Genomic DNA, 72089 nt, shown 5'->3' with positions numbered 1-72089 from the left:
GGAGGTTAACCAAAACTCCCCCTCAAATTAACAATCATGGAAACTTCACACCAATATCCATGCATTGTACAGACATGTCTCAACATGACATACACCATCCCTACCAGTGGCACCTAACTATATGAGTTATACCTATACATACTCCAATCACACCAATCAGACTTCAGCTGACCATAAGTACTAGTGAAAAACACCCAGTCAATAGTAGATATGCATTTCCAGAGCATACTACCTCAACCAACCTCTGAATCTTCATATTCTCACTCCTTGAAGGAACTGCCACTTCTGAGCGAGGTGTTTGAAAAACAAGATTCATGGTCCCAATCCTCTTAAATGAAATAGCAATCAGGTTACCCCATTATTGACTTCTAACATCCAGGGGACTTGTCTTCCAACACAACATAGGACTTCAGGGAACAACTATCCAACCTTGATCAATCTACAGGAATAAGACAATCGGCAGGAAATTGCACAATGTCACATCTCAACCAGCTCCACTTCTAGAGATCAGACTTCTAACAGTGACCTTCTTGAGCACACACACAGTTGACCCTACCCTTGTCAACTTAGCACACACAGATGTCTCCTCTTCCAGGTCAGGAGTAGGTTCCAAACAAAAGTATCCCTTTGTTTGACACCTAAAAACATCTGTTCTTCAACCAGCAGCTGCATACTTGTTGAACAACATGTTCTAACATCACATAGAGCATTGGTTCCACCTCCTTGGAACAAACCCTCCTTGAAAGTCTTCAAGGTCTTCATATACACTACCCAAGAGTGTAAAAGAATCAGTGATCAGGTGATTCTTACCATCCTGAAGAGAGAACGTCATGATGGGTGGACTTGAGGAGACTCAAGTATCTTTGACATCTTCAGTAGGTTATGATGAAATCTTGAATACAGTAGCCTTTCATCCACAAGAGGAGAAACTACATCAGAGTTTGAGTTTTGCCAGGTATTATGCAACGGAAATCATAATACAACTCAACTTATGAACACACCCTTCACCAGATCAGCCTCCAAGAACATACCAGGCTTGAATATGATTCAATACTAGCACAGCTGTCCCACACATAGGCCAATTGCCAACCACTAGAGACCGGTACCCATAGTTCCTATCATGAATAGTCCATCCACCTACTTCAAGGGACCATTCAGGGAACTCACAGAACCTTCCACGGGTTCCAACATCAGTACTAATATAACTCCTTGCAAGATACCAGAAAGTATCACCCATGGATCTCATCCAGAAACAGAACAGGATGCCTGCTCTGATACCATTTGAAATTCTGGTGTAGTCAGAGTTTAGATGTTCTACTCCAAGTAATGACATATGATCTAACATTGTTACTAATACAGCAAGACAGTTATACAAATTAAAACCTAGTACTGATATGCACACATTCACAGATGTCACGACATCTGCTACTATATCACCATAGTATGGAAGAACACCCAGTTCTGTCCATCTGGTACAAAGACACAGCAGAGATCAACCATAGCACTTACTTCTGTTGAGCCTGCACAGTTATCAGCATGATGTCTCAACATTGATTTGAACATCACCTGTTACAGCATTACAGGTTTACCTTATTTTATAACAGACAAAATTATAACATGCAGAAGGTAAAAAAACACAAGTAATTGTTAACCCAGTTCGGTGCAACATCACCTACGTCTGGGGGCATACCAAGCCAGGAAGAAGATCCACTATCAGCAGTATTAATTCAGAGTTAAACTCCCCCGTTTACAACTCTTCACTTAATCCCTACCCAATGCAATCTATACCTAGGAACTCCTAGATAGAAACCTCCAGTTTCCATTCCTATCACTACAATTACAATGTAATGCTAAACACCTTGAACTTGCTTCACAGCTTCGTTCAAGACCATAATCACTCTTGCCTACAGGCTTTGAGTCACAAATACTCTCAGCTTTGAACACTGAGAAACACATGGTAACCTTCCCACAGATTGGGAGGTTTACCTCACACACACCCCTAAATTTTCATTCTATGAGGATTACAAAAACCTAGGTTACAATATGCTATTTATAACCTAAGCACCCAACTGGATTTGGTACTTCAGAAATCGCAGCAAACTTCTTCTTTGCTGTTACAAAGTCAGCAGAAAGTTTCTGCTACAAACAAGGTCTTCAATCTAAAATATCTCCATATTTAGTTCCTAAAATATCTCCATATTTAGTTCCTAAAATATCTCCATATTTTGTTCCTAAAATATCTCCATATTTAGTTCCTAAAATATCTCCATATTTAGTTACTATTTATTCTGATTGAGTCTTCAAGACCTCCACAAATAACGCCACATAGGATTCTAATTCCCACATATTAGTGTGCTAACAAATAGGCTATTTGTTAGGTTCATTAATTGTAGCTCAGTTGTTAGTTTCCTGGATTTTAGATCAGCTGTTGGATTCCTGAAGAATAGTCTGAGAAAAATCCTCAAACAGAAAAGCTAACCATCCTACAATTTAGCATATGCTGTCAGGAATGAATGTCACAACATTCAGTTTGACGTCCAGAACATAGACCATATGCTAAGTCTGTTATTTTCCTGAAAATAGACTGTGCTAAATGCTGTATTGTAAAAGACCAACCAGTCTATACTTTAGTATCAGCTTACAGTAATAAATGTCAAGACATCCAGTTTGACATTTTCACAATGGGCCTTATGCCAGGTCAGTTATCCTCCTGAAGACCAGACTGAGATACATACTGAAATGTAGCAGAAAACCAATCTGCCTATTATTCAGTATATGCTGTCAATGGTGAATGTCATAACATCCAGTTTGACATTCAGACAGTAGGCCTTATGCCAGGTCTGTTATTTCCTTGATAAACAGACTGAAAATAAATACTGAGTTATAACAGAACACCAACTGTTCTATTCCTCAGTATCTGCTGACAGGGATGAATGTCATAACATCCCGTTTGACATTCAGTAGATCCTGTATTAGCTAAACCTGCAGCATACAACTCAAGTATGTCATGACATCAGTCAAGACATCAGAGTACAGTTAGATATTCTAACATACAATGCAGTCAAACAATCATTTCCACAGCATGTCATGACATCAGTCAAGACATTATAATCCAACTAGTGTTTTACCATACAATGCAGCCAATCAAACATCTACAAACTCCCCCTTTGGCAAATTTTTGGCTAAAACACTTTGGCTTCACAACAGAGTCCATAGCAGCGGAAAACACACATCTAGCAGGAAATTAACCTAGCTAATACACTCAGAGTAGCAGCACACTCACACAGATGGAAGTTAAATAAAAACTTCACATAACAGCACACATACAGAAGTTAAATAAAAACTTCTTATTTCAGCACACATACACATACTCACACTCATAGAAGCGGAACCTCAGCTACAGCACTACCTCTGGATTAGAGGATCTTCAATATCTGTTTAGCAAAACACTCTGTTGTCCTGGGGCATCACAGGTGTTACTCCCCTTTTTTGTCAAAAATGTTGCCAAAGCAACACTTTAAATTACAAACCAACATAAACAGAATTACACACAAATGACAGATACACAATCTTGATTTTACTTCACAGTTTCAATCAAGAATACCCCCTCTTGATCTTGCTTTACAGCTTTGATCAAGACACTACCCACTTGATCTTGCTTCACAACTTTGATCAAGTAGTCACACACTGTCTTCACAGCAGGTATATCAGGTGTCATACCTTGTTATCTGAGAGCACATAGACCACAAGCTTGATGATTACTTGCAGCACAAAGACAGAACTCCCCCTGTCATGAACAACCAACTCTCCTCTTGAAACTTGGAGATCACACATGAACATATCCAACACCCCAAAGTTGGACCTTCACATACTTCCTGATTCAAAGAGAACCCAGACCACTTGATGAATGGAAAACATAAGACTCATCTTCATGTCTTCAAGAGCACACCCTTTGTTCAACCCTCTTGGCTGAACACATCCACACTCTGTGTTAATCTCTCTTCTAACCAGAACAGAAAACCACTTCACAAAATGTTCTAACATTCGTTAGGACATCCTTCACAACATAAAAAGGAACACCATCTGATAATCTTCAGATATCATTGAGTCACCAGCTTAATCCAAAAGAACCCAGACATAAATTGGGACATATACATTCTCATCCCATTACGAGAGATAATCTTCCATAGATAGCTCAGAGCTCCTACCACAAGCTCCAAGAGATGAATAGAACACACCTCCTTTTGTCTTCAACTTACTACTTTTCTGCTCAAAAGTAATTTGTCTCAGACTTTCCTCAAGAATAATCAGCTGCCATATGTGGGTTATCTTGATTCTTCGAACTCACTTCTGAGATAGACCAAATGCCACTGGTTGATTACCTCATTCATGAATCCTCATATGAAAAAGTCAAATGCCATTCTTTGACCTCTCCACGTCTATCAGACCTCTCCCAAAGATATTCTGACCTTCCAAGTGAGACTTGAACTTCAAGCTACATGTTGAACAAAACTTAGATTTTCTAAGACATGAACATGTAACATCCTTTCTATCCAGCAACTCCAAAGAACTACAACGAGGACGACCTTTTTGAAGTATCCAATCTACAACCCTGTAGACCCTTCTATCTCAAGTTGATGTGCCACTTCACCAACTAAGAATCTGATGTTGAACCAAATGTCACAACATTGTGTTTTGACATCTAGTTGTTGACTTCAGCTCCTTCTTCTGCCACTTGAAAGAACTTCCTCCCTTCATAGAACAAGAGTTCAATGTTCTCATAGACTTGATTGTGGAACCAAGTTTGAGTAAACACCCTCCATCCTGCAGGTTTGCAATGAAGTCATCCAAGCTCACACCTTGATGAATCCCTGCTTCTTCTCCAAAGACATCAGACACTCTGATGCATGAGTCTTCAGAAGGACCAGTTAGAAACTAACCCTTCAGCTATACCAAGGATTCCACTTCCTAAATCAAGGTTGTTTCCATGATGTTAAGAGTGCTGCCACTTGTTCTTAACTTCACAGTGTGCATTAGCCAATGCACTTCCTTACTTAGATCAGAGATAAACTGATCCAAGTAACCACCATCAAGACTATGATGTCTTCTTCTTCTTGTACACACCAAGGCTGAACATGTTTCTTGCCAGGAAACCTTTTCAGAGATCATATGCTTTTGCTGCCACCAAAGAGATAGATCAGAAACCAATGTACTATCCTTCCTGTGATTCTGCACAGGGTCTTGAAGAAGAGATGTTCCAACATCTTTAAGAACATCAGTTATCTTGAGCTCCAAGGATAATCAATTAAATACTTGTACTTGGCACAAGTTGACATTGATCTTAAATCCTCTCCCAATATTCCTTTCAGATACTTCCACCATAAGACTACTTTGAAAATACTCTTCTAGTGTCACATCTTCTGCTTGCAAGCACTTCAACAGTTTTGAAAATCTTCTCAGATTAAATTCACCCTTAGGAATGAGAGAGATGAATTCTTCCTTGCAAATGTGTCACACAACCACCAGAACCCATGTGACACAGGTCAACAGCCAACCAGACCCTAGGCTGACCAAATGTGAGGAGGTTAACCAAAACTCCCCCTCAAATTAACAATCATGGAAACTTCACACCAATATCCATGCATTGTACAGACATGTCTCAACATGACATACACCATCCCTACCAATGGCACCTAACTCTATGAGTTATACCTATACATACTCCAATCACACCAATCAGACTTCAGCTGACCATAAGTACTAGTGAAAAACAACACCAGTCAATAGTAGATATGCATTGCCAGAGCATACTACCTCAACCAACCTCTGAATCTTCATATTCTCACTCCTTGAAGGAACTGCCACTTCTGAGCGAGGTGTTTGAAAAACAAGATTCATGGTCCCAATCCTCTTAAATGAAATAGCAATCAGGTTACCCCATTATTGACTTCTAACATCCAGGGGACTTGTCTTCCAACACAACATAGGACTTCAGGGAACAACTATCCAACCTTGATCAATCTACAGGAATAAGACAATCGGCAGGAAATTGCACAATGTCACATCTCAACCAGCTCCACTTCTAGAGATCAGACTTCTAACAGTGACCTTCTTGAGCACACACACAGTTGACCCTACCCTTGTCAACTTAGCACACACAGATGTCTCCTCTTCCAGGTCAGGAGTAGGTTCCAAACAAAAGTATCCCTTTGTTTGACACCTAAAAACATCTGTTCTTCAACCAGCAGCTGCATACTTGTTGAACAACATGTTCTAACATCACATAGAGCATTGGTTCCACCTCCTTGGAACAAACCCTCCTTGAAAGTCTTCAAGGTCTTCATATACACTACCCAAGAGTGTAAAAGAATCAGTGATCAGGTGATTCTTACCATCCTGAAGAGAGAACGTCATGATGGGTGGACTTGAGGAGACTCAAGTATCTTTGACATCTTCAGTATGTTATGATGAAATCTTGAATACAGTAGCCTTTCATCCACAAGAGGAGAAACTACATCAGAGTTTGAGTTTTGCCAGGTATTATGCAACGGAAATCATAATACAACTCAACTTATGAACACACCCTTCACCAGATCAGCCTCCAAGAACATACCAGGCTTGAATATGATTCAATACTAGCACAGCTGTCCCACACATAGGCCAATTGCCAACCACTAGAGACCGGTACCCATAGTTCCTATCATGAATAGTCCATCCACCTACTTCAAGGGACCATTCAGGGAACTCACAGAACCTTCCACGGGTTCCAACATCAGTACTAATATAACTCCTTGCAAGATACCAGAAAGTATCACCCATGGATCTCATCCAGAAACAGAACAGGATGCCTGCTCTGATACCATTTGAAATTCTGGTGTAGTCAGAGTTTAGATGTTCTACTCCAAGTAATGACATATGATCTAACATTGTTACTAATACAGCAAGACAGTTATACAAATTAAAACCTAGTACTGATATGCACACATTCACAGATGTCACGACATCTGCTACTATATCACCATAGTATGGAAGAACACCCAGTTCTGTCCATCTGGTACAAAGACACAGCAGAGATCAACCATAGCACTTACTTCTGTTGAGCCTGCACAGTTATCAGCATGATGTCTCAACATTGATTTGAACATCACCTGTTACAGCATTACAGGTTTACCTTATTTTATAACAGACAAAATTATAACATGCAGAAGGTAAAAAAAAACACAAGTAATTGTTAACCCAGTTCGGTGCAACATCACCTACGTCTGGGGGCATACCAAGCCAGGAAGAAGATCCACTATCAGCAGTATTAATTCAGAGTTAAACTCCCCCGTTTACAACTCTTCACTTAATCCCTACCCAATGCAATCTATACCTAGGAACTCCTAGATAGAAACCTCCAGTTTCCATTCCTATCACTACAATTACAATGTAATGCTAAACACCTTGAACTTGCTTCACAGCTTCGTTCAAGACCATAATCACTCTTGCCTACAGGCTTTGAGTCACAAATACTCTCAGCTTTGAACACTGAGAAACACATGGTAACCTTCCCACAGATTGGGAGGTTTACCTCACACACACCCCTAAATTTTCATTCTATGAGGATTACAAAAACCTAGGTTACAATATGCTATTTATAACCTAAGCACCCAACTGGATTTGGTACTTCAGAAATCGCAGCAAACTTCTTCTTTGCTGTTACAAAGTCAGCAGAAAGTTTCTGCTACAAACAAGGTCTTCAATCTAAAATATCTCCATATTTAGTTCCTAAAATATCTCCATATTTAGTTCCTAAAATATCTCCATATTTTGTTCCTAAAATATCTCCATATTTAGTTCCTAAAATATCTCCATATTTAGTTACTATTTATTCTGATTGAGTCTTCAAGACCTCCACAAATAACGCCACATAGGATTCTAATTCCCACATATTAGTGTGCTAACAAATAGGTTATTTGTTAGGTTCATTAATTGTAGCTCAGTTGTTAGTTTCCTGGATTTTAGATCAGCTGTTGGATTCCTGAAGAATAGTCTGAGAAAAATCCTCAAACAGAAAAGCTAACCATCCTACAATTTAGCATATGCTGTCAGGAATGAATGTCACAACATTCAGTTTGACGTCCAGAACATAGACCATATGCTAAGTCTGTTATTTTCCTGAAAATAGACTGTGCTAAATGCTGTATTGTAAAAGACCAACCAGTCTATACTTTAGTATCAGCTTACAGTAATAAATGTCAAGACATCCAGTTTGACATTTTCACAATGGGCCTTATGCCAGGTCAGTTATCCTCCTGAAGACCAGACTGAGATACATACTGAAATGTAGCAGAAAACCAATCTGCCTATTATTCAGTATATGCTGTCAATGGTGAATGTCATAACATCCAGTTTGACATTCAGACAGTAGGCCTTATGCCAGGTCTGTTATTTCCTTGATAAACAGACTGAAAATAAATACTGAGTTATAACAGAACACCAACTGTTCTATTCCTCAGTATCTGCTGACAGGGATGAATGTCATAACATCCCGTTTGACATTCAGTAGATCCTGTATTAGCTAAACCTGCAGCATACAACTCAAGTATGTCATGACATCAGTCAAGACATCAGAGTACAGTTAGATATTCTAACATACAATGCAGTCAAACAATCATTTCCACAGCATGTCATGACATCAGTCAAGACATTATAATCCAACTAGTGTTTTACCATACAATGCAGCCAATCAAACATCTACAAACTCCCCCTTTGGCAAATTTTTGGCTAAAACACTTTGGCTTCACAACAGAGTCCATAGCAGCGGAAAACACACATCTAGCAGGAAATTAACCTAGCTAATACACTCAGAGTAGCAGCACACTCACACAGATGGAAGTTAAATAAAAACTTCACATAACAGCACACATACAGAAGTTAAATAAAAACTTCTTATTTCAGCACACATACACATACTCACACTCATAGAAGCGGAACCTCAGCTACAGCACTACCTCTGGATTAGAGGATCTTCAATATCTGTTTAGCAAAACACTCTGTTGTCCTGGGGCATCACAGGTGTTACTCCCCTTTTTTGTCAAAAATGTTGCCAAAGCAACACTTTAAATTACAAACCAACATAAACAGAATTACACACAAATGACAGATACACAATCTTGATTTTACTTCACAGTTTCAATCAAGAATACCCCCTCTTGATCTTGCTTTACAGCTTTGATCAAGACACTACCCACTTGATCTTGCTTCACAACTTTGATCAAGTAGTCACACACTGTCTTCACAGCAGGTATATCAGGTGTCATACCTTGTTATCTGAGAGCACATAGACCACAAGCTTGATGATTACTTGCAGCACAAAGACAGAACTCCCCCTGTCATGAACAACCAACTCTCCTCTTGAAACTTGGAGATCACACATGAACATATCCAACACCCCAAAGTTGGACCTTCACATACTTCCTGATTCAAAGAGAACCCAGACCACTTGATGAATGGAAAACATAAGACTCATCTTCATGTCTTCAAGAGCACACCCTTTGTTCAACCCTCTTGGCTGAACACATCCACACTCTGTGTTAATCTCTCTTCTAACCAGAACAGAAAACCACTTCACAAAATGTTCTAACATTCGTTAGGACATCCTTCACAACATAAAAAGGAACACCATCTGATAATCTTCAGATATCATTGAGTCACCAGCTTAATCCAAAAGAACCCAGACATAAATTGGGACATATACATTCTCATCCCATTACGAGAGATAATCTTCCATAGATAGCTCAGAGCTCCTACCACAAGCTCCAAGAGATGAATAGAACACACCTCCTTTTGTCTTCAACTTACTACTTTTCTGCTCAAAAGTAATTTGTCTCAGACTTTCCTCAAGAATAATCAGCTGCCATATGTGGGTTATCTTGATTCTTCGAACTCACTTCTGAGATAGACCAAATGCCACTGGTTGATTACCTCATTCATGAATCCTCATATGAAAAAGTCAAATGCCATTCTTTGACCTCTCCACGTCTATCAGACCTCTCCCAAAGATATTCTGACCTTCCAAGTGAGACTTGAACTTCAAGCTACATGTTGAACAAAACTTAGATTTCCTAAGACATGAACATGTAACATCCTTTCTATCCAGCAACTCCAAAGAACTACAACGAGGACGACCTTTTTGAAGTATCCAATCTACAACCCTGTAGACCCTTCTATCTCAAGTTGATGTGCCACTTCACCAACTAAGAATCTGATGTTGAACCAAATGTCACAACATTGTGTTTTGACATCTAGTTGTTGACTTCAGCTCCTTCTTCTGCCACTTGAAAGAACTTCCTCCCTTCATAGAACAAGAGTTCAATGTTCTCATAGACTTGATTGTGGAACCAAGTTTGAGTAAACACCCTCCATCCTGCAGGTTTGCAATGAAGTCATCCAAGCTCACACCTTGATGAATCCCTGCTTCTTCTCCAAAGACATCAGACACTCTGATGCATGAGTCTTCAGAAGGACCAGTTAGAAACTAACCCTTCAGCTATACCAAGGATTCCACTTCCTAAATCAAGGTTGTTTCCATGATGTTAAGAGTGCTGCCACTTGTTCTTAACTTCACAGTGTGCATTAGCCAATGCACTTCCTTACTTAGATCAGAGATAAACTGATCCAAGTAACCACCATCAAGACTATGATGTCTTCTTCTTCTTGTACACACCAAGGCTGAACATGTTTCTTGCCAGGAAACCTTTTCAGAGATCATATGCTTTTGCTGCCACCAAAGAGATAGATCAGAAACCAATGTACTATCCTTCCTGTGATTCTGCACAGGGTCTTGAAGAAGAGATGTTCCAACATCTTTAAGAACATCAGTTATCTTGAGCTCCAAGGATAATCAATTAAATACTTGTACTTGGCACAAGTTGACATTGATCTTAAATCCTCTCCCAATATTCCTTTCAGATACTTCCACCATAAGACTACTTTGAAAATACTCTTCTAGTGTCACATCTTCTGCTTGCAAGCACTTCAACAGTTTTGAAAATCTTCTCAGATTAAATTCACCCTTAGGAATGAGAGAGATGAATTCTTCCTTGCAAATGTGTCACACAACCACCAGAACCCATGTGACACAGGTCAACAGCCAACCAGACCCTAGGCTGACCAAATGTGAGGAGGTTAACCAAAACTCCCCCTCAAATTAACAATCATGGAAACTTCACACCAATATCCATGCATTGTACAGACATGTCTCAACATGACATACACCATCCCTACCAATGGCACCTAACTCTATGAGTTATACCTATACATACTCCAATCACACCAATCAGACTTCAGCTGACCATAAGTACTAGTGAAAAACAACACCAGTCAATAGTAGATATGCATTGCCAGAGCATACTACCTCAACCAACCTCTGAATCTTCATATTCTCACTCCTTGAAGGAACTGCCACTTCTGAGCGAGGTGTTTGAAAAACAAGATTCATGGTCCCAATCCTCTTAAATGAAATAGCAATCAGGTTACCCCATTATTGACTTCTAACATCCAGGGGACTTGTCTTCCAACACAACATAGGACTTCAGGGAACAACTATCCAACCTTGATCAATCTACAGGAATAAGACAATCGGCAGGAAATTGCACAATGTCACATCTCAACCAGCTCCACTTCTAGAGATCAGACTTCTAACAGTGACCTTCTTGAGCACACACACAGTTGACCCTACCCTTGTCAACTTAGCACACACAGATGTCTCCTCTTCCAGGTCAGGAGTAGGTTCCAAACAAAAGTATCCCTTTGTTTGACACCTAAAAACATCTGTTCTTCAACCAGCAGCTGCATACTTGTTGAACAACATGTTCTAACATCACATAGAGCATTGGTTCCACCTCCTTGGAACAAACCCTCCTTGAAAGTCTTCAAGGTCTTCATATACACTACCCAAGAGTGTAAAAGAATCAGTGATCAGGTGATTCTTACCATCCTGAAGAGAGAACGTCATGATGGGTGGACTTGAGGAGACTCAAGTATCTTTGACATCTTCAGTAGGTTATGATGAAATCTTGAATACAATAGCCTTTCATCCACAAGAGGAGAAACTACATCAGAGTTTGAGTTTTGCCAGGTATTATGCAACGGAAATCATAATACAACTCAACTTATGAACACACCCTTCACCAGATCAGCCTCCAAGAACATACCAGGCTTGAATATGATTCAATACTAGCACAGCTGTCCCACACATAGGCCAATTGCCAACCACTAGAGACCGGTACCCATAGTTCCTATCATGAATAGTCCATCCACCTACTTCAAGGGACCATTCAGGGAACTCACAGAACCTTCCACGGGTTCCAACATCAGTACTAATATAACTCCTTGCAAGATACCAGAAAGTATCACCCATGGATCTCATCCAGAAACAGAACAGGATGCCTGCTCTGATACCATTTGAAATTCTGGTGTAGTCAGAGTTTAGATGTTCTACTCCAAGTAATGACATATGATCTAACATTGTTACTAATACAGCAAGACAGTTATACAAATTAAAACCTAGTACTGATATGTACACATTCACAGATGTCACGACATCTGCTACTATATCACCATAGTATGGAAGAACACCCAGTTCTGTCCATCTGGTACAAAGACACAGCAGAGATCAACCATAGCACTTACTTCTGTTGAGCCTGCACAGTTATCAGCATGATGTCTCAACATTGATTTGAACATCACCTGTTACAGCATTACAGGTTTACCTTATTTTATAACAGACAAAATTATAACATGCAGAAGGTAAAAAACACAAGTAATTGTTAACCCAGTTCGGTGCAACATCACCTACGGCTGGGGGCATACCAAGCCAGGAAGAAGATCCACTATCAGCATTATTAATTCAGAGTTAAACTCCCCCGTTTACAACTCTTCACTTAATCCCTACCCAATGCAATCTATACCTAGGAACTCCTAGATAGAAACCTCCAGTTTCCATTCCTATCACTACAATTACAATGTAATGCTAAACACCTTGAACTTGCTTCACAGCTTCGTTCAAGACCATAATCACTCTTGCCTACAGGCTTTGAGTCACAAATACTCTCAGCTTTGAACACTGAGAAACACATGGTAACCTTCCCACAGATTGGGAGGTTTACCTCACACACACCCCTAAATTTTCATTCTATGAGGCTTACAAAAACCTAGGTTACAATATGCTATTTATAACCTAAGCATCCAACTGGATTTGGGACTTCAGAAATCGCAGCAAACTTCTTCTTTGCTGTTACAAAGTCAGCAGAAAGTTTATGCTACAAACAAGGTCTTCAATCTAAAATATCTCCATATTTAGTTCCTAAAATATCTCCATATTTAGTTCCTAAAATATCTCCATATTTAGTTACTGTTTATTCTGATTGAGTCTTCAAGACCTCCACAAATAACGCCACATAGGATTCTAATTCCCACATATTAGTGTGCTAACAAATAGGCTATTTGTTAGGTTCATTAATTGTAGCTCAGTTGTTAGTTTCCTGGATTTTAGATCAGCTGTTGGATTCCTGAAGAATAGCCAGAGAAAAATCCTCAAACAGAAAAGCTAACCATCCTACAATTTAGCATATGCTGTCAGGAATGAATGTCACAACATTCAGTTTGACGTCCAGAACATAGACCATATGTTAAGTCTGTTATTTTCCTGAAAACAGACAGTGCTAAATGATGTATTGTAAAAGACCAACCAGTATATACTTCAGTATCAACTTACAGTAATAAATGTCAAGACATCCAGTTTTACATTTTCACAATGGGCCTTATGCCAGGTCAGTTATCCTCCTGAAGACCAGACTGAGATACATACTGAAATGTAGCAGAAAACCAACCTGCCTATTATTCAGTATATGCTGTCAATTATGAATGTCATAACATCCAGTTTGACATTCAGACAGTAGGCCTTATGCCAGGTCTGTTATTTCCTTGATAAACAGACTGAAAATAAATACTGAGTTATAACAGAACACCAACTGTTCTATTCCTCAGTATCTGCTGACAGGGATGAATGTCATAACATCCAGTTTGACATTCAGTAGATCCTGTATTAGCTAAACCTGCAGCATACAACTCAAGTATGTCATGACATCAGTCAAGACATCAGAGTACAGTTAGATATTCTAACATACAATGCAGTCAAACAATCATTTCCACAGCATGTCATGACATCAGTCAAGACATTATAATCCAACTAGTGTTTTACCATACAATGCAGCCAATCAAACATCTACACTTACAATCTCACTAACTAGAATGATACTCCAGTCCACCCGGCCAAGGTGATTTCACCTTCAATAAAGACTTAATCCACTAATCTCAATAGATTATAAAAACATCTAAGAGTTAACAATCTCTTATCCCTTTCAAGTCTACAGACTTAAACAAGTCACTTGAGGAATTATCAACAATTTTTAGAGAATTATATGTATTTGCCTTAGTGCTTCTAGGTAAGCAGTGTAAACACAATTAAAAATAATGAAACAATGACCACACAATATGAGCAACAACTCTTATGTGATTACTGAATATTACAATGAAAAATATGTTGAGTATTGTAGATCGAGAGTATTGTTGAATGGTGTATTTTCAGTATGATGTAATGAGGCCTTTATATATTGCTTTGAGATGATACCGTTGGAAGGGAATCAAAGGAGATTTCTTACCAACTATGGAAATTAATGTTATTCATTTTCTTGTTCTTTCCATAGTAGTCTTAGAACATAATCCATAATTTCCTTAAAGATGATTTCACCATACTTAGAATGCTTCTTAATTAAGTCTTCTGATCTGGTGATATCAGATAGAGTGTTAGGCGTGAATCAGAGTGAACGGAGTCAGAGTCTTTGAGCAGAAACTTGCAGTCTTCAGAGATTCTCTTGAATAGTCTTCACATAGATTCTTTTTAATAGTTTTTATATGTTATCTTGAATAGTCTTCAGATAGATTCTCTTCAGTAGTCTTCAGATATATTTTCTTGAATAGTCTTCAGATAGATTCTTTTGAATAGTATTCAGATAGATTTTCTGGAATAGTCTTCAGATTGATTCTTTTGAATAGTCTTTAGATATATTTTCTTGAATAGACTTAAGATAGATTCTTTTGAATAGTCTTCAGATATCATAGTTGAACTGCAGTGTCAGATTTTGTATGTGTTTGCTTCTTGGAGGTGTTCTTATTTAGAGTCATATTTGATTTCTTCCTGTTGGATCAGGTTTTCTGGACTGTGTCAGATGCCATATATTAGTTTCCTCAAATTCATTTTACCTTAGAAGCCTTCCTACTTAGAGAAAATTATTAGGGTACCAATTTATTTCATTCTTTGTTATCATCAAAACTTAAAGATATATTACAGAACCAAATTCTTGTTCTAACAATAATGAAGGATGGTTTGGTCATTTTTTGGAGAACACTTAACTATTCACCCACAAGCATGAAATGTGAACCTACACATCATTTATGAGAAGGGCTCCAACTTGGATGAAATCAATAAGTATGCCACTAGCTCTCACAAAAGGAAAAGGAGCAATATTTTCATACAATACCATGAGGAGTAGGAGACTTACAATCTCTCTTATAAAAATGCCTTTTCTTTCGGGACAAATTTAGCGCTATGTTAAGCAATCATAATTGGACTTATGTAGAAGTCACAACTATCTGAGGCCGGACAATAATAATGTTTGTGTTAATACATGCTAGAGAAATGATATGTAAAAATGGGATTTTGTGATTTCTTGATTTCCAAGGCATAATGATGGATGTTTTGAGTTCATATGATTATACCATGATCGGAAATAAGATTTGGACCTTTGTGGGATGATTTTAGGTCAAGTTGATGGGTGGATCAAAGCATTGAAAGTTGAAAAATCATGAACAAACCAACTACATGTAACATGGATTGAATGAATGTTTAAATGATGGATCTTGGTTGTAATGGACATAAAATTATGTTGAATCGATGGTAGGGTGATTGGATAATCAAAATGAATCAATGTCAATGGTTGAAGGATCCCCAAATTAGGGTTTCTTGAGCCACAAGTTTTATCAAGAACCAAAGCTAGATGGATTACGGTTTGAGATACAAGGGTTACATTGAGATGTTTAAGAGGTATGAGGCATGAACAAAGTTTGGATTTGAGGAGTCCTCAAAGGCATGGTCAAGATCCATGGTAAATCATGAATTGTACAAGTCAAAAGAGGTCAAGAACTAGGGTTTGGTCGTTGAGTGACCAGATGAATCTTGAAGCTTCTTCAAAGGGGACTCACCATCCAAACTGGGTTTGGGGAGTGAGTGAGATGCCTTGAACGATCCTCTAAGCTTTGTGGGATGCTTGAGGATAATATTAGCGCTAAGGTGTCCTGAGCACACCTCAACATGGCTTAAGGGTCTTGAATCTTCACAGATGAATCCCATGCCCCTTGAAATTGTGGATTATTGTGAATTGATACATATGAGATGACATGTATGGTATGTATGCTCATGGATTATGGCTTAAGAAGGTGACATGGGGTAGGGAAAATTTGAGGGTATGACAAGGTGTGATAATGAATGCCCTTTTCACATGAGATTTAGTAAAAGGGTAGCCAACCAATTCTAGTAGTTGGTGAGTCTGACCGATGATCATACTTCTCATATGACTGCTAAGAATAGACAAGCTAAAACTGAGTGGATAGCTAAGTGGTTTATACCAGCCTTTAGACATACACTTGAAATGAGGCCAAAATGACTGATTGCATAGTCACTTGAGAAGTGGGGTGTGAAGCTCTCCTCAACTCAAGCATATAGGGAAACAACAGGAGCATTACAACTAATTCAAGGTGATGAGACTGAGAAGTACTCTAACTTGAGGAATTATGTTGAGGAACTAAGGATATCTAATCCTAATAATACAATGATGACTAAGTGTGATGTGTCTGATATTGGACCTATTTTCGAGAGAATATATGTATGTCTTGAGGCGTGCAAAGTTGGATTCACATATACATGCATGCCTTTAATAGGTCTAGATGTATGTTTATTGAAGGGTGAGTATGGTGGTTAGTTAATGGAAGCAGTAGGAAAAGATGGAAATAATCAAATTTATCTTATTTCATATGATGTGGTTGAAGAGGAGACAAGAGACTAGTGGCATTGGTTTTTGGATTTATTACTACAAGATCTGAATAATTTTTCGGAAACGTCATATGGTTTCATTTCAGACCAGCAAAAGGTGTAAAATTCTTATGCATTTTATGCTTGTTAGTTTTGTGCATCCATTCTTATCAACTCTTTTATGTTTTTATAGCGTTTGGTACCAATTACTTCCAACTTTGGACCAAACATAGAACACAGGTTGTGTGTTAAATATTTGTACAGAATTTGGAAAAAGAAGTATCCAGGTGTACACATTAAAGAATTACTTTGGAATACAATTAGGGAAACAATTGTTCAGGATTGGGAAAGATCCATGCAAAAAATAAAAGATATAAATGAAGATGCATGGAAAAATATGATGGAAATTCCACCTTCCATGTGGGCTTGGTTTGCATTCCGCACAGAAAGTCATTGTCATTTACAAGTGAACAACATGTGTGTGGCGTTCAACATGGCTATATTGGAGTACATATACAAGCCCATCATTACTTTTCTTGAAGGTATGAAGCATTGCATAACAATTATGATAGTCAAACAAAAGAATCCCATGAGTCGGTTCAGAAATGCAATTTGTCTGAAGATTGAACAAACTATAGAGAGGTTGAAGCGGGTAGTTGGAGGTTGGACACTAACTTGGCATAGAGATGATGAATTCAACCTCTTTAGTGTCACAAATTGTATGGACACTTATGAGGTGAATGTACAACGAAATCATTGTGCTTGTCGTAAATAGTCTTTGAGTGGCATTCCTTGTATCCATGCCATAGTTTGTATTTTACATAACAAGGTTAAGTTGATTCGTATGTTTCAACTTATTATAGGTATTAATTTTTCTAATGTTATGAAATGATGTATATGCTATTATATGGATTGATATGAACTGATAGGTATTTTACACATTATTACACTGAACTGTATGATATGAACTGATAAGTATTTTACACATTATTTGACTGAACTGACTGATATGAACTGCATTGTACTAATATGTATTTCACATAACCTTGCATTGAAATGACTTATATGAACTCCATTGAAATGAATAACATAAACTGCATTATTGTTGTGTAAATGTATTAGTTCATTGCAACGTTGTTGTGTAATATATGTCATCGATGTATATTGTGTTGCACTGAGCTGATATGTGTAATGTTGTGGTGTAAAATATGTTATGTGATATATGTAATGTTGAACTAGACTATATGTCACTGATATATGTAATATTGTTCTGATATGTTTAATGTTGTCGTATAAATATGTTGCACTGAACCGATATGTGCAATGTTGTTCTGTAATATATGTCACTGATATATGTAATGTTGAACTGAATTGATATGTGCAATGTTGTTGTGTAAATATGTTGCACGAAACTGATATGTGCAATGTTGTTGTGTAAATATTTTGCACTGAACTGATATGTGCAATATTGTTCTATAATATACGTCACTGATATATGTAATTTGCATTTTGAATTAATCCCATCATTAATTTTATAGATTTAATGCATCACTTTTTGTATGTTTTATCTGTAACCTTGTAAGATGCATCACTTCTTGAAATTGATTACAACTTTAATATCTAACCTTTTAATATTAATGAAATGTTATCTTATAATTACAACATTCTTACAAGCTCTTATGTTAGAATTACAACACAAAACGGAAAAATTGTGAAAAAAAAATAGATTGAACTATGTTATCAATGACAAAAAAATTGTGATAGAAAAAATGGATAGAATTAGAACATTGTCAAAAAATTGTAAGAGAAAAATGAATTTTGTTAGAATTACAACATTAAATATAAATTGAATTGAATTGTGACATAAAAATTGAACTGCATTGTGAATTGTGACATAACATCAATTACAACATCAAGCTTAACTGAATTCTGACATAACATCAATTACAACATCAAATCATTGTTACATGCCATTAACCTTATTAAACCTTATTACATTAACAACATAGATAACACCTTACTACCTTACAACAAAACATCAAAGGTAACATCAATTGAACTCAAACAATGACAACTAGACCTTATTATACTAACCTTACGACATTAGCCTCAACCTTACAACAATGACATCTGAACTAAAAAAAGGCTTATGTGATCAACATGATGATCAAAAACCAAGATAGAATCAACAACATAATAAAAAATTTGATCTTCTTCCTCAGGTCATCATCACTCTTCTTTGTAAAATCATCTTTCTTCTTTAACTTCTTAACCTTCTTCAAAAGTGAGTTAACCTTCTCTTCACACCAATAAAAAGAAACATCATTTCCTTCCTTGTATATGAATGAAACATAAAAGAAGGTGGAATTTAGGAATTACCCATAATGGTTTGAATTGAGAAGATGAGTAATACTAAAAATTAGGAATTTAAATGTACCTTGAATAACCTACAACCATAGAACCTCCAATCTGGATTCTCAAATGTCCACGCAGTTGCAAGTAGTGAATTCAACCCACAATAACATTGAATCATTCTCCTCCTAGAATGAGAAGAAGAACTTGGTATTTCCACAGACCCAGAACCCATCACAGAAGAGACAAATTAGGACAACGATGAAAATTGAGATTGAAGAAGATGAACACGATGGTGGAACAACGATGAATATTGCAATGAATAACGATGATATTTATGAATAGGGCGATTGTAACAACGATGGACACGGTGAGATTTATGAATTATCGTTCCAATTTTATTTGTTATATTAGATTTATGAAGTTATTAACTTTTTAAAATTTATTTTTTATTTAGTAATGACTTGGCATTCACATTAATGCCACGTATTAAAAAATTGACACATCAACATTATTTTGATTAAAAAATAAATAAATGAATTGATTTTGTGAGTTAAGTAAAATAGAGGAATTAAAATTATAATTTAAATTAAAAAAAATGATGTGGATATAAAGAGTGAATCTCATACTAATACATTAATAAGTCTGTTGTCATAAAATCAAAATAATATTTATATTAAAATAGAACATTAATTATATTAATCCATAAAAAAACAAACTCTTAACCTTTCACATTTCAATATTTTGGATGAAAAAAAGAAAAAAGAAAAACAATACAATTGTAAAATTAGAATAGTCCACCAAATTATTTCAATATTTTACCTTCACTATTAAGGATGCATCAAGTCATGTAATCATGAGACAAGATCATTGCATCCCAGCAAAAAAAAGTTTTTACTTTCCGATCTTGATATTTAAGCTTAGATAGTGTTTCTTTATTTGGGCGTGACATAGTTTTAAATTGATTTGTCTACCAATCAAATGTGTCACCCTTTTTGTGTAACCCAATGGCCACAATTAATTAAAATTTTCTCACTCTATTTTCTAATTATTGAAATTTCGCCTCTTAAAATTGAATAGGTGGTTTCGGATGTCTCATTACAATTACAAATTGAACAATTTCTCACTCGAATATTTTTTGTCTAATAAATTAATGGAATTTTAATTTATAACAATAAATAAGTGAGATGTTCTGGATTTTCAAATTCGTAACACTATATTCAATTGTCTCAATTCAATTACTAATTAAATTGCTTTAACGATGCATCATTTAATATTATATGTCTGTTTTTAGTAACAACAAATAGATTTTTTTTATATTTTAAAAAATGATTTTATAATTTTTAATATTAAAAGTTTTTTCAATTCAATTTTTAATAAATTATAAGATTATTCTCTTATAAAAATAATTTATTAAATAAAAAATAGGAAAACAAAAAGGATAGGGACTAAAATCTAATCCATAAAAAACTATCAAAATCGGTGGATGAATATGTTCAGCATATTTCTTAAATAAAAAATTTAAAGGTATACATAAAAATTGAATTTCACCAAATATCATACTTAATAAAAAAAACCTGCATAAATATCAGATTAATTTTAACACCTATAATATAAATAACATTATTAATAATATTATTAATGTTTAAAACATAATTACAATTAAATATTTTTAAAAAAGAATATATCTTAAAAATAATTTTAAATGAAAAAGTTAAATGTGATTTTTTGAAATATTAATATCTAAAATAAAATTTCCTAAAATTTATTCAAAAAAATAATATTATATATATATATATATATATATATATATATATATATATATATATATATATATATATATATATATATATATATATATATATATATATATATATATATATATATATATATATATATATATATATATATATATATATATATATATATATATATATATATATATATATATATATATATATAAACATTTAATTAATATGTGTTTGACAATGAACCAAAATCTTACAAGATATCCAAAATGAAATTTGGTTTCATTGTTTGTGGTTCACAATCCTTTTCATGCAGTTTTAAGTGAAACAAAGTTATCCCTTGATAGATTCTTACATCCTATTTACTTCATAGGGGTATGCAAACCTCTATCTTTTTTACCTCTTAAGATTTAGGCACTTTCATCATGCATGTGGTTTGAATTGTGTCTCTTGCTCTTGTTGTCAAACACATGCATAAATATTCAATTCTTTATGTCTTACCCTGCTCAACACATAAAGATTATTTCATATATCACACGCTAAAAAAGTGAAAAAGTAGAAAGTGCTTTTTGCTGCTGTTTGCTGCTCATTCAGAACTCAGAATACAAGGATGCTGTTTCGAGTGAAACCAGCTCTTTTTCTTTTATTTTTCTACATGGTATCTGCGCACATTGACAAAAACATACATTCTTTTCAAATATATATATATATATATATATATATATATATATATATATATATATATATATATATATATATATATATATATATATATATATATATATATATATATATATATATATATATATATATATATAAATATAATTATTAAAATATAATGAATAATCAGAGTTAAGATAAATGTGAAAGTAAAGATGAAGACATTTAAAGAAATGATTTTATTAAAAAATATTTACAAAAATTGACTGTAAGCTCAGGATTTTTAGATTGAGTCTTAATTTTTGAATATCATATCTTTTGCAACAAACTACATTCTGTTATATAGAGAAGAAAAGTAGACAGACTTCAAATAAAATTAAAGTCATCCTAAAACTATACAAACAAGTGGCCGAAAAGGTCTAATAATGAAAGAAGTAATTTAAAGATAATGTGGTATACATGACCTTTAATTAATATAACACGGGAAAAAAAGTAGCACGCCAGCCTGGATCGAAAAAGACAAAGTTTATCTTCAGAAAAGTAATTTGATCTTATCTCTTAATAGATGGTAATCTTTAAAAGTAATTCTTATATTGAAACATAAACCTTATCCTTTGAGATATATAATTCTATAATAGTCATTTTCATTGTCATTCAAGTGGTTAGATGTGCTGAAAACACTATCACTTTCTCACAAAGCAGACATAATATCTTTTAATTTATTTAAAAATTCATTATGGTTGGTAGCAACACTATTACAAATAACGCTTTTAACATCGCACGTGAAAGAGATGTAACCTTGGTTACCGAAGCGACGTAACAAAGGGTGACATGAAAAGATGTCACTTAACACCCCGATTAATGAAAAATCGAGGGATAAGTTATCTGATCATGGACTCGAACCTCAGCATCTGCATTTTAATTAATTGCAATTTTTGGATGGCGCGCCCAGCATAACATCTCGATTTTAGTTTAAAACCGAGGGATATAATTTTTTTATACTTTTTGTTTGTACCTACAGAACCATATCGCAGAATACAAAACCATATTTTGCAGATTTGTGAAACAAAAATATTGTACCTGCATTACAGAATCATATCACAGAAGAACAATAGTTTACAATAAATGCAAAGGCAAAATTGGACAAACCTTATACTCTTACAACAAAACTAAATCAAATGATTAACCAACAACAACAATTACCAAAATAGAAAGTCTTGTAGGTTGTCCAAAAGTTCTATGTTAAGATTTATCACCGGTCATTAAGCACATATAATTTGAGAAGCAATTTAAACCAATTAGGATAATCAACAACAACATTAAATTTTTAGTAAAAGGAATAAAAAAGAGTAAAATGAATAATTCTAAATTACTAAATCATATAAAATATTTACTTATTAGTTTTCCCATATCCCCTCTTTATGATCACGACGAAGAGCATGCACATTATCTGAATCATTTCCTTTAGATGATTGACGCACATGTGTTGCGAAACAAGGGGTCTCGTAGTCAAAATCTTGATTTTCATCAAGATATTTTTCTTGAAGTACAATTGACCATCTAGTGTTAGAAGGATTAGTGACATAAAAAACTTGTTTTGCTTGGGTTACCATGATAAATGATTCGTTCTTATAAGTTGCCTTTCAAAGATTAACCTGTGTGAATCCTAATTCATTGGTTTTTACACCAGTGTTACTGTCAATCCACTTGCACTTAAATAACGACACTTTAAAAGAAATATAATCAATCTCCATAATCTCCTTAATGAATCCAAAGTACGCTCTAGATGCTAGTACATGTTATACCCTAAAGTTTATCCTCCCTTTTTCTTTTTGCATACATCAAATCATATCATACATGACCATGACGTTTGGTCATGGAATCACAAGCATGGCCACATTGTGTATTGTATCTTAACACTAAAGTTTCACTTTGTTTTGCTTGTCAACTAACCCTAATTTCATGGAGAGTTGATACTTGTTTGTTCTTGTTACTCATTTAGGTGATCATGCTTCAAATTAAGGCAAGACAAAGGTCTTTTTGGCCAAGGGAAATGCAAGTTTGTTCATGTTAACTCAAAGGTGGTACATGTGTTTATTTCCATGCCGCATTACTCAATTTTCAAGCTATCTTCAAGGTTACTCAAGGGCCAAAACCTTGTCATGACCCCTAATTTCCACCCTTTCCATTTTCAAGCTATCTGCAAAGGACCAAGTTGCCAAAATGGGCCAAAACCTTGCCATGACCCCTAATTTCCACCCTTTCCATTTTCAACTCAAGCACTCTTTTGATCCTATTCCTTTTTCATTTTGTCAAGATCATATCAAAGATAATTTGGACCAAGTTTGGCTCAAAATGCATGAGGAAATCAAAAGTTATGGCATCATGAACATTGGACCTCAAAATGACCAACCATGTTGCAAAGTGCTTGACCAATTGTCCAACCCAATTTTCAGGTCACAACCTCAACTTCACAAGCCTACAAATTTCACATCAAAGCTTCTTTTGGATTATATCTTTTTTTAACTTGTTCTACACCATCAAGTGATCATTTGGCTCAAAGAAAATCAGAAAATGCATGAGTGGATTGGATTTGGCCTAAGCTTGAACATGGTGACCTGAACTCTGTTTTGCCCCGTGACCTATAATGTTGAATCATGCACAAATAAACTTGGGACCACTTATCACGCGTGCAAACTAATTACCCATGACCGAATGTATCTGAAGATAACTTAAAACGACTTGAGAAGCTCCAAAACTACGAGTTTGGCGCCAAAATTTCACATGATCGGGATCTAAAAGTTTCCAAGTCAGTTCACACGAATTCAGGCCCAATTCACACCCATTTGAATCCCAACACATTCCCTATAAATAGAGAATGCTTTTTCCTTCATTTTCAAGCTTTGAAATCCAAAGAACCCCTGCCACCATTGAAGCCCGATACCTCAAACAACCAATCAAACTCTTTTTTTATTCAAGCTCTTTTCCTTCCATTTCTTTGCCAAAAGTCCTTCATCGGCATCCTCTGAAGGTGTTTGAAGTTTTTCTTTGGTTTGAATACTTCTGCAGCCTAGCTTCCAGATCCACCATCGTTGAATTCTAAAGCTTCATTGGAATAGGTAGATACGAGTTACATCGTTAAGCAAACAAGTTACCACACTCTCCGTCTTGTTCCACCGATCAAAATCCCTAACCTATTTGGCATTTATTTTCAGTATTCACCATTTAATTTTACTTTAAAGAACTAGGGTTCTTCGAGTTTTTGAGCAAATTCTCCATGCTCAGAGCAAATCAATTTCTCTGATGCAGGGAGACATGAATGATGAGATGTTTCCCAACTGAATCCATGTTTGATTCATGTTAAAAACACAAGTTCATGATGTTGCAAGAATGTAAATTCGGAGGTTGAAGATGAAGGTGTGTGCACACAATGAAGCCAATTTCAAATGTTTCTTCCAATCAAAACGTGCCACCTAGCTATCCGTTGGATTCAAATTGTTTTCTATTTTCTTTTTATTTCATTGAATTTCTTTTTCTTCCAAATTTAATTTTAATTAGTTCCTTTAATTTTTTTAATCCATTTTTTTCCATAATTCCAAAAAATATTTTCTATCACATACCATTTTTTTCATTTTTTTTAAAATCATCTTTGCATTTATTTTATATTTTATTTTATTTTCCATTTAATTTTCTTTTTGCATTTTTATTTTAATCATTTTTAAACATTTTTTACCCCAATTTTTGAGGTCAAACTTCTCATATTTTTGTTAACCTTCCACATTTTTCTTGGACTTTTATTTGATGTTTTGATTTAGTTTAGTTTGATTTTCATTTTAGTTTGATTTTTCTATTATTTCATTTTAGTTTGATTTTTGTTGATCACTTGATGATTTGAGTTGACTTGATTGCTTGATTAATGTTTTCTTCTCATATCAAATTATTGATATATGGACTTGAGGTTGATCAACCTTCTTTGATCCATAACTGTTGATAGATGATTGTGAATCATCTTCAATACTTTGCATCAATGATAGGTTAACCCTCGATGCGCCATATTTTGAGTCCTTTGATTTAAGGATAGAAATATCCCTATGTAATTGACTTGACTCTCCCTTTCACTCTTTATATCTACATCTCCTTCTTTTATTTTGATCATTGTGTTGCATGTTGCTTGAGATTAACTTTGTTTTAATGCTCTAACTTGTCTGACACATACATTGTTATTAACCGACCTCAGATAGGTATGACTTCTACATAAGACTACTTACGATGGCTTAACATATCGCTAAATTATCTTGAAACAATTGACTAACCATTAAATCCTAACATTAACTCTTGCTCTTTACATTATTTCCATTTAATTCAAGTCATTTAAGTTTATGTCATTTACTTAATGTACTTTAATGTCATGTTCCATTATCATCATATCACTTCATACTCTATTCATCTTGTCTTATTCATTTCTTGCTCTTATCTTGTTTGATTGCTTGCTTGTTAATCTTAATGAATCAAAACATGATAAAGTAATTTGGACCTAATCTTAATCCTATGTTTGATCTGGAGTATTGAAGACCTTTTAGACTTTGGACTTTGACTTAGGATTTAGGCCATTTTCTTAAATTGGAATGATCATTGGACCCTGAGACCTTGTGGGCATTCTGACTTACCTTTGTTCCTATTGAGCTTTTGAGTTGTTGTTTTGTTTCAGCGTCTTTATGACTCTTGCCTCTCGCATTCATATACTTAGCTTTAGCACACTCATACGCACATGTGGCTTTCTCTTGGGCTACCTAACAATGAGATATAAGATAGTAAACTTAGCACCCACATAGATTTCTCTTGGGCTACCTAACAATGATATCGTAGGATAGTTTTGTATGATCATGCATCTTTATTTGTTCATCAATCCCTTTCCTTTGATTTGGCTTGATCAAATTCCCATTTTATTAATTAGATCCTTTCATTTGTTATACTTCCCTCTTTGTATTTGTCAAGTGACCATAAGTCCCTTGGTCACGTGATAGAACTTTCCTTTGTTACTCTAAAGCTTCATCCTCCCAAACAAGTTCAAGGCCCTCAGTGGACTACAACTTTCCTCAACAGTCATTCATCTGACTCATTCTCACCAGCATCTTTGCGACCCTGCTCCAATAACTTGTCAGTCATTGACTAGGCTTGCATGCCACGAGCCTTAAGCAATAGAGAATGATAAGAGTGGATTTTCCCTACACTTGTCTAGAAGATCTCTGAGTACGGGACGAATGACCCAGTTGCTCATGGTATTTTCCTATATTCATAGGCTTTAGTGCAATTCTAGTTAAATCACTATCTAGTCTGCACCTTTCTCTATGGCTCCTCTGTTCAGATCCTTTTGGTTTAAACACCATTGCAATCTCATTCTTTTAGGGTTGACACCTTCATGGTTGTTCCCTGAGTTGACACCTTTATGGCTATTCCCACTCTTTTTCTTTTTAGGGTTAACACCTTCATGGTTATTCCCTGGGTTGACACCTTTATGGTTATTCTCACTCTTTTCCTTTTTAGGGTTGACACCTTCATGGTTATTCCCTAGGTTGACACCTTTATGGTTATTCCGACTCTTTTCCTTTTCAGGGTTGACACCTTCATGGTTATTCCATGGGCTGACACCTTCATGGTTATTACCTCATTTTGGTTTAAATACTATTGCAATTTCCTTTTTAGGGTTGACACCTTCTTGGTTATTCCCTAGGTTGACACCTTCATGGTTATTCCCCTTTCTTGGTTTAAACACCTTTCCCTTACCATGTTAGGCCCAGTGCTTTAGTAAGACCCTTGTCATATGAGTCTCCGGCTTTGACAAGTTCCTGCTTTTCTTCCTTACCATGTTAGACCCGGTGCTTTGGTAAGACCCTTGTCATATGAATCTCCGGCTTTGACAAGTTTCCTTTCTGTTGGTTTAAACACCATTGCAATTTCCTCTTTTTTCAGGGACACACCTTTATGGATAACCCCATCTCTTTTGGGACACACCTTCATGGTTAACCCCCATCTTTCTTTGGTTTTGACACCATAATTCAGGTTGACACCGTCATGGTTATATACCTTTTCAAGGACATGCCTTTATGGTTAACCCCCTCTTTTTTCAAGGACACACCTTCATGGTTAACCCCCATCTTTCTTTGGTTTAAATACCACCCCCAATCATCATATCTCTTTTTAGTCTTAGTTCTCTGAACTATAGAGCTCTGACTTCCTTATTACACTATAAGGATACCTAGGCATGAGGATGCGAGTCATCGGCGAGCACCTTTCTCCCCCCTTCTCTCCTCTCCGCACTTTTCAGTATTTGTTCTCTGAACTACGGGACTCTGACTTTCTCATTGCACCATGAGAATACATAGGCATGAAGGCCACAATCCTTCTCGAGCACCCTTTTTCTAACCCTTTTATGTTTTGCAGGTACATGAAGATAACAACACCCATCCAAGCAAGATCATTCAAGACAGTTCCCATGGAGTACCATGTATGTAAGGGGTGCTAATACCTTCCCCTTGCATAACCTATTCCTTACCTGTTTCTCTGTTTTCTTTTTCCCTTGGGTTTTCTTGATGTTTTCCCTTCCCTATATTAGGATTAATAAAGTTCAGTGGCGACTCTATTGTACCTTCGAATGTGTGATGCGCTCGATGTGCATATTTCATCTTTCTTTAGTACATGATTGTTATATTTGGCATTGGAGAAGTACACGGATTCAACTTCAACTATAACTCCATTATTTTGCGTGGTACTATGATCATCCTTTAATTTTTTATAGAATGAATATCTAGTAATGTCGTATTCACTCCAAGTAATTACATTAAACTTAGGAATACGTGACAACCATTTTAATTGTCTTTGATGCACAAGTACTCTCTTTAGAAACACTTTCATTAAACCAAGTTATGAAAGTTTTGTTATGCTCTGTCAACCACCATTTTTCATTCATATGAGGGTATTTTTCCTTTATAAGACTTTTGTGAGCGATCAAGTAAGGTTGAACTTCAACAAGGTTATTCAATATATATACAAATGTGTTTGTAGAACTACATCTCGGCTAAAAGTTTTAACATTTAAACCCTGAGTATCTCTACCATCATATCTTCCCTCATTAAGAGACTCGGGAATTCCTATAGAGTTAGCTTCTGACAAATACATTGTATAAAACTCAATAGCTTCTTATGTGATGTATCGTTCAATGATCAAAGCTTCCGGATGGTGATGATTCTTAGTATACCCTTTGAAGATCTTCATGTAATTCTCTACAGGATACATCCACCATAAATAAACTAGACCAAAAATTCTAATCTCCCTTATTAGTTGAACAATAAGCGAACCATAATGTAAAAAATGATGGAGGGAAAAGCATCTCTAATTGACACAAGATAATTGCAGCCTCATGTTCCAACTCGTCTAAATTTTCAGGATCAATGACTTTACTACATATTCTCGCTATGCGAAAAATACAGAGTCGCCATCAGATTTTATTTATTCTAAAAGAAAGTGATATTATCGAGAAAACCACAAAAGAATGATCGTCGCAACCATGAGCGGATTCGGAAGTCGATTATGCAAGGGGAAGGTATTAACACCCCTCACATCTATTGTACTCAATGGGAACCATCTAGATTGTCTTTCGCTTGAATGGGTGTTACTACCTTAATGCTTATTTGCTAAAGTTTTAAGGAGTGGAAGTGAGTTTTTTATTAGTGTGCTCACCAAGGATCTGGGCCCTCGTGCCCACGTATCCTCATATTGAAACGAGGAATCATAGCTCCGTAGTTCAGAGTAAAAATGTTTGTTGGTTGGTTGGTTTTACATTGAAAATGGGTTTTCAAAGTGATGCCCTAAGACGCAAAGAAGAGTTTGATGAGTTGTTGTTGTTTTTAGGGTTTTGAAAAGAAAGATTATTTGACTTCAGATTGCACTAAAGACTATGAGTGAAGGTGAATACTCAAACACATGGGCCAATCATCCAGAGTTCAAAATACTCAGAATGGGTGTATAAAAGCTCCATCTCCACTTCTTAAGGCTCGTGGCATACAATCCTAAGCATATTTTATTGGGTTTTGAATTTGATTTGAGAAAATTCCGCTTGAAGTTGGATCAAGGGTTTATTTTAATGTTTATGAAAATATGATGACGATCCTATCTCATAAGGTTGGCCAGCAAGCAACAAAAAAACAAAGGAAATCAAGGAAAAAGTACACCAAAGTGGGGAGAGGGATACATTAAAAATACAAGGGAGTAACACAAGAAATAAAGGGTCTCGTTGTAAGGTAGCCCAAGAGAAAGCCTTGTTTGTGCATTGTGTCCTAAGCTAACAAGTGGATAATGGAATTACAAAGCATGTCTCCCTAAGGTAGTGCCATGAATTCTCTCTTGTAATAAAAGATTACAAGTCCATTATGAAACTCCAAGTTATGCATAGGTCAATCACAATAGTCCAAGGTCCAAGCAAGGGTCCTAACAAGTCCTCTAAGTCCATCACATTAAGTCTCACACAAAGTCCATAATACTCCATGATATGCTAAGGTCATTCACAAAGTCCAATATGTCCATAATACCCCAAGCTTAGGTCTCAATGTAGATGAATTAAGTCTTTTAGGTCATTTTCATTTTATCATGTTTTTGTTCATTTTTGATTATGTGTCAAGATAAGAACAAAAGAAATGAAAGAAGACGAAATGAAATGGATAACATGTGCAAGAATTAAATTGCAAGAATTTAAATTGCATAAATTTAAATGTTAGGAGTTAAAATTTAGGAATTAGTGATTAGTAGTTAGATTGCAAGGAATTAAAATTGCAAGCAGTAAAGAAGATTAAAATCAAACTATAATGCAATTAATCAAATTATTATACTAAAAATAAAATGAAATAAAATGCAAAAATAAAATGATATTAAAAGTAAAATCAAAATGAAATAATAGAAGTGAAAAAATCAAGAGTTGATAATGTTGAAAAGAAATTAAAATGAAAAAATAAGATTAGAAATGGAACTAGAAAATAAGCAAAAACTAGTAGGGAGGGTGTAAGGCTGAAAAAAGTGGTGCAAATAGCTTATTGATGGGTTGTGAAGCCCAAAGTCAAAGCAAGACTAATGGCCTGGGGGTATATGTACAAGTATGGTGTGGAAAGCATGTTTGGATGGGCCTGGCCCAACCGTTACAGATGCAAACATTGAAGGATTCAAACATAGAAGTATCACATTAGGATACCTCAACCTCACATGTCTGTACCTCTTTTGCTTGCTTTCAAATTCATCGCTGGAACCACAATAACTCCGCCGCGCCGGAGCTCATTACAGGCGGAGACGGAGCATGAAACCACATCAAACCTACACCGCTCCACTCGTTTCGTCATTCTCTATTCGAATTCAATATCAATTTTGCATGATTCTTGCTATAACTCCCAAATCAAACCTTTCTAACCATGAACCCTAAGTTATAACATCATAAATTAAATCCTCTTGTGGAGGAATCAAAGTCTCTAGGGTTAGGGTTATGATTCCTCAAGTACTAATATACATAGTGGTAACCGATTTGAAGCAGCACGAAACAAAATTTAGACTTACCTATCGGATAAGATGAAGGTTGACAACAACGAAGAAGGCGCACATGTACGATACTCTATTCTAAACCTCTTCCTTCCTTGCTACTCTTCTTTTGTTGCTTCCCTCGTATTACTCTAAATTCAGTGAATCGTTCCGAGTCTTGGTGAGTGAAGAGAGAAGTTGAAGGAGTGTGATTCCAAGGGAGAGTGATCAAGAGATAGTGAATGTGAGTTGAATTCAAATTTTGTTGAGAGAAATATGGAGGTAGAAGTGTGAGCAATGTGAAATTTGGTGAAAAATGATTCTTCAAGAATAACCGATGATTGGTAAAATGATGATTTATATAAGGGTGATGCTTTAGAGGGTGGGTTAGGGAATTTAATCCATGTTAGTTAGATTCTGTTGATAAGATGGAAATTCTGTTAATGAATTCATTGAGCAATTCTGAAATTAATTATGAATCTGGAAATTGAGGGGCTGCTGTGAGTTTAGCTTGAATTTGTTTCACGTGAAAAATTTCTGGCAATTTGAATATAAGTTTGAATGAGCTGGCAAAGATTAATGGTCTAAATTCTGTTAATAGATTTGCCCTGCTATATTCTACTAAAACTGATATGTTAGAAACTAGTGATGTGGTTAGTATTAGGTCTGATCATACTATTAATCATTGTTAATGATGTGAAACTCTTAACCTGGTCTGTTAGGATTGGGATGCAATTAATTTGAAACTGACTTGACTATCATGTTGATGTACTGCTATGAATGAATTTTCTACCTATTGAATAGTTGTGCAGGTGCAGGTGTAACCGGTTACCACGCCGAAAATTGGGGCTCTAGGCTGCAATATGGGGCTACACGAAGCAGGTGTAACTGATTACCGGAACCGGTTACCCACACGAAGGTTGGTAGTTCCTGGGTGCAAACAAGGCTATGTGAAACATGCGTAACCGGTTACCTACATGATAATAAGGGTTCTGGGTTGCATGATGAGGTTATATGCAGTAGACGTAACCGATTACCGTAACCGATTATCCATACAAAAAATGGTGGTTCTAGGCTTAACTTTGTGCTAACTTGAAGGTGCATCATGGAGAACGGAATGGTAGCTTCCAAGTTCAAATTTCCTTCCTTTTTCTACTTGATTCAAGCTATGTATGGTGATGCTATGTATTTATTAAGTAACATGAGAATGTAAATGCAAATGCAAACTATACTTATGTAATGAACATTAATCAATCCAATTTTATGATTTTAGATTAAATCAAATTTCACTCTTTTTGTATGAAACGTATGAAAAACTCTTATGAAGTGCAAGTTTCTATAATTGAATGTAAATATTTTCCACTTTAAATCGATTCTAAAATGCCCTTTATTAATGCAATGCAATGAAAAACTCATAAGTGACAAATGACCAATGAAATGGATTAACATGTAGACTATAAATCAAGCTTAAGACAATCAATAACTGATTTGTTGACTTTGATCTACTGGTTGACCAAAAAGTCAACAGTTGATCAAAAAGTTAACAGTTGACCAAAAGTTAACTTAGACAAAAATGATGCAATTCAATGTATCATGCTTGTGATGAATCTTAAAATGAAATGCAATGGGTGAATGGATCAAAATGACAAACAAAACTATGAATGGATGACCAACCATTAAAAGAGTCAATGCAATATCTAGACCAACACACAACCATGTAATGAACCATATGATCATCAAATAAATATCACATTGACCAAATAATCTTGATGGACCCAAAACTAAAGATGCATGATAGCCATGACTCATAATGCAAAAGGCATAGAGGATCAGGGTTTTGTTCTTGGTTGAGAACCCCTTAAGATAATGTCAAGAAACCCTAGTTTTCCTCAAGTACTAATACCATGCCTTGAGTCCATGTAGCATGCTTTCTTGTTATGAATCAGGCTAATGAAAATGTAGTTATGAAATGGTGAATGTATGCATATGTATTAAATCCATTTTATAGATGAAGGTTGTATGGAAGGTAAGATAAATTTTGGGGTATGACAACTGCCCCTATTTAATCTTCTCGGACTTAAAGGTATGAATAGAAACGACTTGCAGACATTCGAGGTAGGAGAGGATTAAATACTAGAATATCCATAAATTTTTCCATTGGGGATGAAGGTGACGTAATATGAGGTAAGGGTATTAGGAATTTTGTTTATTGGAGATATGGAATGGAGGATAGACTTTTGTACAGAGTCATCTGCTAGGGATCAGCTAAAACATTTGTGGGGGACATGGATCAGTTGAATAAAGATATGTTTTGTTATGCATGATGTATGCAATATATGGTTAATTTTTTTCTATCCTTCTCTTTCTTTTCCGCTTTTCCTTCTTTTCTCTACATTCTTTTCCTTTTTCTTTTCTCTTATTTTTTTCTGCCTCCACTATCAAATTTTGGCATGTATCAATGATTGAAATATTTGTTGGTGTAAGCCCTAGAGGCCAATACATTTTGGTACTTGTATCGAATAATAAAAGGCATTCTCTTTATTATGGTTGATTAATAAAGTCCCTGGAATAGATAGTCCGTTTAATGTATTAAGTGTGACTTAATCATGAGAACACATTAAACATAAGGACACTATTCCTAAAGTATCCGTAGTCGAGCTTTAGTGTGAAGTGGGATAACATTAAAGCATCAAGACTATTATGTTTGTAGACTGATGATCACATCTCATGGATCATGGATAAAGAGTTATCAAGTCTTAAACATAGGTATGAATATTAGAAGTAATATTTATACCGGTTTGACCCGCTATGAGAATACTATATAGAAAGTTATGCAAGGTGTCATAAGTTATTCTCATGGTGATAATAGTGTATTCCACTCTTCGACCTGAAACCACTATGGACCCTAGATGTAGAGTCGAGTGCTTTATTGCTGATCCAACGTTGTCCGTAACTGGATAACCATAAAGACAGTTGATGGGTACTCCACAAAGCATGCTGAGGGACATGAGTGACCTAGATGGAATTTGCCCATCCTGCATAACAGGATAAATGTCTATGGGCCCAATATTGAACTGGACAAGGATGACACGGTCTATGCCTTGTGTTCAATATAGACATAAGGGCAAAGGGGTAATTATACACATAAGTATTATCACAGAAGGAATTGTCAGATCACATGACATTTTCGTGTCTTGGATAGCAGTGATGTGTTGCTAGATACCGCTCACTGTTTATTATGTTAAATGCGTGATTTAATATAATTGCCAACGTCACGAAAACCTACAGGGTCACACACAAAGGACGGATTGATGAGAGATAGAGTAACTAAGGAATACTGTAAGGCACGGTGCCCTTAAGTGAGTTATAGAGCATCGTAAGGTACGATGTACTTGAGTAGAATACGAAATATGGTAAGGTACCATGAGCTTAAGTGATTTTGGGCATATTATAAGATATGGGCCAAAATACACTTAAGTGGGCTTTTTAGCTTGAAGCCCACACAAGTGGTTCTATAAATAGAACCCTTGTGCAGAAGCATTCATTGGCGGTTGCATTATTTTCGTTTTCTCTCACTCTCTCTCTCTCACTCAAAGCCTTCATTCGTACCAGCTAGCACTGAGATTGAAGGAACCCGTTCGTGTGGACTGAGTAGAGACGTTGTCATCGTTCAACGTTCGTGATCGCTCCGTGGATCTGCATCAAAGGTTTTGATCGTCACAAGAGATCTGCACCAAAGGTTTCAATCGTCACAAGAGGTAAATATTCTATCACTGATCATGACCATTCGTAAGGATCTCTAAAGGAGAAAATTTTAATTTCCGCTGCGTTTTGGACCGCAATTCTCCTTCAATATTCCCACAGGATCCCATGATGGTAAAAAATCATGTATTTGTAAAAGAAAAATAACAGAGGATATAGAAATAAAATTGAAATCTTCTGCAAAAGGAAGAGAGACATCATGCACAAGGCAAACAACTTGATTGAGAAATGGTTAAACTTCCTGCTATAAAAGGTAGAGGAGACTTGCAAAAGGAAAGAAAAGGGTATAATATTTCCTCATGCACGAGGCATATGAGAAAACCTCAGTAAAAGGATAAGAAAGCACACGAAGGCAAATGTGATTTATCATGCAAAAGGTAATGAGAACTCCTTAATAAAAGGTCACGAAGAAAGATGAAGGTGAAGTACGACTTCGTTGGGGATATGGTTTTTCTCGTACAGAAGGTAGCAACGGATCCTTAGAAAGAGAAAATGGGGACTTCCTATTAAAAGGCTAAGAAGAAAGATGGGTAGATTTCTCACAAAAAAAGGTGATGAGAAGCACCTCGACAAAAGGTTAAAGGACGAGGTTGGAATTCAACTTCTCATACAAAAGGTAATGAGAAATCCTTAATAAAAGGTCAAGAAGAAAAATGGGAATGAAATTCTCCTACATGAAGCTAGCGGAAATATACCAGAACGTAACGCACACTCGAACATACAGCAGAGTCGCCATCGAACTTTATTTATTCCTGAAGGAAAGGGAAAACATTGATAAAACCCGTGGGAAAGAGATATGTTGGGTAAGGAAGTCAGTTATGCAAGGGGAAGGTATTATCACCCCTAACATCCATGGTACTCCATGGGAACCGTTTCGATTGTTCTCTCTCGAATAGGTGTTATATCTAAAGAGTACTCATAAAAGAATGAGGGGAAATAAAAAGAATAGATAAAGTGCTTGGTGAGGATTGGGGCCCTCATGCCTACGTATCCTCATAGTGAAATGAGGAATTCAGAGTCCGTAGTTCAAAGAACTAGTGGTAGGAGGTGAAAAGAATTGTGATAACAATATGGTCTAAACCAAAGGATAAGTGTTTTGAACTCCAACAAGGGTGAAAAGATAAACCCAAGAATAAGATGGCTCTTACCAATATGTGGGTTAGCATGGCTGCCGCTATAGGGTAATGCCGAAAAGACGAAGAAATAAGTGTTTGGGCACAGTCCCAAACATCTCTTGATTCACAAGGTGATGCAAGAATGAGCACAAAGAGGTAGTGTATTCGGCTTAAAGATAACTGGTATATCACATGGAGTGAATGAAGGTAGAATACGAATGTATCATGGAGATGAATGGAGTGAAGTGACCAAAGTCACATAAATGAATATTTGTTAACAAGTGACTGAAGAAGTGTAGTTTGAAACTGAAAGGTGAAAGTGTATCGGAATCCATAAGAGAAATGGGATTTGTACCATAGAGGGAAACAACTTTAACCGATGTGTGGACTAGCATGGCTTCCATTATAGGGTATTTAGCCAAAATAGAAGGAATTAAATGTATGGGTATAAGCCAAATAACTCTAGGTAGAAATGTGGCCTTTTCGCCAGGTGTCCTAAAAGGGTGTATATGGAACTCCAAAGGAAACTGTGTTTCGATGTCAAAGGGATAATATGTCACTGGGTGAACGATTTATGATCGACAGTAGATAATGAATCATTAAAGATATGAATGGTGACCTAAGGTGAAAGGAGGAATAATTAGGAGTATGCTCGCCAAGGATTCGCATCCTTGTGCCAACGTATTCTCATTGTGCAATGAGAAAGTCAGAGCAATTGTAGTTCGTGGAACCACGAGAACAAAGAGAGATAAGGGTGATAAAAAGTATAACTTGTACCAACAGAATGGTATCAAGGGAACCCACAAATGGATGGAACTTGGAATCGAAGAGTAAACAGGCATTTACCAGTACGTGGGCTAGTAGGGCTGCCGCTATAGGGTAAAGCCAAAAATATAAACTGAATTAAGTGTTTAGGAACAATCCCAAATAACTCTTGATTCGCAAGACAGACTGCCGCTATATCATCCTAAAAGGGTATAGGCGGGGCCCAAGGAAAAGTATTGTTGTGTACAAGGAACAATATATCACTGGAGGGGGAACAAACAATTTGAGATCAAAGAAGGGCAGTATCTTGGATCCAAGAAGGAGATAGACTCTGAATCGAATAGTAAGGTAGGAATTTACCGGTACGTGGGCTAGCATGGTTTCCGCTATAGGGTAAAGCCAAAAACAAAGATTGAATTAAGTGTTTGGGCATAGTCCTAAACAAGTCTTGATTGATAAGGTGGACTGCCGCTAAATCGTCCTAAAAGGATGTACAAGGAGTCCAAGGAGAAGTATAGTTGATCTCAAGAAGATGGTATTGATTGAATGATTCGAGAAGGATTGATTAAATAAGGTAGAAATAGATAAGGTAGATCGCGAAGAATATGAATTCTCCTGCCTACATATCCTTATAGTGCAATAAGGAAATTAGAGCTTTCGTAGTTCAACCCACTAGGGCTGAAAACAAGAATGATTAATGAGGCAAGAAGAGATGATATAATGATTGAATAAAAGAATGGAATAGACTTAATAGTTACTTGATAAGGATCATACTAAAGTCTATGAGTAAAGGTGGATACGATAAGCAATAAGCCAAACGTCTCGCACCCAAAGATATCCAGAATGAGTGTAGGAGAAGCTCCAGTCCCATTCCTTCTTTAATACTTAAGGCTCATGGCATGTAATTCTCATCTTAACTTTCAAGTGGAGAGAAGAGAATCTTTGTTGTTTCTTGTGATGATGATGAAGACCTTAACAATCATTCGATTCGAATTGCACTAAAGTCTATGAATAAAGGTGAATACGATGAGCGCTGGGTCATTTGTCCCATACCCAAAGATATTCAGAATGGGGGTAGGAATTCTCCAGTCTCATTCCTTATCCATTTCTTAAGGCTCGTGTCGTATAACTTAGATTATGATTGATAAGTTGTTGATGTAGCCCTTGCTTATTGTATTGCTTTGTGAAGAGAGAGACTTGCCAATTGTATACTTAGAATTATGATAAAGTATATTATTAGAGGTGAATACGATGAGTGCTGGGTCATTCGTCTCATACCCAAAGATATTCAGAATAGGGGTAGGAATTATCCAGTCTCATTCCTTCTCTATTACTTAAGGCTCATGCCACACAATTCTAACTTTGATTTGACAAGCTCTTGAAGTTTCCACCTTTGATGTACTTGTATTACCCGCTGCTTGGTATGACTGAGGATGCCTTGATTGAGAATCTTGACTTGAGGCTTCGAGTTCCACAGCTTAGAAGAAAAATTCTTATTAAATGACTAAATGTCTTTTGGTCATTAATTTAGTTGTGGGATTATACAAGTTCAAAGGATTTAATTTATCAAAATCACTTTTGATCAATTCAAATCATGGGGTTTGATTTGATTAGAAAACTAGGATTAGAACCTAATCTAATGGTTAAGATTGAATCAAACTATCATAAGGGATCATATTATGGTTAATCAAGGTTAGGTTAAAATCTATGTCAGAAATTCCTAAAGGAACATACAATCCTATGGGTCAAGGTTTGATTAAAATTCTATGTCAAAAATTCCTAAGGGAAAATACAATTATATGGTTAAAATACCAAAATAAACCCCTAAGGGGTAAAATGGTTATATCACAAAATATTGATATTAAATTTCTAACCAAGCAAAAATCAATTACAAATCAAATCTAAATTCTAAACAATCTTCATTAAATCTAATTCTAAATGATCTAACTAAACTTAATCAATTTTAATACCTAATTAAACTAAAGGTTAATATTTCTAAAAATTCTAGTCTAAGTCTAATTACCTCTAATAACCTCTAATGTTCTAAAAATCTATTATTTCTAATTAACCTAATATTCTAATATTTCTAATTAAAACTAAATTTAACTCTAATCACTATTAAAAATCTAATAGCTAATTAAACCTAATTAACTCTAATTCTAAAATTTTAAAAGAATTCCAATATCCTAATTAAAACAATTCTATAATCTAAATTATTCGAATTGATATCTAATCCTAATTAATACTTAAATCTAATTATCCTAATCAAGATGATTAACAAGAACTAATCTTAATTATACTACCTAATTTGATTGATTAACAAGAATATCCCAAATAAGCATAGGGTGCAAAACCTGGCATTAGTGGTATGTTAGCAAAACGGGTTGGGGTTATGGTCGCTGGCCCACCAGAAGTTTCAGTGACACGGCCTGTTATGTGGCAATGGGGGGTGTAACAGATTGATGGTGTGTGTGGGAATCCTTTTGACATGAAATTTCTTGGGCCAAAGGCACAAGTCTTCCCTCCCAAACAAAGACCGGGTTCCTTCATCATGGACCCGTATCTGAAAGCCAAAATCCGAAAGTCCAACGCTTCACTCTACTTCAATGCTATGTCAGACACACGCACGCTTCTAGCATGGAGACTCAAGCATCTTCATTCAGCATCGACGTGAAAACTCCATCACGACACCAACAAAAAAACTCAACCAAAATCTGGAATTCAATGTCACCCCCGAAGAAATGTGAACAAGGCGAGTTTATTTTCACCACCATCGAATCGAGTTCACCCCTTAATCATTCTCGCGCGCAAATAAAGAGATTGAAAAGAAAAAGAGTGACCTACCAGATTCGTGAATCGTACACACTGTGTTAAGGATGACGTCGTGCCTTTCGGATTGTCCTCCTGTTTTAATTTTTCCAAGTAATCTTCAGTGTTCTTCTTCTTGTTTGAATTGTGATTCTTCTTCGCTTCCCTTTTTTTCTCCGATTTCCTTTTCGTTGTTCCTGTGAATTTTGTGGTTGTTGTTATGGGTGGAGTGTGTTATAGGAGTATAGATTTGTGGACTTCGGTTGTTAAAGATTGAAGGTTGTTGCAGGTGAAGAAGAAGTGAGGCTGAGTGTCAATCCCTTTTTCCAGAGTGCAGAATGAATCAACAATTGAACCTGTGTGAGGAAAGGTTCCCCCTTTGGAGAATGAGGTAAGTCGGTTTATAGGGGTTAAGAATCTGTGCTGCCAAAAATGCTTCCCTCCAAATTCTTTTATGAAGTGGTTTATAAGTTTCTTACAGAATCGATTAAATAAGTTTTTTATGATGCAATTCCTTTTTACTTTGGAGGTTAGATAGGTAATTAGGTTATTCTGTTAGGCGTGATGGTGAGGTTCTGTTGTGAAGTAGAAGTTAGTTTTGGAAGTTTCTGTTGGAAAAATCGGTTGGGATTATTGGTGATTGAAAATATGGAACTCAATGCCATTATCTCCTTTTTGACAGTTACAGGTTTTTTCCAGTTAGATGGGTTATGTTAGTTTGAGTTTCGGATTGAAATTTCTAAAGTTAAATGAAACGAATTTGTTCTGCATTCGAAATGGTTAGATAAACTTATGGAATTGTCATTTGTGCTGGTTTGATTGTTATTCACTTGGCATAAAACTGGAATTGTAGTTTGAGTTGATACAAAATTTCATTTAGCCTATGCTTGTATTTTGGCTTATTAAATTGTTAAGGAATGCAGGTTCCAACACAATTAAGTATGTGAACCGGGATAAGACAAAGCAGGCCGATGCCACCGTCCAACTATCATCAGGGATTCGCCAATTCCTTCTCGAAGATACGTACATTGATTCGGGGAGGTCTTTGTAATTCATTTTTTATTTTATGTAGTGCCGAATTCTTATGAACTTGTAACTCAATATGTAATGGGAACCAACGCTTTTTTCAATTCAAATGCATATGTACCTGCCAAAATTCCCAGGTTTATATGAACTCAGCTCAATGTAATGCAAACCAATGTTTTTTATTTTTAAATGCATATGTACATGCCTTATGGATATAATAGGATTAAGACAAAATTCCAAGGCTTATATGAACTCAACCCCATGTAATGCAAAGCGATGCTTTTTTTTTATTCAAATGCATATGTACATGCCTTATGGATATAATAGGATTAAGACGAAATTCCAAGGCTTACATGTTTCAAGTTAAATTCCAAGTACATTTGGTCCTTATAGTGGAAAAGCCTTTTGAAGAAAGTGATGATAGCATGTTTCGAAGCAAATGCAAATGGCCATTAACCATAAGTAAGATGATAGGCTTAAAATAGTTAAAATTTAGTCAATTGTAGGTCAAAAATCAATTTCTTTGTAGTTTTATATTCCTGTGGTATGGATATTGTAATGTGTTATCGTATGGAATGAAACGATAGCTTCTTGCATAAGAAGGTCCTTGTATTTAAATGACACAAATCTTGATTTCACCTGCAAGCTTTTTTCCTTCAGAAATCTAGTAAAAACTTGAAACTATGATTTATAATTAATGAACTATGAGTGAAACATAAAGACTTGAATAACGAAGCTATGAAGCAAATGAGGCATCACTCAAGTGAATGAGAGGACTCAAGATCAATAGATGAACTTGACGATGATTCTGATGGTAATGACCAGTCAAATCCTTTCCACGAACTAGAGTTTCACACTAATGATCAAAAGAAACCATTGTTAGGGTTTCAAATTTAATGCAAGTCACATGATCCATGAGCCTCCCAACTATTCCTGCTTAGGGTTTTGACCCAAGCGCAAAGTTTCAAAAGCAAAATCTCCAACCATGGACCAACCATTAGGGTTTGAATTCCTTGAATAATACCAAAGTGAAACCTTAAATTCAGACTCTGAAGTGGTCCAGCCACTAGGGTTTTTCATCCCTGCCAAAAACATTAGCTTTACAAACCAAGAACTTTGAATCCATAATGATCAGCCACTAGATATGAATAAAGGATTGGTTCCTACGATTGGAGCATGAGGGTATTCCAATGATTCTCAAGTTAGGGATTGAATGAAAAAAATAAAAAGGGGAGGGAAACTTTTGAGGTACAACACTACAAAAGGTAATGAGAACTCCATGACAAAAGGCCTGCTGGGCATTGAAATGTATTCGACCTCAATACTATGAATGGGGAAAACTAGACATTCTCAACTCTGCGGTTGGAAACAAAATATGGTCAACATCCGCTCTGAGGCCGGGGATAATGACACAATCAAGATCAATTCATTATCTAGGAGTAATGGTTAACAATAACTCTGAAGCTGAGATAAAAGATAGACGACAACTCAGAGGCCGAACGTCAGTTATGAAGTTCGGGGTAGGAATGATAGATAAGACACCACAAAGAGACAACGACTTTGAGGTTTGTTATAAAACTGATTATCAATTATGGGGCTGATATTAAAAAGGTGGGCATCAGCTCTGAGGTTGGGATGAAGAGTACGCATCAACTTTGAGGTTAAGGGTAAGAAAATATAGACAACAACTCTGAGGCTGAAGGTAAAGAAGCTAAGCATCAACTCTGCAAATTTACATAGACTAACCAATAACTCTAAGGCTGGGAATTGAATGACAGACATCAACTCTGCAGCTGGACTTTCAAGAGCGATAAACAACAACTCTGAGGTTGGAAGTAGCAAAGACAACAACACTAAGGCTGGGAAAAACACATTATCAACTCTGAGGCTGAGATTGAAAAGATAAGCATCAACTCTGAGGTTGGATATGCAAAATGGTATTAACTCTGAGGTTGGAGGTAAGTGAGATAGACATCAACTCTGAGGTTTGACAAAAGGACGATATAGATTAACTCTAAGGCTGAGAATAGAAATAGAAGACATCAACTCTGAGGCTAAGAAATATACAATAACTCTAAGGCTGGAAAAAGAAAGGAGACAACAACTCTAAGGCTGGAAAAGAGACAACAACTCTAAGGCTGGAAATAAGAAAAGAGACAATAGCTCTGAGGTTGGAAATAAGAAAGGGATAACAACTTTGAGGTTGGAAATAAGAAAAGGACTACAACTTTGAGGTTGGAAATAAGAAAGGTTGCCATCAACGCTGAGGTTAGGAGTAGAGAAAGAAAACATCAACTCTGAGGTAGGTGAACAATACATACGAGTATCGAAAAAAAGTTCAACGCAGGTGAGTTATCAATACAGACGAGTATTGAAAAAAAGTGATATTGGCGCAGACGAGCAAAAGGGATACCAATACAGATGTGTATTGAAAAAAGTGATAGACACTGACGAGCGAAGGAATACCAATACAGACGAGTATTGAAAAAATTGATATCAGTGCAGACGAGCAAAAGGGGTACCAATACAGACGAGTATTGAAAAAAGACACTGACGAGCAAAGGGATACCAATAAAGACGAGTATTGAAAAAATTTATAGACACTGACGAGCGACTAACTTAGGTTTCTTGAATTTGAGGGATGCCAAGCGAGTTGAGATTTAGAAGATTCCAAGCAGGAAGTAAATTTCTCACGCAAAATATAATGAGAAACTTCTCAACAAAAGGTTAAAAAGACACATGAAAATGGGGATGATTTTTCATGTAAAGGGGAATGGGAAAATTTCTCAATAAAAGGTTAAGAAGAAAGCTATAGAGGATATCTCGCACAAAAGGTAGCAATGAATCCTTAGTGGGAGAAGATTCCTTATGCAAAAGGCATAGGATTCTTACAAAAGTTAAGTAGATTTGGGAATATAAATTCTCGAGCAAAAGGCTAAGGGGACTTACTAAAGGTAAGCAGTCGGGGATGATAGTCTTTCTGCAACAGGCAAAAGGGGAACTCATAAAAGGTAAGCTGAAAGAGATACTACTCGTGCCAAAGGGAGGGGGATACTTACAAAAGGTAATAAACTGACAAAAGGTCACAAACATTTGCAAAAGGAAAAACAAAAGGGTTTGGACAAAATTTTCTAGGTCAAACCTAGACTTTAAAAGGATTTTCCAGACAAATCTGAGCTTTGGCACACTCTGACAGATAGGGACTTTGCAATAGGCACAAAAACCTTATTATGTCCCACAGGTATAACGACGAAGATGAAGTTCTTGAACAATGGCTACCCAAGCCCCGAGACTCACCAAACCTACATCAGGTGTTTTAAAATAAAACATGATGGAAATATCTGATAGGGGTACCCTTCTCGTGCAAAAGGCAATGGGGGGACTTACAAAAGGTAAGCACTGAGACGTTTCATGCAAAAGGAAACTAAATAAACTCACAAAAGGTAAGTTATCTCACTGAAATTTTCTCCATGCAAAAGACAAGGAGAGCTTGCACACAACAAGAACGAGGGAGACTCATAAAAGGTAAGCACTTGATGAAAGGTCACAAATACTCGTAAAAGATCTGAAGATATTTCTCCCGGTGAAAACTAGGCTTTAAGAGAATTTTCCAAACAGGACCTGGGCTTTGATACGCTCTGTCAGACGGAGACCTTGTAGTAGGCATGAAAACCTTATATCATGCCACAAGCATCACGACGGGGATGAAGTTCTCGAAACAATAGTTACCCAGACCCCGGAACTCACCAAACCTACATCAAGTGTTTCGAAACAAAATATGATGCAAAGATCTGACAAGGGTACCCTTCTTGTGTAAAAGGCAGTGAGGGGTCTTACAAAAGGTAAGCACGAGACGTGATTTTGTGCACAAGGCAATGAAATTAACTCACACAAGGTAAGTTGTCTTACTAAAATATTCTCCATGCAAAAGGCAATGAGTTCTTGGACAAATCAAGAAGAGACTTACAAAAGGTAAGTGAATGAAAAAATGTCTAAAGGTACTTGCAAAAGGCAACACAAAGAAGAATAACTTCGGGAAAACCAGGCGGGAATACCACTCAAGAGTTTCATGATAATGTTCTCAACTAGGGAGGGAGAATTGTCTCAACGGAGGATTCACTTATGCTTTTGAGGAAGACTTTCACGCGGTTATGCATGTTTACTTTGCATGGCGTAATGCTCCATATTGATGGAATATGCTATGCGTTTCATGATACAATGATATGCAATGAATGATTGCTTATGCAAGATGTCGATGCATGTTCTGGATTTGGTTATATACAGCTATGCATGGTTGGATGTATTCTTGAAAATTGAGAATCTATGATACCTATAACCATTGGGTTTATCAATCAAGATCAGGGTTCTCTATTGAAAGGTTAAGGGATGTGTTTAGCATGAGTCCCCAACATTCATGTTGAACTTAGAAGTTTATTATGCACAATGGATATTGTTGTGAACAACCTCAGAAGTATAGAGAGGATCTTCCCTTCCCAGTCAGTCATGCCTCAGTCTGTCGGGTATCTGTATGAATTGTCTCACAAGTAATGAGGCAACTCTGTCACAGAATGATCTCAATTTGTCCTGCCCCAGTGTCTTAGAACTGTATACCTCTAATTAACCATCTTTAAGATAATGACTTCTTGTGCTCTTGGGGTTGCCTGCCCCAGTACGAGCCTTGAAGTAACTTTGCCTCTTACTGGCTGATCCCTGAGGAAATTTCCCTGACTAACTAGTCATGGAGATATTTGTCGAATCTCGACGTGACTACCCCAAATCAACTGAATCTTATAGAGATTTATCGACGTGATTATCTCAGATCGACTGAATCTCGTAGCGGCTTGTCTTTCTACTTAACGGAGTCTTCATACATTCTGTTATTTGATGTGATCAACAAAAGTGACTTGCTCATGCTCAACGGAGTTATCAGGCATTCTTCACTTTTGAGTATGAACAATCAAGATGACTTGCCCCTACTCAACGAAGTTCTCAGGCATTATGTCTCTGATGTCACCAAGCTTCTCAAATCAAGTTCATTATGGAAACTTTCTTGATATCAAATGCTTACTCACGAGTAAAACATATTCATTTTATAAATGATAATTGCAATGATATGTTTATGTTAGTTTTGAAATCCAAGCCTATTCATTGGAATTATGACATACAATGAATATATCACTGATTGAGAATGTCATATCAATACCAACATAAATGACAAGCAAATTGTTTAGGAGTTAGTTTTAACACGATCTTACTGATTGTATGCTTTCGAAATAAACTCTGCTTCAATTAGGTCTTTTGAGGATTGTAACATGGTCTGTTTCACGGTTTGAAAAAAAGGATTTATGGATAAAAGCATATTCTAACCCATTGGTTCTCCTTGATGTTCTCTAGTCCTATGTTAAGCTAGTTTTATACAAGCGTTCATCTTCCAAGAGGGATTTGGGGTAGAAGGTAGTGATAAACCAACAAATTTTTTGGGGTGGCAGTCATCCACCTTTTGTTTGGTTTGTAGCCACACAAATTGGTTCTTGATGAAGATTTTTCTTTTGATTCCTCTTTTGCTTCTTTGTTTTTTATTTCCCTAATTTTTGTTGGACTGATTCCAATTTGCAATCCACAGGGATGCTGTAATTTTTGTCTAAGTCAACTCATTTTCGAGCTTTCGACTTAGCGGAATTTCTTTATTTTTCTTTTGAATTTTTATTTCTTGTTTCTTTTCTTTTGTTGGAACAAATTGTGTGTCATTTGTTCGTTTGATTTAAAGGGTTATGACTGCCTCACTCCTTCTGTTGGTGAGGGACAACCGTTACGGATTTGTGATTTCCGACCTCCTCGCGAGGGATAAGATATGATGCTCCTCAAATAGGATACTCTGTTTTATCTTTTGAAATTTGAACGCATGGTAAAATTAGCTGAAGAATACCCTGCCCCGGGTTAAGATTTAGGGTTTATGTTCAGAAAGAAACTCCTACTTCTTGGCACGAAAGGGTTGACTATGGATTTGCTTCCTTATACCTTCGATGTTTAGGGTTTGAAGCAATTCCTTACATTGTCAACAAGGTTTTATCCAAAAGCATGCATGCAGAGATTTCATGTTTTTTAATTCATCATTCTCCTTTTGATTTCGCTTAAACAAAAGTTTGATATCAATAAGAAAAATATGAGTGGACACTGATGAATTTATTCAAAACATGCATATTGATTTCAATGTCATTATTATTCAAAAACAAATGAGTTTTTTTACAAGTGAATATTGCAAATAACAAATAAGAAAATTACACATGAACATGATTGAATAACAAAATGATTGTTGGCGTGATTAGCCTTATTCCCCCCATAAGTTGGGGTTTTTATGCTTGTAGAGATTGATGGGACAGTCCCAAAGATGCAACTTTCTCCAGGTTTACCATTGCTTTGACTACGACACTATAAATGTGCTTGCCTGTGGAGGCATATGATTGTTCCATATGTTCGAGCCGTTTGGTGTGAATGAGATAACCTTTGAGTCGATCAAGTCTTGTTCCTTATGCTTGAAGATATTACAATTCTCGATCGAGTGTCCTGGCATTCCAGCATGGTACTCACAACTGACGTACATATCATACCTGGGAGGAAGAGGTGTTGGAGGAGCCTTAGCTTCCCTTAGCTAAACCAACGAGCCCTTGAGCAGATGAGCAAGCAGATGGCCATATGGCATGGGAACCAAGTCAAACTTTCTGGGATGCCTTCTTGGTCCTTCTCTACCCTGCTGATTATAGTTCTGTTATTGTGGAGCATGAGGCTACTGAGGAGCGTAGGGCTACTAATACTGCATTGGTGGATGACCAGTAGGAATATCATACATTTTCTATTGATATGGATTAGGTGCTACTACTTCCACTTGATAGTATGGCACTTGGTAGGCCCATACCCCTTTTGTTGTCATGGAGGCATTGGTCTCCCCATCCTTTTACTTCGTGAATCTTAAGTGGGATTTCCTTACTCCACTAGCCACAACTATTGTATCCTGGATTTTACCGATCTTCAAGCAGTTATCGATTCGTTCACCAGCAACCACTAAATCTGAAAAACCAACAGAAGTACTTCCTATCAACTTTTCCAGGTAGCGCCCATGGAGGGTGACCATGAACACGTCTACCTGTTCCCTTTCTAGAAGAGGGGGTTGAACCTGGGCAACCAAGTCTATCAATCGTTGGGCGTATTCTTTGAATGATTCATCCGATTTCTGAATGAGGATTTGGAGTCGAGTTCGATTGAGAGCCATATCTGAATTATACTAATAATGCTTCAGGAATGCTTCATCTAGTTCCTTCTAGGTTCGTATATGTATTTTGCATATACCATTCTAGAGAAGTTCCACTAAGGATATCCTGGAAAAAGTGCATTAATATTTTTTCATCATCAAAATGAGTAGCCATCTTTCTGCAAAAATCTCGGATGTGGGTGTTTGGACAGGTGACCTGTTTGTTTTTTTCAAAGTCTGGGACTTTGAACTTATCAGGAATTTTCACACCGAACACTAGGCATATGTCTGCAACATCTATCCCAAAGGTATCAGGTCCTTGGAGAGCTTTCATCATGTCCTCCAGAACACGGAACTTCGTCTCCGTCTCAGTAGTTGATGGTCCAAAGGCGTCACAGAAGATATCGTGATGACCATCAATTGACACCCTTCCAAGGACAAGAGGGTTGACTATAGGCACAAAATTTTGATTCACCAGGACCCCTTCAGAAGATGAATGATCACCAATAGACGGGTTCATAGGGTTATGCACATGAGGATACAATAGAGGTGATACAAGAGGATTTGCAGCGGCAGTCCTTAAATCAGCTTGTCAGAGCTCTTCTTGGCTCCTAGCCATAACTTCTTGACCTTTGGCCACAACTTGAATAGTTTCCATCAGTTGACCCATATGGGTGCACACATGGGTCACCTCCTCTCTCAATGCAGCTTGGTTCTGCTCCAATTGATCCATGAGTATTCTTTGGTTGCTTTGAGTGTTGCAGGGATGCCGAGAAGTAAGCTCGTTTGGTGGATGATTCTGGATAAAAAGGCCAAGTGGTAAGTTTTATGGTTTTGTCTCATGATATGCAGAATGATGTATGAATATTACGTTTGAGGTTTGTTTTTTCTTTATGATGCATGAATGCATGAATGAGTGAATGAATGAAATCCAGACATTTGGATTAAAAAGTAAGAGGTGCGAATGAAGGATAACACTAATTGCTTTCCACACTGGGATCTCATCGAGTATGATCTAGGGTTTAAACAGGGACCCCATAGTGATGGAATCATATGAATGTTTTTCGCTTACGAAAAAAGCATGCCAATTGACAACTCCGTCAAATGAATCTATTCTAGGTTAGGTCTTCTTACCAACCCACGTGAGAAAATCTTCTCAAGGATCCGCACTATGCGACCATCCACATTGGGTTCTAGACAAGGATTTCAGAGTCATGGATTTCCTTGATTGTTTGCCACGTATGTCTATTTACTTGCTAGGCGTCAATACCATTAAGGAAATCTATTCTGAATGAGGTCTTCATACCGACCCACGCGAAAAAAGATTTTCGGGGAACCATACTACACAACCATCGTTTCTAGTTGGCCAAAGGTTCAAGGTTCTACAAAGGTCCTTAGAGTCATGGATCCTAATGTAAACCTCGACACTTATGGAAAAAGCTTACCAGTTATCAATATGCTCAAAAGAATCTACTCTAAGTGAGGTTCTCATGTCGAACCTTACGAGAAAAGCTTCTCGGGAGCCCATACTACTCAACCATCGTTCTATCTCATCTTTTCACTCTAGACTCAGGTAGAGAGTTTTTCCCTCGATGTTTCTTGCAATAAAATCACCCATTCAATACCACAACATAATAGAGCAAATACTATATGAATATTTAAAGCATAAGGAAAAAATAGAGAGAAAGCAAAATGGAAAGATAACCATCCAAACCAACAAGGAAGACAACCTAAACTATGCTTGACTTGCTTAGGTAGGAGTCCTCATCAGAGTCGCTAGTTGTCTCTACGTGAAAAATATATAATCGGCATCAGATTTCATTTATTCCAAAGGAAAGGGAAAATTTCGAGAAAACTCCAAAAGAATGACCGTCGTAACCATGAGCGGATTCGAAAGTCGATTATGCAAGGGGGGGGGGTATTAGCACACCTCAGATCCATTATACTCAATGAGAACCATCTAGGTTGTCTTTCGCTGGAATGGGTGTTACTATCTCAATGCTTATTTGCTAAAGGTTTATAGAGTGAAAGTGAGTTTTCTATTAGTGTGCACGCCAAAGATCTGGACCCTCATGTCTACGTATCCTCATAATGAAGTATGGAATCATAACTCTGTAGTTCAGAGTAAAAATGTTTGGTTGTTGGTTGTTTTTACCTTGAAAAAGGGTTTTCAGAGTTATGCCCTAAGGCGCAAAAAAGAGTCTGACGAGTTGTTGTTGTTTTTAGGGTTTTGAAAATAAAGATTATTTGACTTCGGATTGCACTAAAGACTATGAGTGAAGGTGAATACTCAAACACACGGGCCAAGCATCTCGGGTTCAAAATACTCATAATGGGGGTATAAAAGCTCCATTCCCATTCCATCTGCACTTCTTAAGACTCATGGCATACAATCCTAAGATCCTAGATCCTAAGGTTTATTCTATTGTTTATGAAAATATGATGACGATCCTAGATCCTAAGGTTGGCTAGCAAGCAACAACAAAACAAGGGCAAACAAGGAAAAAGTACACCAAAGTGGGGAGAGGGATACATGAAAAATACAAGGAAGTAATACGAGAAATAAATGGTCTCGTTTTAAGGTAGGCCAAGAGAAAGCCTTGTGTGTGCATTGTGTCCTAATATAACAAGTGGATAATGGAATTACAAATCATGTATCCCTAAGGTAGCGCCATGAATTTTCTCTTGTAATAAAAGATTACAAGTCCATGATGAAACTCCAAGTTGTGCCTAGGTCAATCACAATAGTCCAAGGTCCAAGCAAGGGTCCTAACAAGACCTCTAAGTCCAGCACAATAAGTCCAACACATAGTCCATAATACTCCATGAAATGATAAGGTCTTTCACAAAGTCTAATATGTCCATAATACCCCAAGTTTAGGTCTCAATGAAGATGAATTAAATCTTTTAGGTCCTTTTCATTTTATCATATTTTTATTCATTTTTTATTATGTGTCAAGATAAGAACAAAAGAAATGAAAGAAGACCAAATGAAATAGATGTTAAATTGCATAAATTTAAATGTTAGCAGTTAGAAGTTAGGAATTAGTGATTAGTAGCTAGATTGGAAGGAATTAAAATTGCAAGCAATAAAGAAGATTAAAATCAAACTATAATGCAATTAATCAAATTATCATACTAAAAATAAAATGAAATAAAATGCAAGAATAAAATGATATTAAAAGTAAAATCGAAATGCAATAATAGAAGTGAAAAAATCAAGATTTGATAATGTTGAATAGAAATTAAAATGAAAAAACAAGATTACAAATGAAACTAGAAAACAAGTAGAAACCAATAGGGACAATGCAGGGTTGAAAACAATGGTGCAAATAGCTTATTGATGGGTTATGAAGCCCAAAGTCCAAGCAAGACTAATGGCCAGGAGGTATGTGCATATGTATGGTGTGGAAAGCATGTTTGGATGGGCCTTGCTCAAGCGTTACAGATGCAAACACGGAAGGACTCAAACATAGAAGCATCATATGAGGATACCTCAACCTCACGTGGCTGTCCCCCTCTTTCATGCTTTCAAGTTCTTCGTCTAAACCACAACAACTCCGTCGCGCCGGAGCTCATCACCAGCGGCGACGGAGCATGAAACCACATCAAACCTACACCGTTCCACTCGTTTCGTCATCCTCTATTCAAATTCCTAGTCAATTTTGCACGATTATGGCTAAAAGTCCAAATCGAGCCTTTCTAACTATGAACCCTAAGTTATAACATCATAAATTAAATCCTCCGTTGGAGGAATCAAAGTCCCTAGGGTTAGGGCTTTGATTCCTTAAGTACTAATATACATACCGGTAAGCGATTTAAAGCAGAACTAAGCATAATTTGGACTTACCTGCCAGAGAAGATGAAGATGACAACGGCGACGAAGACGCATAAGTACGATACTCTATTCCTTCCTTGTTACTCTTCTTTTGCTGCTTCCCTCATACTACTATGAATATTGCGAATCGTTCTGAGTCTTGGTGAGTGAAGAGAGAAGTTGAAGGAGTGTGATTCTGAGGGAGAGTGATCAAGAGAGAGTGAATGTGAGCTGAATTCAAATTCTATTGAGAGAAATTCAGAGGTATTCAGAGAGGGATCGAGACAGAATCCAGAAGTGTGAGCAATGTGAAATTTGGTGAAAAATGAATCGCCAAGAAGAGCCAATGATTGGGAAAATGATGATTTATGTAAGGGTGAGGCTTGAGAGGGTAGATTAGGGAATTTAATCTGAGTTAGTTAGATTCTGGTGATGAGCTGGAAATTCTATTAATGAATTCATTGAGCAATTCGGAAACTAATTGTGAATCTGGAAATTGAGGTGCTGCTGTGAGTTTAGCTTGAATTTGTTTCACGTGAAAAATTTGTGGTAATTTGAATATGAGTTCAGCTGAGCTGGAAATGATTGATGGTCTAAATTATGTTAATAGTTTTTCCCTGCTATATTCTACTAAAACAATTTTGTTAGAAACTAGTGATGCAATTAGTATTACGTCTGATCATACTGTTAAAGATTGTTAATGATGTGAAACTGTTAATCTGGTCTGTTAGGATTGTGAGGCAATTAATTTGAAACTTACTTGACTGCTATGTTTATGTACTGTTATGAACGAATTTGTTGGCTATTGAATTATTGTGCAGGTGTAACCGGTTACCACTATGAAAGTTGGTGCTCTAGACTGCAATAAGGGGCCACGTGAAGCAGGTGTAACCGGTTACCCACATGAAGGTTGGTGGTTCCTGGGTGCAAACAAGGTTATGTGAAGCAGGTGTAACCGGTTACCGTAACCAGTTACCAACACAATAATGAGGGTTCTGGGTTACATGATGAGCCTGTGTGCAGCTGGCGTAACCGGTTACCATACAAAAAATGGTGTTTTGGGGTTCAACTTTATGCTAACTTGAAGGTGCATCATGGAGAACGGAATGGTAGCTGCAAAGTTCAAAGTTCCTTTCATTTGGCACTTGATTTAAGCTATGTATGGTGATTCTATGTATTTATTAAGTAACATGAGAATGTAAATGCAAATGCAAATGCAAACTATGCTTATGTAATGAACATTAATCAATTCAATTTTATGATTCAAGATTAAATCAAATTTCTCTCTTTTTGTATGAAATGTATGAAAAACTCTAATGAAATGCAAGTTTCTATAGTAGAATGTAAATTGTTTCCACTTTAAATCGAATCTAAAATTCCCTTTTATTAATGCAATGCAATGAAAAATTGATAAGTGACAATGGACCAATGAAATGGATTAACATGTAGACTATAAATGAAGCTTAAGACAATCAACAACTGATTTGTTGACTTTGGTCAACTAGTTGACTAAAAAGTCAATAGTTGACCAAAAGTTAACTTAGGAAAAAATGATGTTATTCAATGCGTCATGCTTGTGATGAATCTTAAAATGAAATGCAATGGGTGAATGGATCAAAATAACAAACAAAACTATGAGTGGATGCCAACCATCAAGAGTCAATGCAATAGCTATCCCAACACATAACCATGTAATGAACCACATGATCACCAAATGAACCTCACCTTGACTAAAGAATCTTGATGGATCTAAAACCAAAGATGCAGGATATCCAGGATCCACAATGTAAAAGGCAATGGGGATCAGGGTTTTGTGCTCGGTTGAGCACCCCTCAAGATAATGTCAAGAAAACCTAGTTTACCCAAGTACCTATACCACGCCTTGAGTCCATGTAGCATTATTTCTTGTTATGAATCATTCTAATGCAAATGTAGTGATGAAATGGTGAACGCATGCACATGTATTAAGGCCATGGACTAGATGAAGGTTGTATGGAAGGTAAGGTAAATTTTGGGGTATGACACATATAACATTGAAGAATAAGCACAATCTGGTTATAGTTACCCTTACATTCCTTGGTAAAATGTCACGAATAGCCACTGGTAGAAGTTGTTACATTAAGACATGACAATCATGCGATTTTAAGCCAACAAATTTGTGATCATTCTCTGACACAAGTTCCTTCATATTTGATGAGTACCCTTGGGGAACTTTGATACCATGCAAACAATCACACAAACTTTTTATTTTATTTTTTAGACAGAATGTGACAAGCTGGGGGAAAATATGTTTTATTTGCTATTTCTTTTAGGGCTAACTCTTGTCGTATACCCATCACCACCATATCTTCACCTAATTTTTTAGTATCTTTTGTCTTGTCTTTAATGTTGAGAAGTGTTCCAATAAAATTATCACATACATTTTTTTCCAGATTTATCATATCAAGATAATGTCTTACATAAAGACTAGACCAATATGGAAGATCAAAGAACACCAACCTCTTTTTCCAACTATTTTTCTCCACGGGCCCTTATTGTTTACTTTTTAGTTTCTTTCCAAAGAAATCCTTAATGTGCTGTTGTCTTTTATAAACTTCCTTCCCAGTTAAGGGTTTGGGAGCGCAATCAAACTCATGCTTTCCATTAAAAGCCTTCTAAAATGTACGGTATGGATGATTAGGTCTTTTATAAACTTCCTTCCCAGTTAAGGGTTTGGGAGCGAAATCAAACTCATGCTTTCCATTAAAAGCCTTCTAAAATGTAAGGTATGTAGGACATGCTTTATGCCCACATTGACGCTATACCCAGACAAATCATTATAGAAAGAAAGTCATTGATTATGAAAAACAACATGGCATGCAATTTAAAGTTATAACATGTATACACATCATCAACACTAACTCCTTCCTCCCACAAAAGTCTTAAATCTTCAATCAATGGAGTTAAATAAACATTTATGTTGTTCCCTGGTTGTTTTGGACCTACAATCATCATTGATAACATCATATATTTGCGCTTCATACACAACCATGGAGATTTGTTATAAATTATGAGAAGAACATGCCATGACATATGGTTAGTACTCAAATTACCAAAAGGGTTCATTATGTCGGTGGAAAGTCCAAGCCTAAGGTTCCTCGATTCTAATGTAAAATCTGGAAATAAGGAATCAATTTTTTTCCATCACACACTTTTCCATCTGCATGCCATCTAGTATTCTTTGCATCATTTTTATTAGCAAACAACCTCTTGAACTTTTAAATTATCAGTAGGTACCATATCACCTTGGAAGGAACACCCTTTCTTGTTACACAATCATCGTCTTCAACACCATTGGCCTTCTTCTTGTAGCATGACTGCCCACATATTGGGCACTCCTTCAAGCTTTCATATTATTTCCTATATAATATGAAATCATTATGACATTCGTGTATTTTGAAATAATCCAAACTCATTGGACACAATATCTTCTTGGCCTCATAACTATGGTTCGACAAAATGTTACCTTCTGGAAGCATTTCTTACAACAATCCAAGCAACTCAGTGAAACTTTTATCCATCCATCCACCTCTCACCTTAAGATTAAATAGTCTTAACACAATTGACAATCTTGTAAAACTTTTGCATCCCATATACAACGACTCTTCCATGTCATTTTGTAAAGTATCTACCATATTAGCATTCTCGAAAGAATTTATCCCAATATCGTGAATCATGTCTTCTAGAGTATCATTCATAATTTCACCATCATCTTCAACTGTAGGTGAAAAGGTATTTTTTTTGTAACTTCGTCATGCTATACCCATTTCGTGTAGTTTTAAATAATTCCATCACAACCTAAATGATTGAATATTTCATCCCTTGTATGTTTGGCCATATTTCAGTAAATTCTACAAGGACACCAATAAATTCCCTTCTCCTTAAGAAGGTCCCCCCCCCCCCCCCCCCCCCCCCCCCCCCCCCCCCGAAAAATCAAGAAATTGAATCACCCCATTCTCATACTTTTCACTTAATCTATTAGCTTTCATCTAACTATGATGCATAATCACATATAATTTCTGAAAATAAAATAAAAATAGTACACAACCAACAATAACTACCATTACAACAACAAATACCATTACAACATTATAGTAAACAATATAAGTCTCAAAAACCCTACAACAACAACCACATATGGCAACAACATCAATGAAGAAACAACAACAACGAAGACAACAAAAGCAACAACAACAACGATGATGACCTACGACTACAACATCAACGACGGAAACAAAACAACAATAATGGATAATTTTTACATATCGGAAATGTGATGAGAGACTCAACGGAGAAAAAATCTAGCTAACTTCCTCCTCGAAGAAGAAGGGTAGTGGTTCTAATTATTGGGAAACTCCTTCGTTCGCTGGAGAAGAATGAGCTCCTTTCTTTCGCTAGGGTGCAAAAGGTTAATGAGACAAAATATTATAATTCTAAAGTAAAAAAAAAATTAGATTTTTTATCTTGGTTTTCTTTACAACTGAGGGATAATATCTAACATAAAATGTATAAAAAATAAAGACGCATTTTTAGTTGTAAATAAAACATAAAATTGCAGGAGCTGGGAGTCAAAACTCGAACACTAAACATCAATTTACGTTAGTTTTCCTAGAAAACCGAGGTTAAAGATAAGGTTTATTAAAAATAAATAATATATAGCGTGTTCTAGGTCATTTGACCTCGGTTTTTCAATAACTAAGGTGAAAGTTTTGTCATGAAATATATTATTTATAGTACTGCAGTTGATAAAGTGGCTAGAAACTTAGATCAATCCATAAGAAATGCAGTATCTTCTGACTAATATTGACATTTTTGCAATGGTTGGGATGAGGTTTACACCATGCTTCCAACTTTGTTGTTGTTAGAATATCTGGATTAACCTTAATCCACCACTTAATAGAAAATTTCTTAATCAATTGAGAAGTTAGAAAATCTTGCCATAACTGATCAGATGAAAAGGTCCATGAGGTAATCTAAACAATCCCAAAAACAACACAAAAAAACAATAAAGCCTTGTGCGAAGGACAAGTAGTAGGTGAGGTAAAGTTATTGAAGGCTTTAGAAGTATAATCTGGGAAAATATTTAAGTTGGATCAATAAGCTGAAACCATTAGATAAACCAATAGGGAAAGTTTAATGAAATATATTTATTAAACAAAATAAACCAAGTGTGGTTAAATGGTTCAATTTATAAGAAATTAGACAAGACATCCATGTAATCCAGATAATTGTATGTTTGAAGAGAGTAAGACATTGAAAATGATTTTCTTTTTGAAGGGGGTTGCTTCCAATCTGATGGAGATAAAACTTTAATAATTTTGAATTTGAAGAACTTAATTTTTTATTTATCATTCTCATCATATTGATGAGTAATAGAAATATAATCAATATCAACCAAAATAAATTCATAATATTCTCGGGTTTTTAATAAGTCTTTTGGTAAAAAAATCTATCAACGAGGAAAAATTCTTGAAATAATTTGTAATAATAATGCATCTGAAAGACAGTACATAGGCTCTAAAGGGATAATCGGTTCTTACAGAATTTTGGTAATGAAATAAGATTTTGTAAAAGATGGAGGAGTGTAAAAATGTAATTTTGAAGTAGGTTTAATTTGAGAAGATGAGGAAGTAGTACTTATCTGTGTAAAAGATAATATAGATAATAATGTAGGCCTAATCACATGTCGGGGGGAAGAAGGTATTTGAGAAGTAATTTTTATAATATATGAAGGTGATCCTAAAACTATGGGTTTATTATTTGATGATAATGGAGGTCCATAATTATCTTTGGGATCACTCTGTTTCTTTCTCATTTTTACCCTGTAAAATTCTCGAGTTAAAAAATCTAGTAAATAATTTTTAATTCTTTCAATAGTTTTATTTCAAAATCAAAACAGGATAACAAAGATTGTCATCTAGCAAAGTATATGTTTTGAAACAAATTTTTTAACATCCTTCTTTAAAACACTCTTAGAAGCTTTGCAATCTGTTTTTAATAAAATGATTTTGAAAACAAATCATCTTGAAATTTTGCAATGCATAACACAATGACCAAAATCTTTTTTTTTAATAGTACTATAATTTGATTGGGCCGGAGACCAAGTTCTAGAGTAATATTTAACAACTTGTTCCTTATTCGTGCCGATTAAGTAATTATTTTAATACCCCACCAAACCCTAGGTCTAAGGCATCTATTTCAACAATAAGATTAACTTGTGGAACAGGGATTCCCATACAAGATAATCTCTTAACTATCTACTTTAATTGGGTGACACTTTTGATCATCGAATCATACCAAGGCGGGGGATCCTTTTTAAGTATATTAAATAAATGAATACAAATATTTATAAGATTAAGTATAAAGTCTGACACATAATTAAGACAATCTAAAAACCCTTGTAACTAAGTTATATCTTTTAATTCGTCGGAGAATTTTCTAACAAACTCTAAAGATCTAATAATAGGGGTGTACACGCCCCGACTAATATCAAAATCCAAAGTTTTTACTTTACTTTGAAATAAGTTTTATTTCATTTTGGATAAAACTAAACCATTATCTTTAATTATTTCAAAGAATTGATTCAGGTGTTATGAATGTTTATTAATAGAATCTGAAAAAACTAGAATATCCTCTAAGTAGACTATAGTAAAGTGGGAGTCATTATTAAAAATATAATTCATTATATTATGAGGGGGGATTTTTAAGCCCTAAGGGAAAAACATTTCATTCATATTGCCCAAAGGATACAAAAGCGGTTTTATATTTATCGATTTCTTCTAATTAAATTTGATAATATCCAAATTTAAGATCAAATTTAGAAAATATACTTTTATGGTGTAATCTGTTAATTAAATCTTTTTTTAAGGTATAGAATACCTAATCCATTGTAAAGTTTTATTTAAATGTTTATAGTTCATTACTAATCGGGGACTACATCTTTCTAATTCAGTATCATTAATAACATAAAATGCATAGCAACTCTAGGGAGACTTAGTCGGCCTAATCAAACGTTTTTTAAATAATATTGTATTTCTTTATTACAATAATCTAAATGATGCTTAGTCATCTATATAGGTCTGACTTTTGTCAAAATATATTTTTCTTTAAAGTCAGCTCATAAAGACAAGAAATAGTGTGTATCTTCCTTTTTCATAAGGTATTAGGAAGACTATAATTGTTCTTCTATTATTTTAAAATATATTTCTATGTTTATGAAATTAATCTATTTTCTTTTATTATTAATAAGATTAATAAAAGATATTTATTTACTCTGGACAAAGTTAAGATCTCTAATCTTAGGTTGTTCTAAAAATTCAAACTTAACTTCACGACCTAAAGTATTAGTAGTTATAATTAGGTTATCAACGATAAAAGGATAAAGTAAAGCTAGGAAATGGGTTCTTAAAATAATATTCTCTTGAATGATTTTAACTAAAAGAAAAGAAGTTTCATAATAGATTTGACCTTTGCAGATCTTAGTGTTGGATAACTTATAAGACACATGTAATCTGTTATCATTGGCACCTCGTAAGGATTCTTTGGTTTTCTCGTAATATTGGGTTGGGATTAACCCCTCTTGAATGCAGTTTAAATTTACCCCTAAGTCTATTAAAGGATTCTAAATAAAGAAAATATTCTATAGAAAATTTAACCATCTCAATTTTCAATGTATTAAATACGCACATTTCCAATTTTTTTTTGTTATTTTAAGCACTGAACAAAGACTAGCGCCTTTACTCAGTCCACACAAATAAAGTATCTTCAATCTCAGGGCTATCTACTATAAATGAAGACCTTGAGAGAGAGAGAGAGAGAGAGAGAGAGAGAGAGAGAGAGAGAGAGAGAGAGAGAGAGAGAGAGAGAGAGAGAGAGAGAGAGAGAGAGTACGGATATGGTTTAAACCCGAATTTAATCAAGTGTGAAAATTTATACATAAGGGTTCTATTTATAGAACTGCTTGTTGGGATACAACCTGAAAAAACTCACTTAAGTGCACCATACTTTACGGTATTATACAATTCTCTTAATTGCACCATACCTTACAGTGTTATGTATTTCTCTTAAGTAATATGTATCTTACGGTGTTTCATTTTTAACTATCTAACCAATCTATCCTTATATATGTGATCCCGTAGCTTCTCATGACGTTGGTAATTATACTAAATCACATGTTTAATATAATAAATAATGAGTGGTATCTAGCAACACAAAACTGCTACCCAAGTCTTATAATATCATGTGATATGACACAATCTTTTTGTGATAATGCTTGTATATATGATTACCTATTTTCCCTCATGTCTATATTGAACTCAAGGCATATACCGTATTACCCTTGTCCAATTAAATATTGGGCTTTTAGACATATAACTTGTTATACACGGTGGAAAAATTCCATCTATGTCACTAATTTCCCTCAACATAATTTATAGAGTATCCATTAACCATTTTTACGATCATCCAGTTACGAATAACGTTTGATCAGTAATAAAGTATTCGACTACACATCTAGGATCCATAGTGGTTTCAGGTTTTTATGACACATGCATAACATTTTATTAAGTACTTTCATGGTGGCTAAATTCAGTATAAATATTACTCATAATATTCATACATATGTAAAGACTTCATAACTCTTTATCCATAATCCATGAGATGTAATCACCAGCCTATCCATATAATAGTCTCAATAATTTAATGTTATCCCACATCACAATAAAGTTTGACTATGGATACTTTAAGAATATTGTCCTTATGTTTAATGAGATATCATGATTAATTAAACTTAATGTTTTATTAAATAAATTATATATTCTAGGGAGTTTATTATTTTTGAAAAGCAAACATAACAAAGAAACACCTTTTATTATTACTAAATAATTTTATACAAGTAGCAAGTTTTAATAAAACTATTGGCCTTTAGGGATTACACCAACAATCTCCCACTAGCACCATAGCCAATCAGGAATACACCTATTACCCATAAATCTAATATGACCACCATGCTTCTCCTGTGCAAGAGGTTTTCCAGCGGGTTAGTGAAATTATCAATTGTTGGTACTATGTATATCTTTAGATATCATATATCTATTATCTCTAAAATGAGGTGATACCGCCTAAATATGTGTTTGAATCGTTGGTGAGATCTAGGCTCCTTAGCTTGCGCAATGTCACCATTATTATTATAATAGATCAATAGGATCCAAAATTCTAAGGAATATGCCAATTCACTAATGAACATCTTAATCCAAACAATTTTCTTTCTTGCATTTGAGGCTGCAATATACTCGGTCTCGATTCTAGAATCAACATGGGTATAACATTTTTATTCTGAATGCTGTTAAGGATGTAAACAAAGGGGATGTTATTTGTGACCTACTATACGTAAGCACATGCCAAAGGGATACACTACTCTAAAAAGTACATACTACGATGCTCATTTCACCATGATTATTTGAAGAACTGTTGGGACATCTTAACAATCAGGAGCCATCATTTTATTAAATTTCAAAATTAAAAATACTTCAGATTTACCACAGTTGGATAATGCAACCGTGGAAAAATCTTGTAAAGTTCAAGGGTTTGAACCCCAACGCCATGAAATTTGTGATTCCTTTAATATTATAGTGGCACCATAATTTTTGATTTATTTTAAAACTAAATGTGAACTAGATTTCACCACGGTTGGATATTCCAAACGTGGTAATTGTCGCGTCGTGAAAAATACCTGAGCGTATCGCACGCTCAAAATATCAATAAAACCCAAGGGTAAGATAAAAGGGTAAGGAAGTTGGTTATACAAGGGGAAGGTATTAGCATCCCTCATATTCGATGTACTCACGAGAACCATTTTGATTATTCTTTACGCGGATAAGTGTTATTATCTAAAGGTTACTTTCGATTGATTTTAAATTACGGAAAAAAATAAATTTATAATTAATGTGCTCGTCAAGGATTCGAACCCTCGTGCCTCTGTATTCTCATAGTGTGATGCGAAAATCTGAGCTTTGTAGTTCGTGGTAGAAAATAAGTATTTGTTGATTGATTTTAGGGAACAATTATAATCATATCATAGAAGTGTTTCGATGTTAGCTGATTCTGATCTTCGTTCGGACATTCTAAGCTTTTAGTATGACTGCTGAGGAACAAATTATAACAGTTCTTTTATGGAAAGAAAGTGTTGTTTTGAAAAGGTTTATGAATGAATTTAATTGAGAAAGAATTTGTGGATGAGTTGGAAAAGATTTGTGAAATGGTGAAATTGTTGTTTAGACCAAGGCAGACATGCATGAGAATGAGGGGTTTTCCTAAGCTGGAGTTTCACAAGGAAAACATGCACGAAGGGGCTTGCCTAAGCCTGGGTCTCACAAGGCAAGCATGCATGAAAAATGGTTTTAACCATGAGAAGGTGATTAACCCATGAAGGATGTCTTTAACCAAGAGAATATGATTAACCTCAAGAGTTGTGTATGGTTCATAGATGAGTCTTTAACCTAGAGAATATGATTAACCCATGAATGAAGTGATTAATCATGAGAAGGTGATTAACCTCCAGAGTTGTATGGGTGTCCAAAGAGTATAGTGTTTGGTCCAAAGAGAAAAGTGTTGTTGATGTTGATTATTAAAGTGTTTGCATGAGGATGAAAGTTTAGAAGTGTTTTGATTTGAATTGCACTAAAGTCTATGAATGGAGGAGAATACTTTGAATAACTGGGTCCTACATCCCATATTCAAATATACTCAGAATAAGGATAAGAATGATCCCTCTCATTCTTCTTCATTGCTTAAGGCCCGTGTGTAGCGGTAAATTTTTTGATATTAAGCTATTTATTAACTTAACTCACAAAGCAAGAGTCATCACTGCATTTTTATCATTTCAAAAGGAAAGGGAAAAAGAACGAACAAAACCCAAAGAAGTTTTAAAACAAAACAAATAAAAAGAGACAAGGGTCCGGGGGTTGGTTATGCAAAGGGAAGATATTAACACCCTAAACATCTATAGTAATCTATATGAACCTCTTTGGAAATCTGTATATTTTGGCTTAAAATGGTGTTGTTTGCAAAAGATTGGGGAGATGAGAAGAGAAATGTTTTTTTTTTATGATTTTGTGTTTGCCAAGGCTTTCTGAGTCTCATGCCTACATACAAACAAAGTGAAATGGAGGATCAAAAACTCATAGTTTGTGGTAAAAGTAACAAAGTTGTTTATTTTGATTCATTTTTAATGAAAAAGCATTTTGTCATTTTAAGGTGAACACTCAACTAGGCACCCGAAAGTAAGAGAACTTTGCATCGCCACAGAGAAGGACCTTAACTTGGATAAAGATCAACAAGTATGTCAATATCTCTCTTAGGTGGAAAAGAATTATCAATAATACTACGGGGATAGGAGAATTATATCTCAATTATGGAAATGACTCATGTCTACACCTTGAGAAAAAAAGTTTTTAAAATAAAAAGTGCACAAAGTGCACAAAATGGTTTGAATGAGTTATGCATTTTTTAGTCTTTTGAAATTGGTTTTGAATATGCTTAAAATGTCTCAACATTTATTAAGAAAAGATTTTGAAAATCACTTGACAAAAGTCAAGGTTTATTAAGAAAGTGGTTCAAGTTTGAAAATAAGAAGTTTTTTAAAACAAGAGAGAAGATTTTGAAATAAAAGAAAGGGAGGAGAAGAATAGATTATCCTAGAACATAAAGTTAAATCTAGGGAGGAAAGATATAACCAAGAGATAACAAGCTTGATGACATAAGTCAAAGAAGAATTCTCTCCTTTGGATTAAACCTCAAGCAAGCCAAATAAGCAAAGAATAATCCATGTGTTAGATGAAACCAAGAGAACCAAGCCAAGTCTTCAAAAAAAGCCCAAAGTCAAAGGTACCAGATGAATCCCAAGGTCTCAAGTCGCAAACTCCTAAAGTAGGAGTCAAGGTCCTATTTCTAAGTTCGTAGCTCCACAACAATGTCAATGATAGTAACCTCAAGTCCATGAATCAAGGGAACCAATTTTTAGAGGTTTTTTCCCTTATTAATGTCTTTGAAAGAAAAAGAAGTCCAAATGGACAAAGAACAAATAGCATAAGCAAAAACAATATGATATGAGATGCTAAAATAAAAGTAAGTAAATGGAAAAAAGAAATAAAGAGCATAAGATAAATGACATTAAAGTAAAGTTAATACAATAATATGTTAGTGAGTTGGGTTAGTAATCAAAAATGAAAATACAACTTGTCATTTTTGGGAGAATACTCAACTATTCACCCACAAGTCTGAAAATATGTACCTCTACATCACCATGAAAAGGACTCCAACTTGGATAAAATCAACAAGTATGCCACTAGCTCTCTTAGGTGAAAAGGAAGCAATATTTTTCACACAATTCCAAGGGGAGTAGGAGACTTACAATCTCATTTATGAAAATAACTTACTTTCGGGACAAACTTAGCACTATGTTAAGTAATCGTAATTGGATATATGTAGAAGTCACAACTATCTGAGGCCGATCAATAATAATGTTTGTGTTAATACATGCTAGATAAATGATATGTAAATTATTCTCATAAAGCTATACCACACGCAAAAAAGAAAACAAGATGGGTCGAGCACAAAGGCTAAAAGGATGTTCCATTACTTCAATCCATACTTCATGATACGTAGGACAAACTTATGCATCAATCCAAAGTATCTTAAATGAACCATGATCGATTAGGAGGTATAGTTGAAATGATGAAAGTTCATAAAGCACCAATCCAATTGATCAAAAGGAAAAAAGAGAAAGGGATGAAGAAGCAGAGGACAAGAGAAACCAAATCCAAGTTGGATCAAAGGCTTGATCAAGTCATCCTTAAAATCAATCTTCCATTTTGGTGGATTAGGGTTTTCACCCCATTAACACCCAAAACCCATTGAGTTTGATCAGACCTATGATCAAAGTAACTAAAATCCAAGGCCAACAGAAGTCAACAAAGGTCAAACAAGCATAAAATGCAAAAAGATAAAATAAAATACATCAAATATATTTTTAAAATGAATTTTAAAATGGAGATAAAAGAGAAAATCCATAAATCCCTTCAAAACACCAAATAAATGGCCAAGAAAATTATGGAAGGTTGGAAATAAAATAAGAGACATAAAATATATTTTTTAGAACTTTTAAATGCCTAAAAATTATTTTAAACCAATTAAAACAAAGGAAAAAATATGAAATTCAAGAAAAATAGAAAATCAAGAAAATAAACTGTGAAAAAATAAAAATCTGATAAGAAAAATAAAAGAGAATTTTAGAAATTATTTTAGGATTTTGGTTGATTTTACCTTTGAGAAAAGAATTTATGGAGTGGTGCTCTAAGGCACAAAAATAAGGTTTAATGAGATGTATTATTTTCACCTTGGATAAGAGTTTATGAAAAGAATTTTCGTGATTAGATTGCACTAAAGTTTGTGGGCGGAGGTGAAAATTCTAGACAATAAGTCAAGCGTCTTACATCCAAGATAATCAGAGTAACAGTAGGAATGCTCCATTCTTACTCATTCTCCACCATTTAAGGCTCGTGGCGCACAATACTAATCGTAGTTTTAAGTATTTTGAAACATATAAGGTTTAAGCAACCCTAATCAATCCAATATCATGACAACCATATACTTCATCAGCCAATAAGTTCCAGACCTCATAAGTCAATGAAAAAATGCTCAAATGATATGAAACAAATCATAATAAAATAGTAGAGGCAAAAATAACAAAGGTGTATGTTGGGAATATTTTAAGAATAATAAAAATGAGTGAGATAAAAATAAAATGAAATGGGAAATATACAGGGTAGAAAATAAATGATATAAAAGTGAAAGGAAATAAAAAAAGACAGAATGCATGCACTAAGGTTTGAACCCCTGACCTTGGGGTCATGGGGGATTCAACCCCCTCTCCCACTGGGCCAACCGCCCACTTGTGGTAAGAAGCGCATTGATGAAATAAAATAACAAATCAAATGCTAATAATGAACCTGCACGCAAATTGGACAATCAGGAACAACCAACAGAAACATTTGAAAATTCAAACGCGAGAAGACTTCGTATTCTTCCTCGAGACACCTAAAAATAAAACTCCAAAAATGTGAGTTTTTCACTGGATTTAAACATGGAAATCACTTGAACACACACATTCGAATTAACCTCCACGCTCACGAGCCATTGATTAGCTCTAAGTGTGGAGTATTTTCCAGAAACTCAGAAAAACAAGTTGACCTAAATTAAAAATGAAATGATGGATAATGGTTAATCAGAACTTAAAACACGGGGTTAATGATCAGTGAGTGATTTTGAGTTGGATGGTAACTTGATTGAGCAAAGGGGTGAGTGGAACTACCTGGTCGGAATCAGTTTCAGAGTGGTGCTCCGATGAAAGAGGATAGCTCATGGGAGGTGTTTGATGGGTGAGATAGTGTTTGGAAAAGCTTCAGTGATGGATTCTGGGTGGTTAGTTTGAACTAAAATGTTTTGAAATTTAGAAAATGATTCTCTATTTTTGAAGGTTCAACTTGGGTTTGTTGCAAAGTGTATTTGGTTTTCGAATCTTTGTTAATTGATGGAACACCTTCCCCTACTTATAGGGAAGGTGATGGAAGTGTTTGGAGGGAAGAAAGAAATGGTTTGCTTCAGAAAGGTGTGAAGCCCGAAACATGCTCAAGGTTGAAACTTGTTGGAGAAGTGTGGCTATGTTTTGACTTGGATTTCCCCTCCACTCAATATATTTTCATTCTATCATAAAAAAGAGGGACCAAGAGACTTGAATCAAAGTTGTTATGGCTTTTGCTTTTTGCCATTTTGGGAAAAAGTGGCCTTTGACTATGGTTTCAATTTGGCTCCATGTGACCTTTATCCTCTCCATTATTACTTGCAAGTGTGTCTTGGCATGTTTAGCAACATGTTTAGAACCAAATGGGATTAGAAAAAACAAGTTTAGTGGCCTAAAACATGATTATGCAAATTTTGGCTGATGTATGTCTGGCTTGTTCATCAAGATGATTCCCAACCTTTGAACCAAGGCCAGAAGAAATTGGCTTGTGCATTTTGCATGAAATTTGTGCCAAATGTTCCTTGCCATGTCCTTGATCAGATGCAAAAAGAAATAGCTCAAAAGGAGTTTTGGTTTGAAAATGGTAATATGGTAAAGTGGTGGTCTTGGCCATGTATCTAGGCTAGGCAAATTGAACCAGCTTGGCCAACGCAAAAATTGAGGTTCTTGCTCAATGAGTTAGGCCTTGGACCTTGAAATAAAGTTGGGAGGGACTCAGTTAGGACCTTTTTCTCGAAGTGGAACTTGAAAAGCTTGCAAGATGAGAGAGTTATGAACTTTGGAACGTGTCATAGGTCATTCTTGCCAAAATGTGACCAACCAATATGACCTAAAAATGTATCTTTGAGATTTATTGATTTTAATGATGCAATGATGGATGTTTGAAGCTAATATGGTGATATCATGATGTAAGATGAGGCTTGGATCTTTGTGGAGTAATATTAGGTCAAGTTCATGGGTAAGATCAAGGCATTGAAAGTTCAAAGTTCATGACCAAACCAAGTACTTGTAACATGAATTGAATGAGTGTTTAAATGGTGAATTTTGGTTCTAATTGACATGAATTGATGTTGAACGAGTGGTGGTATGATAGAGTTACCAAAATGAAGCAAGTTCAATGATAAAAGGATGTCCATATTAGGGTTTCTTGAATCACACGTTTCATTACGAACCATGATCCGACAAATTAAGGTTTGGTGATGCAAGGGACATACTGAGATGTTTCAAGGGATTTGGGTATGGACAAACTTTGGAGTTTAGGGATCCTCAATGGCATGGTCAAGATTCATGGTGAACCATGATTTGTACAAGCCAATGAGGGTCAAGAGTTAGGGATGAGGTCCTTGGGTGACCAGATCAATCTTGATGTGTCTTCAATGGGGACTCACCATCCAATTAGGGTTTTGGAGAGTGAGTGAGATGTCTTGAATAATCCTCCAAGTTTGTGGGGTGCTTCAGGATAGAGATTTGGGTTTAGGTGGCTTGGGAACACCTCAATATGATCATTGAGCCTTGAGGCTTCATAGATGAACCCCAATTCTTTAGTTTGTGGAGCATTGTGGATTATTAAGTACAAATGCATATGATATAACATGTATGAGATGTATGCTCATGAATTAGGATTCAAGAGGGTGATGTGGAGGTATGGTAAATTTGAGGGTATGACATCCTCCCCTATTTAATCTTCTCGGACCTGAATGTATGGATAAAAACGGTTTCCAATGCGTTCAAGGCAGGAGAGGAGTAAATACTAAAAGGAATTGCCGGAAATTTGACCTATTGGTGATGAAAGTGTTATGATTTATTGGGAATTATATATGGGATGGAAAATGATCTTAATATGAGACCAATTGTTGGGGAAAGTGAATATTGTTATGATGATTATGCGTGCAATGTGATGTATGCAACATAAGTATCCTTTCAAAGAGGATTGTTGGTGTAAGCCCTAGAGGCCAATACTTTTGGTACTTGTATCGAATTATTTATTAATAATAAAAGGCATTTTCTTTATTATGGTTGATTAATAAAGTCCCTGGAATAGATAGTCCGTTTAATGTGATAAGTGTGACTTAATCATGAGAACACATTAAACATAAGGACACTATTCTTAAAGTATTCGTAGTCGAGCTTTAGTGTGAAGTGGGATAACATTAAAGCATTAAGACTATTATGTTTGTAGACTGATGATCACATCTCATGGATCATGGATAAGGAGTTATCAAGTCTTAAACATAGGTATGAATATTAAGAGTAATATTTATACCGGATTGACCCGCTATGAGAATACTATATAGAAAGTTATGCAAAGTGTCATAAGTTATTCTCATGATGATAATAGTGTATACCACTCTTCGACCTAAAACCACTATGGATCCTAGATGTAGAGTCGAGTGCTTTATTGCTGATCCAACATTGTCCGTAACTGGATAACCATAAAGACAGTTGATGGGTACTCCACAAAGCATGCTGAGGGACATGAGTGTCCTAGATGGAATTTGCCAATCCTGCGTAACAGGATAAATGTCTATGGGCCCAATATTGAACTGGACAAGGATGACACGGTCTATACCTTGTGTTCAATATAGACATAAGGGCAAAGGGGTAATTATGCACACAATTATTATCACAGGAGGTTTTGTCAGATCACATGACATTTTCGTGACTTGGGTAGCAGTGATGTGTTGCTAGATACCGCTCACTGTTTATTATGTTAAATGCGTGATTTAATATAATTGCCAACGTCGCGAAAACCTACAGGGTCGCACACAAAGGACGGATTGATGAGAAATAGAGTAATTAAGGAACACCGTAAGGTACAGTGCACTTAAGTAGAATACGAAGTATGGTAATGTACCAAATACTTAAGTGATTTTGGCATATTATGAGATATGGGCCAAAATACACTTAAGTGGGCTTTTTGGCTTGAAGCCCACACAAGTGGTTCTCTAAATAGAACTCTTGTGCAGAAGCATTGTAAGGGAATACAACACAACTGAAGAGTTGGAATTTCGTATCTCTCTTTCTCTCACTCAAAGCCTTCATTCGTACCAGCTAGCACTGAGATTGAAGGAATCCATTCGTGTGGACTGAGTAGAGACGTTGTCATCGTTCGACGTTCGTGATCACTCCGTGGATCTGTATCAAAGGTTTTGATCATTATCAGAGATCTGCACCAAAGGTTTGAATCGCCACAAGAGGTAACGATTCTATCACTGATCATGCCCATTCATAAGGATCACTAAATGGAGAAAATTTTAAATTCCGCTGTGCCTTGGATGGCAATTCTCCTTCAGTGGTATCAGAGCCATTTATGAAACCATGAATCGTTCGACGTTCGTGATCACTCCGTGGATGGCAATTCTCTCTTTTAATCTCTTAATGTAACTTCTTTTCTCATATGACTCCCTCGTATGTAAAACGAGTTTCTTTTATGTAATGTAATGATATGAAGAAAGCAAAGAAGTCAGTGCCAAAGGAGTACAACCTTGAAGATCTTGCTTGGAGAAGCTTAGATCGTTGTTAGGTTAGCTTAGGTTCTCTCATTGGTTTGGGAGAACAATTGCGCTAAGGGCCATAACTGTTTCATTATGTATGTATGTTGATGCATATGAATGTATGTTGATGCATGTGAGAGGCGATTTATATGATAAATAAGCCGGTGAGATCAGAAAAATTCCAATTCCCTCAAATTAAATATTAAGTTTATGCTTTCCAAGTTTTAATACTCATCAAGACTAGTATCGAATAATGTAGGTTTCGCCTACGCGAGGTGCATGTTCTATATTAGTAAGGTGCGATGGGATAATTGTAATATCCAACTGTTAAAGCAATGGGTCAAACTTAACTAAACAAATTATAATAAGATTATATATATGTTTAGAAGCAAGAGTTGGGAATGATCCATATGATGGATTGGAATAAGGAGTTATTCACCCAACTGAAATTTTCGAGAGTTGTATGAGATACAATTGGAAGGAGTTCCTACCTAAATAACCTAGTTTTGTGTAATCCGCCTACGCAGACTTAGAACGAAGTGAAATATGGATCTCGACCCACTAGAAAATCTTCCAACGGGATTTTCCGAATCAAATGATGAGGGTCATTTGTTTTGAGTAAAATAGTGGGAGCATGTTTAATTAAAGGCCTAATTAAATATGTCAATGATACTTATATTTTCATTAATCCTTGTGTAGATTACCATGACAGCAAACACCTCTAACAACATCTTGCGATCAATCCTTGGTAAGGAAAAATTGTCTGGGACAAATTTTCTGGATTGGCACCGAAACCTGAGGATTATCCTCAAACATGATAAAAAGCTGTATGTCTTGGAGACACCTGTTCCTGAAGAGGAACCTCCTAGTTCTGCACCTAAGGCAGAAAGAGATGCTTATAAGAAGCATGTCGATGATGCCAATGAAACTGCTTGTCTCATGCTAGCTACCATGAACTCAGAATTGCAAAAGCAACATGAGAACATGTCAGCGTTCGATATGATCGAACACCTGAAAATGCTCTATCAAGAGCAAGCAAGGCATGGGAGGTTTAAAGTTTCAAAAGCCCCTTTTCAAGGCAAGTTAGCTGAGGGAGCCCTTGTAGGTCCCCATGTGCTCAAGATGATTGGGTATGTGGAAAACCTTGAGAGATTGGGTTTTCCCCTCGAAAAGGAACTTGCGACTGATTTGATCTTGCAATCGTTGCCAGATAGTTTCAGTCAATTTGTCCTAAATTTCAATATGATTGATATGGACAAATCTCTTCCTGAACTGCTCGCCATGTTAAGAACTGCCGAGCAGAATCTGAAGTCAAAAGGGAAGTCCATTCTGATGATCGGAAATGGAAAGAGACAGAACAAAAGGCCCACTAAGCAGGGTGATAAAGGGAAAGGCAAGGAAGTTGCCAAACCCAAACCCACCGTTGCTGCTTTAAAGCCTAGTGGAGGCATATCAAAAGAAGGCACCTGCTTCCATTGCGGTAAGACCGGACATTGGAAGAGGAACTGCCCAAAGTACCTGGAAGATAAGAAGAATGGAGTAGAGACTTCAACTTCAGGTGTTTTTGTTATTGAAATTAATTTATCTACTTCTGCATCATGGGTATTAGATACTGGATGCGGTTCTCACATTTATACAAATGTGCAGGGGCTGAAAAGAAGTAGAGATTTGGCAAAAGGTGAAGTTGACCTACGAGTTGGCAATGGAGCAAAGGTTGCTGCCTTAGCCGTAGGAACTTATGAATTGACTTTACCTAGTGGTTTAATAATTCAGTTAGAGAACTGTTATTATGTACCAACAATTAGCAGGAATATTATTTCCGTTTCTTGTTTGGACAAGTTCGGTTTTTCATTCATAATAAAGAACAATCGTTGTTCAATTTATTTGAATGATATATTCTATGCTACTGCTCAAATGAACAATGGATTATATGTCCTTGATCTTGAAATGCCAGTTTATAACATTAATACTAAAAGGATGAAACCTAATGAGT

The 72089-nt window shown here is 35.8% G+C and overlaps 3 long non-coding RNA genes across 4 annotated transcripts; all 3 read left to right on the top strand.

Annotated features, from left to right (window-relative positions):
* Positions 1-31089: 31089 nt before the first annotated feature.
* LOC127128217 (uncharacterized) lies at positions 31090-32788 on the top strand. The gene is made up of 2 exons (XR_007805776.1): positions 31090-31530; positions 32251-32788. It is a non-coding gene; the product is annotated as an uncharacterized LOC127128217 (long non-coding RNA).
* Positions 32789-39665: 6877 nt separating this feature from the next.
* On the top strand, positions 39666-41070 carry LOC127129395 (uncharacterized). Of its 2 annotated transcripts, XR_007806335.1 has the most exons (3): positions 39666-40010; positions 40186-40287; positions 40820-41070. It is a non-coding gene; the product is annotated as an uncharacterized LOC127129395 (long non-coding RNA). The 2 variants fall into 2 exon arrangements; XR_007806334.1 differs by having other exon boundaries at positions 40186-41070.
* A 10421-nt stretch (positions 41071-51491) lies between these two features.
* On the top strand, positions 51492-53264 carry LOC127128216 (uncharacterized). The gene is made up of 2 exons (XR_007805775.1): positions 51492-52062; positions 52807-53264. It is a non-coding gene; the product is annotated as an uncharacterized LOC127128216 (long non-coding RNA).
* The last annotated feature ends 18825 nt before the right edge of the window (positions 53265-72089 follow it).

Source organism: Lathyrus oleraceus, chromosome 3 (assembly GCF_024323335.1).
Source record: "Lathyrus oleraceus cultivar Zhongwan6 chromosome 3, CAAS_Psat_ZW6_1.0, whole genome shotgun sequence".
In the NCBI taxonomy this organism is placed as follows: domain Eukaryota; kingdom Viridiplantae; phylum Streptophyta; class Magnoliopsida; order Fabales; family Fabaceae; genus Lathyrus; species Lathyrus oleraceus.
This window is presented reverse-complemented; position numbering and strand designations above follow the sequence as displayed.